This window comes from Miscanthus floridulus, chromosome 2, assembly GCF_019320115.1.
Source record: "Miscanthus floridulus cultivar M001 chromosome 2, ASM1932011v1, whole genome shotgun sequence".
Classification (NCBI taxonomy): domain Eukaryota; kingdom Viridiplantae; phylum Streptophyta; class Magnoliopsida; order Poales; family Poaceae; genus Miscanthus; species Miscanthus floridulus.
This window is the reverse complement of record NC_089581.1, coordinates 34052450-34124538: the sequence shown is the minus strand read 5'-3', so window position 1 is coordinate 34124538 and position 72089 is coordinate 34052450. Positions and strand designations below refer to the sequence as shown.

Sequence of the window (72089 nt, the reverse complement as noted above, 5' to 3'; positions counted from 1 at the left end):
CTTAATTACTCGATTATCTCTGTTTCCTCAGCTCTTCCCTACTCGGCTTCCTTGATTGCCTTTAGCTCAGACAGCAGACTCTTTCGCCTATAGCTGACGATTTAGGGGGAAGTTTGATAAGAAAGTTATTCCGCGTACTATGAGTTTACTAGACTAGCTACTATAAATTGCTATTCTAGCACATGTGCTTCTAATAACAGTCAATTAGAAAGCACTTTCTATAATGATAATTTAATATGAGAATATCATAGTAGCTCTAATAAGATCTTATCATGCTAGGGCTTCTAATACTGGTTCAAATGCAGGAAGATGTCTGGCTTAAAAAGGATACAAGTACTACAAGAAAAATGACTACCTACCGACCCCTCGACCTATTGAAGTAGCGCTCACTCGCAGCCCAACAGTTCCTTCGCTTACACCCTAATCTTAATAGCCCAGCCTCCGAGGGAAGAAATAACACCAACCGCAACAATGGTAGCTAGAAGCCGGCCATCCTCTTCACCTTTATCCAGCATAGGAGTAGCATGTATGTGGTTGCTTTTGTCTAGTTGCCTGTTCGTCAGGGTCCCCAATCCCATTGCAAAAGTGAGCTATTGTTTCTTTCCAAATCCTTCTATTTCTATGTATTGCAACAAAATAGGCAAATCCAAGAAGGTGGCAGTAAAATAAAGCATTACTGATGGTTACATCAATGAGGAGCATATAATTAATTAATTTGTTTACGAGTACTGAACATATGGTCGTGGTAAACTTACGGTTCTCATCATTTTTTGTTCGCGTTATGAATGTAAATTTACAGTGCAGTCCATGTTTTCTCGCATTTGTTTTTTTCGCGACCGTGCCTCAGCACGCATTCCTTTCTCGCATTTGTAGTTTTCGTCCTACAGAGATTCATATGCTTCCAGCTTTCCAATGCTTAGGACAGCTGGTTGGCTAAGAGCTTATTTGGTTTCTTAGACTGAATTTTAGTCTCTGTCTCATCGAATGTTTAGACGCATACATGGAGTATTAAATATAGACTAAAAAAATAACTAATTACACAGATTGCGACTAATTTACGAGACGAATTTTTAAGCCTAATTAGTTCATGATTTGACAAGGTGGTGCTACAGTAAATATGTGCTAATAATAGGTTAATTAGGCTTAATAAATTCGTCTCGTAAATTAGTCTCCATCTGTGTAATTAGTTTTATAATTAACTCATGTTTAGTTCTCATAATTAGCATCCAAACGTTCGATGTGACATGGACTAAAATTTAGTCCGTGGAACCAAACACCCCTAAGCAGCCTGTTCGCTTGGTCATAAACGATAGTAAATTTTCAGTCAGAACAGTATTTCTCTCTCACACCAAACCAGCCAACAATAATAATCCACGATCGTATATGATCGTATCAGCACCAGCCGAACAGGCTAAAGATGGGCTATTCTCAAGATAGCTTTAGACCTATCAATCAGTCAGTCAGTCCAAATTAACTTTCAGCAGCATGTTTGTGAACGTCTGGATTTCTGCTCCCAGACGTCTCTCTTCGAATTTTCCAGTCTGTCTCTGATACCAACAAACGAGCTTACGATCGTTGATATAGTTTAAGCAGCTACAGATTAATTAGCTGCTGTACTTTAAAAGTGTATGAGATATATATAGTCTAACGTCACACTTTAGCCAGAATTATTAATTCCATCTCTATCTCAGAGATCAGGATTGAACCAAGCTACAAACAGTCAAATTAGATCTTTTGATCCCTAAAAAAAATAGATCTTTTGAGACCAGCTTATTATCTGGATAAAATTAAGCAAATCATTTGGTTATTTGGCAACTTGGCATGCATACGAATGGCCTTTTTTACTGTAACAGGTGGTGGTGGCGGCACATGTGCACGATTTGCTTTTGAGCACGGTTCTCGTGTTTGGATATGTATATAGCGAAGCACTCCACGTGGCTACACGTGATGTGTATTGAGTATCATTAGTTGTGACCTCAGCTCCTTGCCGGTAAAGTTTACGTATCTATAATCCATAAATCGATCTCCTTATATATATAGTTCATACCCACTAACTCTAAAGCTGAGCTTTTATAAAGCCACGTCATCAGAAATAACATACTTTTCTCCCACCACACATTGCTCGACACTGACCGCAACACCCACGTCACATTGACCAAAAGTAACAGCGACACCTACCATTGCTGGGTGTCCGAAGGAACCATACATGCGTGGCTTGCCTTTTTATCTTCCGTGAATGATCGCATGTTCGCTGGTGGGTTTCTGGACTGATAAATTCGGCTGGTGCTAGTTTGTTGCGAGAAGAAAATACCGTTGACTGACTGATAAGCCTTAGCTGAAACCAATAAGCGAACATGGTGAATGTCATGTGGGGCTGCGCATACACAAGGCAGCGCAGGGCCTGTGATGTCCGTAGGACAGTGGCGCGCGCAGCAGCGGCAGGCGAGGCCGCAATCAACGCGACGACTGAGGCCGCAATCACCACGCGCATGGAAGGCAGGAGCGTGACCAGTGGCTAGGAGATATTCTAGGCCTGAAAATTAGGATCGTTTGTTTCCAAATTTGTTGGTCGGTTGGCCATTATATTTTCCTGTACGCTGAACAATGAGAATTAAGAAAGATATTACCTATCTAATCTCCCTCTCTTCCCCCAACCCAAGCCTACGGCAGAGGGGAAAACCTCGCCGGAGAAGACGGACCGAGACTACGAACTCCGTAGTCGAGGGCCAGCTACCCTAGGAGTGAACGCCCTTGACAACCTGGTATCAGAGCCCCGGCGATCCTCGCCCTCCCGTTCAACCTCACCACCAGCCGTCGCGCCGCCATCTCCACTTCTAGCCGCCGCGCCACCCTCCCCCGCCTCTGCATCCTCCGCATTCTCCTGCACCGCCACCATGGGTGACCAAACCGACCTCAAGACCACCGTGGAGACGCTGGCCGAGGCCATCAAAACCCTGCAAGCCACCGCGGAGGCCAACGCCAAGGCAATCCTTGCCTTGTCCGCCGATCGGTCCTCCTCGAGCAGCAAGCAGCCCACCGGCGAACACCACACCGACCGACCGCTGCGGTTCCAGAAGATGGACTTTCCACGGTACGACGGCAAGTCCGACCCGCTCATTTTTATCAATCGATGCGAGTCGTACTTCCATCAGCAGCGGATCATGGAGGAAGAGAAGGTTTGGATGGCGTCCTACAACCTGGAGGAGGGAGCCCAGATGTGGTAATCCAAGTCCAGCAGGACGAGGATACTCCATCGTGGCGCCGCTTCACCGACCTCCTCAATCTGCGCTACGGACCGCCACTGCGATCTGCGCCGCTGTTCGAGCTCACCGATTGCCGACGTACGAGCATGGTCGCCGAGTACCAGGACCGCTTCCAAGCACTCCTGGCATGTGCGGGTCCACTGGAGGAGTCGCAGCGGGTGCAGCTCTTCACCGGGGGTCTCCTACCGCCGCTCAGCATCGACGTCCGCATCCAGAACCCCCGGTCGCTGGCGGCTGCCATGAGCTTGGCGCAGCAAATGGAGCTGCGGGAGCAGTACACGCCGGCACCGACCAAGACCGCCACCCACGGCCTGCTGCCTGCTCCAGCTCCACGCCTCGCCTTACCGGCTCCCTCGGCCGACAAGGCTGTAGCGCCCACGGTCACGGTGGAGGGCCGCCCGGTGAAGCGCCTGTCCCAGGCGGAGCAGGAGGAGCGCCGCCGCCTCGGCCTCTGCTACAATTGCAATGAGAAGTACACTCGTGGGCACAACCACGTCTGCAGGCGGTTATTCTTCATCGACGGCGTGGAGATCGCCGACAGTGACGACGCCGCGGCGACCGAGGCCCCGGACATGGAAACCCCGGTCTTCTCCCTGCACGTGATTGCCGGTGTGCCGCTATGCGACACGATGCAGATCAACGTGTCACTGGGCACCACTACCCTCGTCGCGCTCCTCGACACCGGTTTGACCCACAACTTCATCGCCGAGGCTGCTGCTCGCCAGACCGGGCTGCTTGTCCAACCCCAGCCGCATCTCACAGCAGCCGTGCCCAACGGCGAGAGGGTCACGTGCCCAGGCGTCCTCCGGCAAGCACCGGTCACCATCGCCGGCGACGAGTTCCGCGTCGACCTCTTTGTCATGCCTCTTGCAGGGTATGATCTGGTCCTGGGGACGTAGTGGATGGCCACCCTCAGACCGATCACCTGGGACTTCACCGCGCGCACTATGTCGTTCACCCAACACGGACGCAAGGTTTGCTGGCCGGGCGTGGCGACGCCCAGTGTGCCAGGCCTCTGTACTGCAGCGACCAGCGACTCACTCCTCGACGAGCTACTGGCCTCCTTCGGGGACGTTTTCGCCGAGCCCACGGGACTACCACCCAAGCGTGCCCGCGACCACAGCATCGCCCTCAAGCCAGGCGCGCCACCAGTGGTAGTCCGCCCGTACCGGTACCCGGCGGCTCACAAGGATGAACTCGAGCGGCAGTGCGCCGCCATGATCGAGCAGGGAATCGTCCGCCGTAGCGACTCGGTGTTCTCCTCGCTGGTCCTCCTCGTCAAGAAGGCGGATGGCTCGTGGTGGTTCTGCGTCGACTACCGCGCGCTGAACACGCTCACCGTCAAGGATGCATTCCCCATCCCCGTCGTCGATGAACTCCTCGATGAGTTACACGGCGCGTGGTTCTTCACCAAGCTAGACCTACGGTCGGGGGTACCATCAGGTGCGGATGTGGCCGGAAGATGTACACAAGACGGCGTTCCGCACCCATGACGGCCTCTACGAGTTCTTGGTTATGCCGTCTGGGCTTTGCAATGCCCCGGCAACCTTCCAAGCACTCATGAACGACGTGCTACGCGCATACCTTCGCCGGTTCGTGCTTGTCTTTTTTGATGACATCCTCATCTACAGCACTTCTTGGGCGGACCACCTACGACACCTCCGCGCCGTCCTAACCGTGCTGCGCCAGCACCGCCTCTTCGTCAAGCGCTCAAAGTGCGCTTTCGGTGTCGACTCTGTCTCCTACCTCGGCATGTCATCTCCGAGGTAGGTGTGGCCATGGACCCGGCCAAGGTGTAGTTGATCCACAACTGGCCCCAACCCCGCTCAGCACGCACCGTGCGTGGCTTCCTGGGCCTGGTGGGGTACTACCGCAAATTCGTCCACAACTACGGCGCCATCGCAGCACCTCTCACAGCTCTCCTGAAGAAGGAGGGGTTTAGCTGGAACGACGACGCCGCGGCTGCCTTCAGCGCACTAAAGTCGACGATAACGTCGGCCCCTGTGTTGGCCATGCCGGACTTCTCCAAGCAGTTCATCATCGAGTGCGACGCGTCCACCTACGGCTTCGACGCGGTGCTCATCCAGGACGCGCATCCGATCGCGTTCTTCAGTCGGCCGGTGGCGCCTCGCCATCGCTCCCTCGCCGCTTATGAGCGGGAGCTCATTGGCCTCGTCCATGCTGTCCGGCACTGGCGGCCGTACTTGTGGGGACGCCGTTTCATCATCAAGATGGACCACTACAGTCTCAAGTACCTCCTCGACCAGCGCCTCGCCACGATCCCTCAACACCACTGGGTCGGCAAGTTGCTCGGGTTCGACTTCGCAGTCGAGTACAAGCCCGGAGCAATGAACACGGTGGCCGACGCCCTCTCGCGCCGCGACACTGAGGAGGGTGCCCTCCTGGCGGTTTCGGTGCCCCGTTTCGACTTCATCGGCCGCCTCCGCCACGCTCAAGCAACCAACCCAGCCCTGGTCGCCATCCACGACGACATCCGCGCCGGCACGTGCGCCGCGCCCTGGGCAGTGGTCGACAGCATGGTGGTCTATGATGGCCGCCTGTACATACCACCGACCTCACCCCTTGTGCAGGAAATCATGGCGCCCGTACACGAGGATGGCCACGAGGGTGTACAGCGTACACTTCACCGTCTCCGCCATGACTTTCACTTCCCCAACATGTGGCGCCTGGTCTAGGACTTCGTGCGCGCGTGTGACACTTGTCAGCGGTACAAGTCGAAACACCTCCATCCGCGCGGGCCTGCTCATGCCCTTGCCGATCCCCACTATCGTCTGGGCGGATCTCGGCCTTGACTTCGTAGAAGCCCTGCCGCGCGTCAACGGGAAGTCGGTCATCCTCTTCGTCGTCGACCGCTTCAGCAAGTACTGCCACTTCATTCCCTTGGCGCACCCGTACATCGCCGAGTCCGTGGCTCACGCGTTCTTCACCGACATTGTTCGCCTTCACAGCGTGCCCCAGTCCATGGTGTCCGACTGCGACCCAGTGTTCACCTCCACCTTTTGGCGCGAGCTCATGCGTCTCATGGGCACCAAGCTGCACATGTCGTCGGCATTCCATCCCCAGTCCGACAGACAGACGGAGGCCGCCAACCGCGTCACCGTGATGTACCTGCGCTACTTCACCGGCGACCGCCCCCGCCAGTGGCTACGTTGGCTCCCATGGGCCGAGTACGTCTACAACACGGCGTACCAGTCCTCGCTCTGGGAGACACCGTTCCGCGTGGTGTACGGTCATGATCCTCCCACCATTCTCTCTTACGAGCCAGGTGAGACAAGGGTGGCCGCGGTCGCGCAGGACATGGAGGAACGCGAAGCCTTCCTCGCCGACGTCCGCTTCCGCCTAGAACAGGCACAGGCAACGCAGAAGCTCCACTACGACAAGCAGCACTGACCGGTTTCCTACCAGGTGGGCGACTGGGCTCTACTCCGGCTCCGCCAACGTGCTGCGGCTTCGCTTCCTCATCCTACTACAGGGAAGCTCAAGCCCCGCTTCGTCGGCCCCTACCGCGTCACCGAGCTCATCAACGACGTTGCTGTCCGTCTGGAGCTGCCTCCGTGCGCCCATCTACACAATGTGTTTCACGTCGACGTGCTCAAGAAGTTCATCGGGACACCTCCAGCAGCACCACCGCCCCTTCCGTCTATCCACCACGGCGCGGTGGCTCCAGAACCAGTCCGTGTTGAGCGGGCTCGCTTGGCGCGTGGTGTTCGGCAGGTGCTCGTCCATTGGCGTGGAGAGCCAGCGGCGTCGGCGACATGGGAAGACCTCGACGCATTCCGCGACAAGTATCCGGCCTTTCAGCTCGAGGACGAGCTGGACCTCGAGGGGGGAGAGATGTCATGTGGGGCCGCGCATACACAAGGCAGCGCAGGGCCCGTGACGTCCGCAGGACAGCGGCGCGCGCAGCAGCGGCAGGCGAGGCCGCGATCAACGCGGCGACTGAGGCCGCGATCACCACGCGCATGGAAGGCAGGAGCGTGACCAGTGGCCAGGAGATATTCTAGGCCTAGAAATTAGGATCGTTTGTTTCCAAGTTTGTTGGCCGGTTGGCCATTATATTTTCCTGTACGCTGAACAATGAGAATTAAGAAAGATATTACCTATCTAATCTCCCTCTCTTCCCCCAACCCAAGCCTACGGCAGAGGGGAAAACCTCGTCGGAGAAGACGGACCGAGACTACGAACTCTCTAGTCAAGGGCCAGCTACCCTAGGAGTGAACGCCCTTGACAGTGAATCTATAATCTATAATCTCTATATAGTTCATAGCCACTGACTCTAAAGTTGAGCTCTCATACAACCACGCGTCATCAGAAAAAAATACTTTTCTCCTACCACACATTGGTCGGCAGTAACGACAACGCCCACCACACAATGATAAGGTGTAACAGTAACACCTACAATTGCCGGGTATCCGAAGGGACCATGCATGCGCGGCTTGCCTTTTTATCTTCTATGATTCATCATATATATACACACTTTGCAGGTGGTTCACACATCGTAGATGATAAGAAAGACAAGGAAAGAGATATCTATAATCTCTATATAGCCACTAACTTTAAAGCTGAGCTCTCGTACAACCACATCATCAGATACTTTTCTCCCACCACACATTGGTTGGCAGTAACGACAATGGCCACCACAATTGATCAGAAGTAATCTGGCCGGGGCAGAGATCTTGGACGAAGTGGTCGTGAGCCGCCGGAGGACCGACCGCCTCGATTGAGTCGCCGGGCACCATTCGTTGGACTAGGGCCTCTTTGCCTGTGACCCAGCCGACGTCGAGACCATGCTCGACTACTGACATTTGGTGACGGGTGCCTTCTCGGAGTAGTAGGTACCGTACGTTGTTGGCATCGTGGCTACCTGCGCTTTACTGTGGCATCAACATGGCCGTTAGTATAATTTTCTTCTCCATTTCGCAGACGTCCATCCGTACACCCATGGCCCTAGCTCAAATCCACCATGCATAACATGCATGCTCTCCAACAAAATAAACTACATCATCAATAGTGAGCTTCATCGGCCATTCTTCAACCGAGAAGTTTCTACCAATTCGTGTGGCAACGTGCAGAGGTTTCAACTAGTATAAACCGTTATACATGACACATTAAAGTAGTCGGTAGCACAATATCTCTTTATTTTTTCTCTAACCCTCCCCCCCTGAAAGTACACGGTACTCCTATCTTTTACGTCTTTAAGTTTTAAGTGATAAGTATGTAAAATTAACTTGTAAGGTGAAAATGACATTAAACCTCACGTGACAAAAACGTAAAATAAGATAATTTATTTGCATATAGCATATATTTAGCAATGCTTTCCCAAAAAAAACTTACCGAGGTATGTTATGCATGGCTTTATATTTTCTTGTGGTTTCTTGACCAATATTTCTTCTCATATTGTTCCATATCAACTTATCATCGAGCACCGATAGAAAGCATCATACCATGGGTTTGGTTTGCATACAAACAACCGCCTACTATTTTATTTATCTAAGGATTTAAGATTCATGGGAAATGATACCCGCACAAAAGTTTTATATAGCTAATGCATGTCCTAGATAGAACAAATGGCCACTAGGTCTCTGCATGGATTACGTAATCCACTCAATCCACCCATCCAAAACTCAATTCAACCCGTGAGAAGGTGTGACACACACACACACACGGGCTCTACAAGTAGAAGTGTACTTGTACAAGTGGCCACTTATACTGTCCCCCCCCCCCCCCCCCCCTGGATTAATTTGAGATTCCACGTCCAGGAAAAAAATATCCCACTAATATGTATATCTTGTTGACAACATAAATACCACAATAACCACTTGTACATAAGACAAATGTACTCATGCAACCTTGCACCCACGGGAAGGTTATGTGCCTCATGTTCCATCTAGCTGGTAAAAAAGGGGTCCGCCACATTAGCGTATCGAGGTGTAAAGAAGACACTCTTTTTTTTTTTTACCTTTTGAGTTTGGACATATCTAGGAAATCATGGCTGAGTGAGTGAGTGCTTGCTTTACTAGTGTAATTCACGAGTAGACTGAAGGAAAATTTCCACGTATGTTTTGTAATCGAGCAATACATGAATACTTCACCTATCCTGAAATATAAGGTATGAGAGCATTTAATGTCGCAAATTATAAGGGACCCTAGGTGAATAAATCCTTCAAAAGACAACATTCACGTACATACTTACTATTAATGTCTATCACTATAACTCAAATATGATAACCAAGAAGGATTATATGTTTTATTTGTTTTACCACATAATATATCATAAAAATGTTTAGATACTTTATATTTTAGGATAGAAGAAGTACACGTCATTAGATGTTTCCCTTTGCAGTAATCACAAATCCACAAATTAGAAGGAACATGCTAAAACTATTAAATTTGATTTTGTGAGAAAAGACAAAATAAAAGTGAATAACCTATTCACATGACAAAATGCTAATCGATACGCTTGGCTTGAGCTCTTGGTAGGACTTGTTGCCAACAAAATGCCCTAGGACAATATGACAACACCAAGGCCTGAAAACAATCGAAAATGATCTCCGATCGGTAAGCTCACCATATTTTTAATTTAAGTATGATATACAATAGTATTAAAAGAATTTTAAAACATCAAAATTTTAATTGTGATAAAATGAACAGTTATCATTCCTACATAAACAATTTCTTACAAATGGGATCTTTTATTTATGTTTTCAGCCCTATAACAGACCTCGTCCTACACAATACTCACTTATTTCCCTTGTATGTATAGGAGTACATGTTAAATCTTTCCCTTGTAGTAACTACAAATCGACAAATTAGATGGGATATGCTAAAACTATTAAAATTTATTTTATGAGGAGAGACAAAATAGAAGTGGATAACCTATGTACACCACAAAATAATCGACGTGCTGGCTTGAGCTCTTGGTAGGACCTTTTGCCAATAAAATGCCCTAGGATAAGATGGCAACACCAACGCTTTAAGATGGCAACACCAACGCTTTAAACGGTTGAAAACGATTTCCGATCGGTCGAAATTCACCATATTTTTAATTTAAGTATTCAATATATGTAAAATAAAACCTTGCTCCCACGGAAAGGTTGTGCCTCATGTTCCATCTAGCTGGTAAAAAAAGGGGTCCGCCACATTACCGTAGAGGTGTAAAGAAGACACTCTTTTCCAACCTTTTGAATTTGGATATGTCTAGAAAATCATGGCTGAGTGCGTGAGTGCTTGCTTTAGTGTTATTCACGAGTAGACTGAAGGAAAATCTCCACATACGTTTCATAATCGAGCAACACATGAATACTTCGCCTGTCCTATAAAATATAATGTATCTGAGCATTTAAATTTGCCACGGATTATAAGGGATCCTAAGTGAATAAATCTTCCAAAAGACAACATTCACATACATACCTACTATTAATGTCTATCGCCAACTCAAATATGGGAATCAAGAAGGATTATATGTGTCAATTATTTTACCACATAGGAGTAATGCCATAAAAATGTTTAGATACCTTATATTATATTTAAGTATAGAAGGACCACGCATCAGATGTTTCCCTTGCAGTAACCATCGAACCCACAAATTAGAAGGAACATGCTAAAACTATTAAAGTTGATTTTGTGAGGAAAGACAAAATAGAAGTGGATAACCTATGCACATGATAAAATGCTAATTGACGTGCTGGCTTGAGATCTTGGTAGAACTTTTTGCCAACAAAATGCCCTAGGACAATATGGCAACACCAAGGCTGAAACAGTCGAAAACGATTTCCGATCGGTAAGTTTAGCTTATTTTTAGTTTAAGTATGATATAAAAATAATACTAAAAGAATTTTTAAAACATCAAAATTTTAACTGTGATAACAGTGAAAAATGAACATTTATCATTCCTACTGAAACGATTTCTTATGAACAAGATCGTTTATTTTTGTTTTCAGCCCTACAACAGACCTCGGCCTACATGGTACTCCTCACTTGTTCCCTTGCATGAATAGGAGTACATGTTAGATCTTTCCCTTGCGGTAACTACAAATCGACAAATTAGATGAAATTGCTAAAACTATTAAAATGATTTTGTGAGGAGATACAAAATAGAAGTGCATAACCTATGCACACCACAAAAATAGCCGACGCATTGGCTTGAGCTCTTGGTAGGACTTTTTGCCAATAAAATGCTCTAAGGATAAGATGGCAACACCAAAGCTATGTCGAAAATGATTTCCGAATCGGTCGGAAGCTCATCATATTTACTCTTTGTAATTTAAGTATTCAATATAGTATAAAATAATACTGAAAGAAATTTAAAAACATTAAAATTTTAATACGATGGTAGTGAAAAGCAGGACATTTATCATTTTTATTGAAAACAATTCCTTATAAACGAGACCTTGTTTCTTTGTTCTCAGCCCTACAACAGACCTCGCCCCACATGGTATTCCTCACTTGATGCAATTTAGTCTTGGAGGAGTTAGAAACTCACAATGAAATCAAACTTATGAAATACTAGTACATGTGGTAGTGGCCATGTATCGACCAAGTAATTGCAGGATTATATCAACTCTACTGATGAGTAATAAAAAGTCTCTCTTTTTCTCGAAAAAAGTAGTGGCCACTACAAGTTTTAGCACCAAAGGTACATTTAACCCTCTTTAACCTTTTTTCTATAAAAAAAGAGAAATCTTTCATAAAAAAGAAAATAAAAAAGAGAAATCTTTCATGAAAAAGAAAATAAAAAAAGAGAAATCCTTTTCCACGAGTCTTTCTTGCGTTTCCCTTTTCGTGTGCAAACGGCGTGAGCACACAGTATCGCAAACAAACTTGGCAATGGCAACTAGGCCAGAGGCCAGCCCACACTGTGGAGCCGATAACAGCCGCTCCACCTCTGCCGCCGCGCCGCTCGAAGCCGCCCGCCCATCGCATCGCACTCGCATCGAGACGAGACCGCCAATCCCGACCCCTGACCCGAACGCCGCCGCCGCCTACCCTTCCTGAACGCCCCCGACCAAACGCCTCTTATCCTCCCGGCATCAAAATCGCGCGAAATCTCTCCGGATTCGCGTGCGCGGGCTGTGGACAGATCGGGGGCGGAGGAGGCCAGGGCCCGGGACGGGTCGCAATGGTGGTGATGGAGGGTAATGGCGGCGCCGGCAAGATCACCATTGGCGTCTGTGTCATGGAGAAGAAGGTTGGGATCTTGACTCTCTGGTCTGTTGAGGTTTTTCTTTTTCTTCTCCTTGGTGGTTCACGGATTCTCGCGAACACATGGATGCTAGATGCTGTCTTGTCTTCCTGGTTATTGATCGATTCGTGTTCTTGCTCTTCCAGCGCGTGCGTCTCGATTTCCAGCGCGTACGTCTCGATTGGCCGGCTCTTGCTCCTGGATTTCTCAAAGAATGCGGGATGCGGGAGCTTCGTTGTTGCCTCTGGAACATGTCCTCGTCTGATCAAATTCTTAATTCTTCTTTTCTTCAGGTGTTCTCTTCTCCAATGGAGCAGATTCTCGAGCGGCTCCGCGCGTTTGGAGAATTCGAGGTGTGCAAGATCCTTCCTTTTGTCCCGTCCACGCTGCATTTCCCTTTCATATTACATCAGTTTGCAAAAAGGTAGAAACCCGTGTGAGATTGAAGTTTGCCCGTGGGATGAGTAAATGGGTGGATGGCGTCTAATTGAACGTGATCTTTACTTTTCTTCTGAAAATTTCCATTGCGAGACATCCGTGAATCTTCGTGGATACCAATTTATTCTGAATCTTTTCGAATAGTACGTGTGGTCCCTATCAAAGTGGCCGCTTTTGTGGGTTGCACCCAGAATTTCCAGGATATGGCATATATGTCCCTAAATATGTACTTTTTTGGAGGACTAAATGGTCGCTGAATGATTCTTGTCATATTTTATTTTGGAGGACTATAATCTGTTCACTTGCTTTAGGCCTGGTTTGGATGCCCATATATTCGTCTAAATCCACGTGTGTTGAAGTGTATTGGAGTGGAATTGAACTAAATTCCATTCCATTCCACTCCAACACATGAGGATTGAGGTGTATACACGTCCATCCAAACAAAGCCTTACTGATAGTTTGAGCACCGCATCAATTAAATTAGAAGTTTTGCACTTGAGTGGTCGATATTCTCATGATATTATGTGCCCAACGTTGACTCGTTGTACCATAAGCTGTGCATGTGGACCAGTATTTTTTATACTGTGTAGAACGCGATAAGATTTCCAACCTCTCGAAAACGATTATGCATTAGATTTGGTCTACTGCATATGCGTATACTATTAAATCTGTTAGACATACTGCTAATTCCTCTGACTTCTAGGGGACCACTGGTCACCTGGTTTTCCCCATTCATTCATTCATCAACGACTGCCTTGTAGAAAAAATATGCCAACTTTGTTTGATTACGGTATCCAATCTTCAGCACATGTTTCATTTCTTCATCCATGTTTCCATTCATGGATTGTTATATTACCTATGTCTATCTTGGTGCTTGGGAAGGTGCTAACTTTTTGTACATCATTAATGCTATTGTTGACTCTTACTTATTTTGCTTAGGTGCTCCAGGTCTTCACACCATATATTTTTTTTCTGTATATAATATTATAATTTAATGTTAATTGACTCTGGTCACTATATATTTTATATCTAATTCTAATGATTCAAAATTCTCTTACCTATTTTGCTTCTCTTGCTTTGTTCCAGATCATCATAAATCAAACCTGTACCCTATGATTTATAATCTAAGCTTAACTAACTTGGGCTACTATATATTTTTGTTTCTAATAATTCCAATTATGTTCAGTGAACTTCATTTTATTAATTGAATGATGCTGAATTTCCTGTTGGGGTATAGTTGAGGGGTAAGAAGCTTTGTTACAGAAACATTTCAGACCAGCTGTCATTCTTCATTGTTTAACTTATTTTGCAGATTATAATATTTGGAGATAAGGTTATTCTGGACGATCCTATTGAGATGTATGTAATGAGAACTCAGGTTATTGATAACAATCATAATTCTTTTGTGCATAGGTTTATCTACATTCTTTGTGCAACAGTCTTGACCTAAGGCTATACATACTGTTGTCTTACTGAGTTTAGGAAATGGGAGTAGTATCTTACCTATCCACCATTTTGTTTTCAGTTGGCCAAACTGTGATTGTTTGATTGCCTTCTATTCCTCCGGTTTTCCTCTGCAAAAGGTTCAAGCATATGCTGCTCTGAGAAGGTATGATTTTTATTTTCTATTGCTTTATAAATCTCTTTCAAATGGTAACTGTTCTTGTAACTACATCTCAGTTTTTTTAATAATGTATTAATGCTGAGGGAGAGAGGGACGTAGGGGCATCAGCATTTATTTGTTTGCTTTGCAAGCTTCTAACAACCTCATCCTTTGAGTACTTTGGGGCACATATCTGTTTCCATATAACAAGCTTAATAAAGGAATAAAAGAATGAGACTCCTGTTGCTTAGTTTTGGGGCACAATTTGCAGTAGCTTTTTCCTTAGGAATGCAACTACTTCTGGGAAAGTAGTACTGTTGAGGAGGGCAACTATTAATATTTGGGGAGACAAACTATGTGCTTTTATGGGCACAACAGTTACCAGTTCAGAAATGCAACTGCTAGTTGAGTGGCTACTTTGTGTTTGGGTTAATAACCCTGCAAGTTGCCAATTGGCTGCGTCCCCCACCAAGTGATAATTTCTTTTCAACACCACATTGTTCCTACCTAACCAGCAAGGCAACTATTGCCGATTCTCTAGTTGCAGAGATAACAACTAATGACTAACATTTAAGTTGGTCAAGTAGTGGATGTGTATTGCACACTCCTTGAAGGAGATATGATCACTTAAAAGTCATTATTCGAAGCTCCTTGTCTTAGACATTTTTGCAGTAGCATAAAACTAAAACTTTACTAATTCTTCCTATTCAATGATCTTTTGTCTTCTTTAGTCTTTTTATCTGTAAACATGCATACCCAATTAGTCAAATCTACATGATCATTGCATAGTTGACCCTTTCTATGTACTGGGTAATCCAAATTATCATTCATGACGACTCTTGGGGAATATGATTCAAATAAAAAAACAGTGAGGGAGTAGGCCATCCACGTATGAGCAATACCACTGGGAGTCTTTTCTGCCCTAATTTAATAAACTAACACTTAAAATGAAGTACTACCTTACATTCTCAGATGTGGAAACTTTATTTCTTAAGTGAATAGATGAGTTCTTTTCTGTAATTCTTCATATTCCAGTTAGTTTCCCTGACCTTGTTCTGCATGAACGGTAGGCCTTTTTTGGTGAATGAATTGGAGCCACAATACCTCCTCCATGACCGCAGAAAAGTCTACGAGGTATTGCTGTGGAATTCTTGTGTCTTCTATTGCACGCAGCTAAACTCATCCTTATCCTCTGTTCATATGCACTTATGTTTAACTTTCTATTTGTACACTAATTGTGCTCAAAGCAGTAATCTTCTGCATGTTATCAAAATGGATAGGTGGTGTTTTTGTATAGACTAACCTTTTTTAGAAGTAATTCAGTAATGCAGGCAATGAGCATTTTAGATTACCATTGTTTCTCCCAACAATAGGCAGTAAATGGATATGTAGCACGATGACAAACTGTGAACATTTTTTTGATTAAATGTTTACGCTAAATTATCTCCGCGTAACTGATTATAGCTTTGCAGTTTTGATGACCATTGACTCCTTTGATAGACATCATTGAGAGTGAATTGCACAGTGAATCACTGGATTGCTTAACTGATTCAAGTAGGTCATGGAACTCCTAAACTGCATCTTTAGGCTACTTGTTTAAGTGTGTCACTCTAGATCATTAGCGTGCTAAGTCATGTATAACCAATGACATGACTTGTTGAGTTGAGCAATGCACAGGACACACAACTGGTTTCAATACAGGAACCTCAATAGACTAGAGGTAGCTAAACCTCTTGTCACAGGTTCACGTCCAGTTATGCACAGTTTTTTTCCCTCGAACTACGCAGGAGAGCTGCGTGTCATTTCATTAAGATAGATAAAGAAAGTACAAAAGACTGAGAACAGAGGTCCAGCCCGATTACAACAGAGCAAAGAAAAGGACTGTGTTTGAAGCCCTTACTGAGATGCGATGGATCTCTGATATACAGGGAGCACTGACAGTGGTTGCCTTGACTGAATACCTCGGCCTATGGGACCTCCTTTCAGTTTTTGTACTGCAGCCAGAGGTAGAGGACTCACATACTTGGCAACTATCAGCTTCAGGAAAATACTCTGCAAAATCTGCATACGAAGGGCTGTTCATTGGTGCAGTTCAGTTCAGGCTGTTAGATATATATGGTGTATAGCATATTTTCCTCTTTGTATAAGGGCTTAGATGCATATATGCCCAACTCATGTACATGTTTGGGCTGTTGCCCCCAAGAATAGAGTGAGCTTTATTCCTTCTAACATGGTACCAGAGCCTAGGGTCTAGGGTTTACCTCGCTCCCTCGCGCGCTCTTCCCGTTGCGCTTGCCTGGAGCTCCGTCGCCCGTCGGCTCTCTCCCTCGCGTGCTCTTCCCGTTGCACGCTCCGTAGCTGGGCGTGGCCCCGCCGTCGCGCACTCTCCGCGGCCGGGCGCGGTCCCGCCATCGCGCGCCTTCTGCGGCCGGCGCGGCCCCGCCGTCGAACTTCCTCCGTTCCCGCGCGCGCCCTTGCTCCGCTCTTTCCGCGCGCGCGCTTGATTCTCCTCCTGCGCGCGCTCATCTCCCGCGCAGCTCGCGCCCCTCTCGCATCCTCTGTTGTTCTGCTCTGCTCTGCTCGACGCGTGCGAGGGCGCGGCTGCCACGGTGGTGCTGCGCCGACGAAGCTGCGCTGTGCGCGCGCTGCGACGTCGAGATCCACGCCGCCAACAAGCTCGCCAGCAAGCACCAGCGCCTCCCGCTCGAGGCGCTCTCCGCCAGGCTCCCGCGCTGCGACGTCTGCCAGGAGAAAGCGGCGTTCATCTTCTGCGTGGAGGACCGGACGCTCTTCTGCCGGGACTGCGACGAGCCCATCCACGTCCCGGGCACGCTCTCCGGGAACCACCAGCGCTACCTGGCCACCGGCATCCGCGTCGGCTTCGCCTTCGCCTCCTTCTGCTCTGCTCTGCTGCTCTGCTCTGCTAAATCCACCTCTGCTGCTCTGCTCTGCTCTGCCGTCCGTTCGGCTGCTGCTGTTTTTCTGCTTTTCTGGAGAAAGAAAGATGGCATCTCCTCCTGTTCCTCCCTCTGGAGGCGCGCAAATCCCGCGTTGTCCAGTGATTTTCGATGGCACCAATTATCATGACTGGGTTCCACATATGCGGTGGCATATGCGTGGTCTCCGACTCTGGGAGTTTCTTAGTGGTGAGCTATCTTGTCCAGCATTGCCTGATCGTCCAGTGCAGCCGGTGATTCCTCCAGAAAATTCTGAAGAGGAACAAAAGAAGTTGCGCGAAGCTTATGATGATGATATGGCCTCTTACATGTCTCATTTTCGGGCTTATCGGACTTGGTTGGATGAAGATGCTCGTGCTGGGGCTGTTCTTGTTGCTAGTATGGAAAAGCATCTGGCAGGAGAGGTTATTCGGCTTGATCATGCTGCTCAGATGTGGGCTGTTCTTCGTCAGCGCTATGAGCCCTCTGGCCAGTCCACTTATATTGCCGCCCTACGTCAAGAACAACTGTTGCAGCAGGGTGACAGTTCAGTTGAGGATTTCTTTCGACAGCTATCTGCAATATGGCGTGAGCTTGACACTCTTAGTCCCCAGTTGTCCCCGGACACTTGTGACTCCTGCAGGAAGCAACAGAGCCACCTCGAGCTTCGTCGCACCTATGACTTCCTGACTCGTCTGCGTGCTGAGTTTGAGCCCCTTCGTGCTCAATTACTTGCTCGTGAGCCGTGCGTGTCTTTGATGGAGGCTCTTGCTGCTGTTCGTAATGAGGAGACTCGCCTTCGTTCTGCTGGTCTACTTCAGTCGACGTCCTCCTCAGTCCTGGCTGCTCGGTCTGGAATTCTTGGTTCTCCTCCCAAAGTGCCTGCTTCAGCAGCCTCTGGTGGCTCGGGGACTCGCAACTCAGGTGGCCTTCATTGTAAGCACTGTGGCAGAGATGGACATGATGAGGATCATTGTTACAAGAAGAAGAGGCAGGCTCAGTCTCAGTCTCGCCGAGGTGGGCGTTCCTCACATGCTCAGTCTCAGCATCCTGATGCACAGCAGGAGATACTCATGTTACTTCGTCGTCTTGCTGTTCCTCCACCTATTCCTCCACCTACTGGAGCCTCTGGTTCTGTCACTACTGGAGCTGCTGGTTCTGTCACTCCTGCCCCAGTACTCTCTGCTGCTACTTCTCAGTCTTTTATTGAGAGACCACCATCCACTTCAGGTATCTTGCCATGGATTCTTGATTCTGGTGCTTCTTTTCATATGACACCTGATAGTACCTCTCTTTCGTCTATTTGTTCTCCTTCCATTCCTCTCACTGTTCAAACTGCTGATGGCTCATCTCTTTCGGTTGTTGGTCGGGGCACTCTTTCTTCTTCTTCATTTCATGTTCCTAATGTTTCTTATGTTCCTGATTTGACCATGCAACTTATTTCTGTTGGCCAGCTCACTGATCATGGTTGTCGTGTTATTTTTGATTCTGACACTTGCTGTGTACAGGATCTCAGCACGGGTCTCCTAGTTGGTACTGGCCCTCGCCGCCGTGATTCTCCGCATCTCTGGGAACTCGATTGGCTTCGTCTTCCTTTCGCTGCCTCTGCCGGTCTTGTGAGCTCTGCTTCTCCTGCATCGGCTTCTTCCTCTTTTGCTCAGTGGCATCATCGCTTGGGACATCTATGTGGTTCCCGCTTATCCGCTCTTGTCCGTCGTGGTGTTCTAGGAAATGTCTCTGGTGATGTTTCTTTAGATCAGTGTCAGGGCTGTAAGCTTGGCAAACAGATCCAGCCTCCATATCCCTCTAGTGGGTCTGTGTCATAGCGTCCTTTTGATCTTGTTCATTCAGATGTATGGGGTCCTGCACCTTTTGTTTCAAAAGGGGGTCATCAATATTATGTCATATTTATCGATGATTTCTCTCGCTTCACATGGGTGTATTTCATGAAACATCGTAATGAGGTGTTATCCATATATAAAACTTTTGCTCGGATGATTCGCACTCATTTTGATGCTCCTATTCGTGTTTTTCGGGCTGACTCTGCCGTGGAATATCTTTCGGGTGCTCTTCGCCAATTTCTTTCTGAGCAAGGGACTCTCTCACAATTTTCTTGTCCTGGTGCGCACGCTCAGAATGGTGTTGCTGAGCGTAAACATCGTCACCTTCTTGAAACTGCTCGTGCTCTTATGATTGCTTCCTCGGTCCCACCTCATTTCTGGGCTGAAGCAATCTCCACTGCCAGCTATTTAACCAACATTCAACCCTCATCTGCTCTTAAAGGTGGCATCCCATATGAGCGCCTTTTTGGACATCCACCTGATTACTCTAGTCTTCGCCTTTTTGGATGTCTGTGCTATGTTCTTCTTGCTCCTCGTGAACGCACTAAACTCACACATCAATCCGTTGAGTGTGTTTCTTAGGCTATAGTGCTGAGTGTTAGAATTATTTGCTCCTTTACTGTAATCTCCTAGCTATCTGTGCAGGCGCCAGCTATACTGGCCCTTTCACACTGCTGGCCCCTTGGGCCATCCCCTCTCTCCTATATAAATGTAATCCCTTCTGTAATCCATCATCAAGGAATATACAAAGCCTAATGGCCTTTGTCTAATATGGTATCAGTCTAATCGTATCCCCTGCTTCCGCTACTCTCTGCCGCCGCCCAGCCCCGACCCGCGCGCGCGCCTCTCCGGCCGCCGCGCTCTGGCTGCTGCGCCCGCCCCAACGGCCGCCGCGCGCCCTCCTCCGGCCGCCGCGCGTACCCCGCCAGTTCCCGTACCCATGGCTGCTCTTTCCTCCGGCGGCGATTCCGGCTCCGGCGCCTCGGCTGCAGCCGCCGCGACCAAGCTCCGCGACGAGGCGCTCGCCGCCGCCAAGGCTCTGGAAGTTGAGGCCGCCTCCCTGCGCGACTCCAACCAGGCGCGCAGCGCCCAACTCAAGGAGGAGGCGGACCTCCTCAAGTCCGCCGCCGCCGCCCAGGAGCGGGTCCGCGCTGCTGCCGCCGCTCTCGACTTGGAGCGCGAGCAGGCTGACCTGCTGGAACAGCAGGCCGCGGCCCTCCGCGCGCGGCTCCACCCCGAGCATCACCGCGACGACGACTCGGAGGGCGACGCCGACTCCATCGCCACGGAGACTGCGGCTGTCGCCCATCTTCATAGCCAGGCGGCCGCTGTGCAGAACATCAAGAACCTCATTCCTATTGTTCTTGATCTGCAAGCCTCAAACTACTCCAAATGGCGCGGTTTCATCCTGCTCATCCTCGGCCGGTTTGCCCTGAAGGACCACGTCCTCAGCGACGCCATCCACCTCCACGATGCGGCATGGTCCCGCATGGACTGTGTTGTCGTCTCATGGATCTTCAACACCATCGCCCCTGACCTCCTCGACGTCGTCCACGAGCGTGACAGCATCACTGCTCGGGCGGCGTGGCTCGGCCTCGAGCAGCAATTCTTCAACAACCGTGAATCACGCGCCATGCTCCTCGACGCCGAGTTCCGCACCCTCTGCCAGGGTGCTCTATCTGTGGATGAATACTGTCGCAAGATGAAGCACATGGCGGACGCGCTCGTCGACCTTGGCGAACCCGTCCTGGACCGGACCCTGGTGTTGAATGTGCTGCGCGGCCTCAACGAACGCTTCCAGTTCATGTCGCAGCTCGTCACGCGGCAGAAGCCCTTCCCATCCTTCGCCGACGTCCGTGCTGACCTGAGGCTGGCCGAACTCAACATGGCGTCACCTTCAGCTCCGCCCTCGGCCCTCGTCACCGCGCCGTCCAGCAAGCCGCCTGCTCCGTCCCCTGCTCCTCAGCGCCCTCCACAGCCTGCTGGGGGACAGCAGCTCGGCCACACCCCTTCTCCTTCACGCCATCCTCAGGCTGCTGGGGGGCCAGCAGTCCGGCAATGGCAATAACCGCGGACGACGTCGCCGCGGTGGACGCGGCCACGGCGGCGCCCAAGCCGGCACTCAAGCCGGCCCACCAAATGGCCAACAATGGCCATCCTTCTTCAACCCATGGACCGGGTCCATCCAGATGTGGCCCGGGTCCAACCCAGGCGGCTCTCGCGGTCCACCGCCATAGCAAGCTCTCATGGCCGGGGTGCCCCCGGGTTACTTCGCTCATCCGCCGGTCCCCGGGGCATACTACCAGGCGCCCCAGCAGGCGCCCACCTCGCCGTCGCCCTAGACTACTGAGGGTCTCGCCAACGCTTTCAGCACCGTCACCCTCACTCCGCCATCAAGCACCTCGGATTGGGTCTTCGACTCGGGTGCTTCCTCTCACATAGCCGGCACTCCTGGTATGGTCACCATGTCACCAACCTCCTCCTTTCCTTCTTCAATTGTTGTGGGAAATGGCGCCACTCTTCCGGTTGTTGGCACCGGCTACTCAACCCTCCCTGGCCCATTTCGCCTCAATAATGTTCTCATTGCCCCTGACATTATTAGAAATCTCTTGTCAATTCGGAAATTCACCACTGATAATCTTGTTTCTGTCGAGTTTGACCCTCTTGGTGTTTCTGTGAAGGATCTTCGTACCAGGAACCTCCTCCTTTGCTGTGACAGCTCGGGACCCCTTTACACCTTGCAGCTCCCGACATCACCATCCGGTTCCTGCGCTCTCGTGGCCACTCCCTCCTCCACTACTTGGCATTATCGGCTCGGTCATCCCGGGAAGGCTACTCTTCAGACTCTTGCCAAGTCGTCCTCCATCATCTGCAGCAAGCCCGACGATGACACTCTGCCATGCTTGCCAGCTTGGGCGTCATGTCCGCTTGCCTTTTAACAATTCCTTGTCTCGTGCAACTAAAAATTTCGACTTGATACATTGTGATTTGTGGACTTCCCCAATCATCAGTGTATCCGGTTTCAAATATTATCTAGTCATTATTGATGATTGCTCGCATTTTGTTTGGACTTTCCCTCTTAAACTAAAGTCTGACACCTTTATGCTCTCTCCAATTTTTTCGCCTATGTGCTCACTCAGTTTGGTTGCACCATCAAGACCGTGCAGTGTGACAACGGGCGTGAGTTTGACAACTCCGCGTCGCGCGCTTTCTTTTCTGCCAAAGGTGTCACCCTTCGCATGTCATGCCCCTACACCTCGCAGCAAAATGGCAAACCGTCAACAACGTCACCCGCACCTTGCTCTTCCAAGCATCCATGCCCCCCTCTTACTGGGCTGATGCCCTTGCCACCGCCACTCTCCTCATCAATCGCCTCCCAACCAAGACCCTGAACATGAGCACTCCCTTCTTTGCCCTCCATGGCACTCTCCCCTCCTACCATGACCTTCGAGTTTTCGGGTGCACCTGCTGCCCCAACCTCACCGCCACCACTCACAAGCTCGCTCCACGATCTTCCTTGTGCGTCTTTCTTGGCTATTCTCCTGACCACAAGGGGTATAGGTGCCTTGACCTCGCCACAAACCGCGTCATCATCTCACGCCACGTTGTCTTCGACGAGACAACGTTCCCTTTCTCCCTCCGTCGACCTTTGCCACCCACACACGAGCTTGATTTTCTAACTAACGACGATTCGTCGTCAATTTTACTTCCACCTGCAGGTACACCGTGGGCTGCTGGCCCTCTGCCCGCCCGTGTGCTCTCCCAGCCGGTGCCCACCTTGGGCGCACCAGCCCTCCGGCAGCCTCCGCCGGGCTTCGTGCCCCGGCCGCCGGGCTCCTCTCCAGCTCGACCTGTACAGGCGCCCATGGCGCCCTCTGTACAGGCGCCCACTTCGTCGGCGCCCATGGCGCCCTCTGCAGAGGCGCCCCCGGCGCCCCCGGCGCCCTCTGCTTCGGTGCCCACGGGTCCTTCTGTACAGGCGCCCGTGGTGGCACCCCCTGTACAACTACCTCCGGCGTCCTCCTTCAACAAACCACCGGTCATTCATGTCTACACCCGGCGTCCACCCGCCCCCAGCTCGCCACCTGCGTCCCCTGTTGGACCACCTCCTCGACGATCCAACATGATTCCTTCACCGCCGCGCTTCGTCAAGGGTGACCCTCCTCTTCCAACAGGAGCTGTCCCCATCCCGCCAGTCGCCAACACTCATGGCATGGCGACCCGCGGGAAGTCCGGTTACCGACAGCTGCGCCTCGCGCTGCACACTGAGGCTCTGTCACCTCTACCACGCTCCTGTCGTGACGCCCTCGTCGATCCACACTGGCGTCGGGCCATGGAAGAGGAGTATGCTGCCCTACAGGACAACAACACTTGGGATCTCGTTCCCCGTCCTGCCAAGGCAAATGTGGTCACCGGCAAATGGATCTTCAAGCATAAGTTTCATGCCGATGGTTCCCTGGACAGCTACAAGGCTCGCTGGGTGCTTCGCGGGTTCACCCAACGTCCCGGCGTTGATTACGACGAGACATTCAGCCCCGTCGTCAAGCCTGCTACCGTCCGGACTGTCCTCACCTTGGCTCACTCCCGGGATTGGCCGATTCATCAACTTGATGTGAAAAACGCCTTCCTCCACGGGACCCTGTCAGAAACAGTCTACTGCTCACAACCCACTGGTTTTGGTGATCCTGCACTTCCTGGTCATGTATGCAAGCTCAACAGATCCCTCTATGGACTAAAACAGGCTCCACGGGCATGGTACAGCCGGTTGGCCTCCTTCCTGCTTTCTTTGGGTTTCAGTGAAGCAAAGTCCGATACATCCCTCTTCATACTTCGCCGTGGCACCGAGACAGTCTACTTGCTTCTCTATGTCGATGACATCGTCTTCACTGCCTCCTCCGAGCAGCTCCTGCATCGCCTGATTGCAGCACTCAAGAACGAGTTTGCCATGAAGGACCTTGGCCCCCTTCATCATTTCCTCGGTGTGGCAGTTCAGCGCCACAAGGATCACCTCACTCTGTCACAGCGTCAGTACATCCTGGACATTCTTGCTCGCCATGGGATGAGCGACTGGAAGCCTTGCTCCACTCCTGTCGACACCTGTGCCAAAGTTCCTGCAGATGTCGGTCTTCCTTTTGCTGATCCCACCGTCTACCGTGATGGATAAGTCTCATGTGTGGCTGGTCTTTGTGGGGCTGTGCTGCTCACATGGTCCTTGTGGCTGTTTTTGTGTTTTTAAGACAGCATCTTAGACTAGAGGACAGCATCTTAGCTAGGGCAGCATATTAGCATCTTAGACTAGCATCTTGGCATATGCTTGGCTGGCTAGCAACCTATAAATATGTAACCCCAACCCCTCAGGTTGGTATGGCATTTGTGTGAGCTTGTGTGAGAAATAGACAAGAAAATTGCCCTAACTCCTAGTGTCATCCTCTCTCGATGAGAGTAAGAATTCTCCTACTACCAAGAGTGAGAATTCAGCGACTAACAACTGGTATCGGAGCCGTATTATCCTGTAGCCTGAGCATCTTTTGCTCATCTTCTTTCCTAGCCCCACAACAGCCCCAGCTATTGGCAGCAGCAGCTCCTCCGGCCGCTCCTGTTCACTCCTCTCCCAGCTCGTCTGAAGCAGCCCTCTCCCCACGCAGCAGCCCCCCGGTAGCGCGTCATGTCCGCAGGGCAGTCTTAGCGCTCGGTCGCCTCGAGCACTCGGCGTCGGCAGGAGGCCGAACTTGCCGCGGCAGAGGAACGCGAGCGAGCGGCGGCAGAGACCGCTGCGGCGGCGGCAAGGGCGTCGAGGCTGGCAGCGGCGGAGCTGGCAGCAGCCAGAGCGGAGGCGGAGGCAGCGGCGGCGGCGAATGCAGCGCGTGCGGCGACAGCGGAGGTCGAGGCTCTGCGCGGCAGCATCGGCATCTCCATTTCCGCTGACGACACCGCCGACGCGGACCTCGAGCTGCTAGAGAGGGAGGCAGCGCGAGCGCGGGCGGCGCAGTGGGCAGCCGCGCACGCCCACGAGCGTGGCGGCAGCCCAGACAGGCGCGGACGCGCTGGCGGCGCTCCTGGAGGAGGCGCGCACGGCAGTGGCGCTCCTGGGGCAGCCGCGCACGCCCACGAGCGCGGCGGCAAGCCCAGACAGGCGCGGACGCGCCGGCGGCGCTCCTGGATGAGGCGCGCACGGCGGCGGCGCTCCTGGAGGAGGCGCGCACGGCAACGGTGGCGGACGGGTCGATGGAGAGCGCGGCCTTCACAGGCAGCGTGGCTCTCTCTCCCCGGATCGGTACCGACGGGTCGATGGAGAGCACGGCCTTCACAGGCAGCGTGGCTCTCTCTCCCCGGATCGGTATCGTGGTTACCACGGGCTCCAGGCTGTTGTCAGAGACGTCGGTCCCGGCGGTGGGTGGCCTACCCTCACCAAGACCAACTACGTCGAGTGGGCTGCGGTGATGAGGGTAAAGCTCCAGGTGCGGCACATGTGGGAGGCAGTCCGGTACGGCGACGTCGACTACGACCTAGATCGACGGGCGCTGGATGCTCTCATCGCTGCAGTCCCGCCCGAGATGCAGTTCTCGCTTACCAGCAAGCGGACTGCCAAGGAGGCTTGGGTCGCCATCGCTGCGGCACGCATCGGCAGCGACCGCGCCCGCAAGTCCACACTGCAGGCACTTCGCAAGGAGTGGGAGAACCTGACCTTCAAGCCAGGTGAGGACGTTGATGACTTTGCTCTCCGTCTCAACACTTTGTTGCAGAAGATGGTGCAGTTCGACGACGACACCTACGGCGAGGAGAGAGCTGTCGAAAAGCTCTTCCGCTGCGTCCCCGAGAAGTACAAGCAGATGGCTCGCTCGATCGAGTCTCTGCTGGATCTCTCCACGATGTCGATCGAGGAGGCGATAGGTCGCCTCAAGGTCGTCGACAGCGATGAGCCACAGTCCCTCTCGGGGCCCAGCACCACTGGCGGGAAGCTCCTTCTCACTCGGGAGCAGTGGCTTGCCAGCCAAGGTGATCGGAGGAAGGGGGAGCCTTCTTCCGCGATAGGCGGCCGCAAGCATGGCAAGCCACGCAAGGCGCGCAGAGACGCCCAGGCCGGGGCGCGAGGACGTGCCGAGGGTGATGCCCGCGGAGGCCCCCAGGGCGGCGCCGCCGGCAGGCACAAGCCGGCACGAGACGACGCCTGCCGCAACTGCGGCCAGCTTGGCCATTGGGCCAAGGACTGTCGACAGCCACGACGCGGCCAGGCCCACGTCGCACAGGCGGAGGAGCCGGCTCTGTTCATGGCACATGCCAGCATCGAGCTACCTCCAGTGGCACCGGCCGTAGCGGCTCTCCTGCACCTTGACGAGCCAAAAGCACACGCCCTCCTCGGCGACAGCTCCGGCAACGACAAGACTGACGGGTGGTGCCTCGACACCGGCGCCACCCATCACATGACCGGTCGACGGGAGTTCTTCACCGAGCTTAACTCTAGCGTCCGAGGCTCCGTCAAGTTTGGGGATGCCTCCGGCGTGGAGATCAAGGGCGTCGGCTCCATCATCTTCACCGTCGTGTCTGGTGAGCACAGGCTGCTCACCGGAGTCTACTACATCCCCGCGTTGAGGAACTCCATCATCAGCTTGGGACAACTGGATGAGAACGGTTCGCGCGTGGTGGTTGATGACGGAGTCATGAGGATTTGGGATCGTCGTCGTCGCCTTCTTGCCAAGGTATCCAGAAGCGCAAATCGACTCTACGTCCTTAACGTGCAGGTGGCACAACCCTCTGTCTCGCTGCTCGTCGGGACGACGAGGCGTGGCAGTGGCACGAGCGTTTCGGGCACCTTCACTTTGAGGCCCTGAAGCGGCTCAGTGCCACGGAGATGGTGCGAGGCCTGCCGTGCCTCGACCATGTGGAGCAGCTCTGCGACGTCTGCATGTTGACGAAGCAGAGGCGACTCCCCTTTTCACAGCGGGCTAGCTTTCGAGCTAAGGAGAGGCTCGAGCTTGTGCACGGGGACTTGTGTGGCCCGGTGACACCGGCCACACCGGGAGGACGACGCTACTTTCTGCTGCTCGTCGACGACCTCTCCCGCTACATGTGGGTGATGGTCCTCGGCAGCAAGGGAGAGGCTGCGGACGCCATCAGGCGCGCGCAGGCTGCTGCGGAGGCGGAGTGCGGCTGCAAGCTGCGCGTGCGCGTGCTGCGCACCGACAACGGCGGCGAATTCACGGCGGCTGAATTCGCGTCGTACTGCGCTGACGAGGGCATTCAGCGCCACTACTCCGCGCCGTACAGCCCGCAACAGAACGGCGTCGTCGAGCGGCGCAACCAGACGGTTGTGGGGATGGCTCGGGCCCTCCTCAAGCAGAGGGGGATGCCGACTGTCTTCTGGGGAGAGGCGGTGGTGACGGCCGTCTACATCCTCAACCGCTCGCCTACCAAGGCGCTCGACGGCAGGACGCCGTACGAGGCTTGGCATGGGCGCAAGCCGGCGGTCTCCCACTTGCGGGTCTTCGGTTGCCTCGCGTTCGCCAAGTAGCTTGGCCACATCAGCAAGCTCGACGACAGGAGCACTTCGGGAGTGTTCATCGGCTACGCGGAGGGCTCGAAGGCCTACCGCATCCTCGACCCGAAGACACAGCGTGTGCGCACGGCGCGCGACGTTGTGTTCGACGAAGGGTGAGGATGGGCGTGGGACAAGGCGGTGGACGACGGCTCGGCTCCGACGTACGACGACTTCTCTGTCGAGTACGTCCACTTCGAGGGAGCTGGGGGAGTAGGCGGCTCTTCTTCGGCGAGCGCGTCTACCCCAGTTCCCGAGCCTCCACTGACCCCGGCGCCTGCTACTCCGACAGCACCACGCTCTCCAGCCTGGACTTCGGCTGCGATGAGTTCTTCGCCGGCTCCATCACAGCCGGCAACGCCACGCACTCCAGCACCGACAGGCACCACTCCGGGCACGTCTACTCCACCACCAGCTCGTGTCGAGCACGGCCCGGTTGAGCTCGCTACTCCGCTCTCTCACGACGAGGAGCGCGTCGACGCGTACCACGACGGCGAGCCGTTGCGGTACCGTACGATGGAGAACCTTCTCGGCGACCAGCCGGTGCCGGGACCGGTGCCTCACGACCTGGAGGCGCAGTTGCACCTTGCATGTGACGACGGCGAGCCTCGGTCGTTTGCAGAGGCCGAGAGACACGTGGCATGGCGCGCCGCGATGCAGTTGGAGATGGATGCGGTTGAGAAGAACCGCACCTGGGAGCTTGCTGACCTTCCTCGTGGTCATCGCGCGATCACCCTTAAGTGGGTGTACAAGCTGAAGAGGGATGAAGCCGGTGCCATCGTCAAGCACAAGGCTCGCTTGGTGGCACGAGGTTTCGTGCAGCAGGAGGGGGTCGACTTCGACGACGCCTTTGCTCCCGTGGCACGGATGGAGTCCGTGCGACTCCTTGCGCTAGCTGCCCAGGAGGGCTGGCGTGTTCATCACATGGACGTCAAGTCGGCGTTCCTTAACGGCGACTTGAAGGAGGAGGTCTACGTGCACCAGCCGCCGGGATTTGCGATCCCCGGCAAGGAAGGCAAGGTGCTCCGCCTGCGCAAGGCCCTCTATGGCTTGCGGCAGGCACTGAGGGCGTGGAATGCCAAGCTGGATTCCACGCTAAAGGGGATGGGCTTCGAGCAAAGCCCGCACGAGGCGGCCATCTACCGACGGGGCAGTGGAGGTAATGCCCTGCTGGTGGGTGTCTACGTCGACGGCTTGGTGATCACCGGCACCAAGGATGCGGAGGTGGCGGCATTCAAGGAAGAGATGAAGGCCACCTTCCAGATGAGTGACCTGGGGCCTCTCTCCTTCTACCTGGGAATCGAGGTGCACCAGGATGACTCTGGGATCACGCTTCGACAGACCGCCTACGCCAAGCGCGTCGTTGAGCTAGCTGGGCTCACCGACTGCAACCCAGCTCTCACTCCGATGGAGGAGAGGCTAAAACTGAGCCACGACAGCACGATGGAGGAGGTGGACGCTACGCAGTATCGGCGTCTTGTGGGGAGCCTTCGCTACCTCGCCCACACACGGCTGGACTTGGCATTCTCCGTCGGCTACGTTAGTCGGTTCATGCAGCGGCCGATGACGGAGCACCAGCAGGCTGTGAAGAGGATCATCCGCTACGTTGCGGGGACTCTCGACCACGGCCTCTACTACCCGAGGTGCCCTGGGGCGGCACACTTCATCGGGTACAGCGACAGCGACCACGCCGGCGACATCGACACCAGCAAGAGCACGAGCGGGATCCTCTTCTTCCTCGGCAAGTGCCTCGTTAGCTGGCAGTCGGTCAAGCAGCAGGTGGTGGCCCTATCCAGCTGCGAGGCCGAGTACATAGCGGCCTCCACCGCTTCGACTCAGGCGCTCTGGCTCGCTCGACTGCTTGGTGATCTCCTCGACAGAGACACTAGAGCGGTGGAGCTCATGGTGGACAGCAAGTCCGCTCTGGCCCTGGCAAAGAACCCCGTGTTCCACGAACGCATCAAGCACATCCGGGTGAGGTACCACTTTATCCGAGGCTGTTTGGCGGAAGGGAGCATCAATGCGAGCTACATCAACACCAAGGACCAGCTTGTGGACCTGCTCACCAAGCCCCTTGGGAGGATCAAGTTCCTTGAGCTCTGCTCCAGGACCGGGATGGTTCAACTCTCCCACAAGACGACGCACAAGACTTAGGGGGAGAATGATGGATAAGTCTCATGTGTGGCTGGTCTTTGTGGGGCTGTGCTGCTCACATGGTCCTTGTGGCTGTTTTTGTGTTTTTAAGACAGCATCTTAGACTGAGGACAACATCTTAGAGGACAGCATCTTAGACTAGAGGACAACATCTTAGCTAGGACAGCATATTAGCATCTTAGACTAGCATCTTGGCATATGCTTGGCTGACTAGCAGTCTATAAATATGTAACCCCAACCCCTCAGGTTGGTATGGCATTTGTGTGAGCTTGTGTGAGAAATAGACAAGAAAATTGTCCCAACTCCTAGTGTCATCCTCTCTCGATGAGAGTAAGAATTCTCCTACTACCAAGAGTGAGAATTCAGCGACTAACATACCGCAGCCTTGCAGGTGCACTCCAGTACCTGACATTTACTCGACCCGACATTGCGTATGCTGTCCAGCAAATCTGCCTTCACATGCATGATCCCCGGGAAGTTCACCTTGTGGCTGCTAAGCGGATCCTTCGGTACCTTCAGGGCACCCTCAGCTTCGGTCTGATTATTCCTCGGTCTACTCCAACGCAACTTGTTGTGTATACTGATGCGGATTGGGCCGGCTGCCCTGACACTCGACGCTCCACCTCCGGCTATGCGGTCTTCCTCGGGGGCAGTCTCATCTCCTGGTCCTCCAAGCGGCAGCCCACTGTCTCTCGGTCGAGTGCCGAAGCTGAGTATCGGGCTGTTGCCAACGGCGTTGTCGAAGCATCCTGGCTGCAGCAACTTCTACAGGAGCTGCACCACCCTTTACAGACTGCCTCCCTCGTCTACTGCGACAACGTCAGTGCCGTCTACCTCTCCTCCAACCCCATTCAGCATCAGCGCACTAAGCACGTGGAAATCGACCTCCACTTCGTCCGAGAACGCGTTGCTATTGGTGCTGTTCGTGTGCTTCACATTCCCACCACCTCACAGTTCGCAGATGTCTTCACCAAAGGGCTTCCGTCTTCTGTGTTCATGGACTTTCGCTCCAATCTGAACGTTTGCTCCACCGACGTTCCGACTGCGGGGGGGTGTTAGAATTATTTGCTCCTTTACTGTAATCTCCTAGCTATCTGTGCAGGCGCCAGCTATACTGGCCCTTTCACACTGCTGGCCCCTTGGGCCATCCCCTCTCTCTCCTATATAAATGTAATCCCTTCTGTAATCCATCATCAAGGAATATACAAAGCCTAATGGCCTTTGTCTAATACTGAGCACAAGGGCTATCGCTGTTGGGACCCGACTGCTCGTCATATGCGGATCTCTCGGGACGTTACTTTTGATGAGTCTCGTTCCTTCTATCCTCGGCCCTCCTTTGATGTTTCTCCTCAGGCCGTTGTTGAGCCTCTGTCCTTCTTGACTTTTCCTGATACACCTATCTCCACTGTGCTTCTTCCTCTGTCACCATCTCCACCTCCTAAACCATCTTCACCTCCTCCACCTTCTCCTCCGCTGCCCTCTGAGTCGTCTTCACATGCTCCTCCGTCCATTTATGATTCCAAACCTCCCGTGATTCACACCTACAGTCGTCGGCTCCTGGATTCCTCGCTTCCTGTTGAGTTGCCTTCTGATGTCTCCTCTCCTGCTGAGCCATCTTCGGTTGACGATTCTTTATCTCAGCCCTCCTCTCATTATAATCTTCGCGATCGTAGCTCGCTGAAGCCTCTTGATAGGTATGGTTTTGCTGGCACTGTCTTTTCTGAGCCGGCCACATACCATGATGCCATTTGTCATCCTGAATAGCAACTAGCCATGGCTGAGGAGATTGCTGCTCTTGAGCGCACTGGCACTTGGGACCTTGTCCCTCTTCCTTCTCATGCTCGTCCCATCACGTGCAAGTGGGTTTATAAGATCAAGACTCGCTCTGATGGCTCTCTCGAGCATTATAAGGCTCGTCTTGTTGCTCGTGGTTTTCAGCAAGAGTATGATCGTGATTATGATGAGACATTTGCTCCTGTGGCTCACATGACCACTGTTCGCACTCTCCTTGCTGTGGCCTCTGTTCGTGCTTGGTCCATTTCTCAACTTGATGTCAAAAATGCCTTCCTTAATGGTGAACTCCGTGAGGAGGTCTACATGCGACCACCTCCTGGGTATCTTGTTCCTGAGGGCATGGTTTGTCGTCTTCGTCGCTCTCTTTATGGTCTGAAACAAGCTCCTCGTGCTTGGTTTCAGCGCTTTGCCTCTGTGATCATTGCTGCTGGTTTTTCTCCAAGCAATCATGACCCTGCCTTGTTTATTCACACATCCCCTCGTGGTCGCACTCTTCTTCTTCTTTATGTTGATGATATGATTATCACTGGTGATGATTCTGAGTATATTGCCTTTGTCAAGGCACGCCTCAGCGAGCAGTTTCTTATGTCTGATCTTGGTCCTCTTCGTTATTTCCTTGGGATTGAGGTCTCTTCCACCTCTGATGGCATTTACTTATCCCAAGAAAAATACATTCAGGATCTTCTTGCTCGCTCTTGCCTCACTGATCATCGCACTGTTGAGACTCCCATCGAGCTTAATCTTCAGCTCCGTGCTACTGATGGTAAACCTCTCACCGATCCCACTCGGTATCGTCATATTGTTGGGAGTCTTGTCTATCTAGCTGTGACCCGTCCTGATATCTCATATGCTGTGCACATTCTTAGTCAATTTGTTTCTTCTCCCACCCATGTCCATTATAGTCATCTCCTTCGTGTCTTGCGTTATCTTCGTGGGACCATTACTCGTCATCTGTTCTTCCCGCGTTCTAGCTCTTTTCAACTCCAAGCCTACTCTGATGCTACTTGGGCTAGTGACTCTGATCGTCACTCTCTTTCTGCCTATTGTATTTTTCTTGGTGGCTCTCTCATTGCTTGGAAGACAAAGAAGCAGACCGCGGTCTCTCGTTCGAGTGCAGAGGCCGAGTTGCGAGCTATAGCTCTTGCGACAGCAGAGGTTACTTGGCTTCGATGGTTACTTGAGGATTTCGGTGTTTCAGTTTCTATGCCCACTCCTCTTCTGTCTGACAGTACCAGTGCTATCAATATAGCTCGTGATCCTGTGAAGCATGAGCTCACCAAGCATATTGGAGTTGATGCATATTACACTCGGGCTCAGGTGCAGGATGATGTCATTGCTCTTCGCTATGTGCCCTCCGAGCTCCAGGTGGCTGATTTCTTCACCAAGTCGCAGACGCGAGTTCAACATCGTTTCTTTCTCTCCAAACTCAGTGTTTGTGATTCACCGTGAGTTTGAGGGGGGGTGTTAGATATATATGGTGTATAGCATATTTTCCTCTTTGTATAAGGGCTTAGATGCATATATGCCCAACTCATGTACATGTTTGGGCTGTTGCCCCCAGGAATAGAGTGAGCTTTATTCCTTCTAACACAGGCCATGGGAAAGAATATGGAAGAGCTGTGCACCTGGTAAGTGTAAATTTTTCATGTGGTTGGTTGCCCATAATAAGGCCATAACAAATGTTGGACAGCTGATCACCTCGCCAAGAGGGGGCTGCCACACCCTAAGGAGACAACCACTTGCTCGTTTCATGTGTTTTCACTCAGCAACTGTGGTTCAACATCGTACAGAAGTTTGGTCTGCAGTCCCTGCCCCCTCAGCCTGACGACATCTCCTTTAATGACTGGTGGGCAAGATCAGTTTCTAGAGTGGATGGTCAGATCAGAAAGGTCTCAATTCTATCATAATTTTGGGGGCTTGGTCAATCTGGAATCACTGCAATTGCTGCGTGTTTGATGGGATTACCCCCAACCTGAGTGGTATTATGCTACTCATTAGAGGAGTTATTTTTTTGGAGTCTGGCTGGGGCTAGAGGAATTTCCCATCTCTTCGCTCTAGTGTCAAGTGCAGACTATGGCTCTTTCTTGGTCGATGTCAAGTCTTTTACTGTAATAGGCTAGCAGTGTTTATTTGAGTGAGGTGCGGTGTGAGTGTGGTGTTGTTTGGGTTTCATACCCTTTTCTTCTTCTTAATATAATGATACACAGCTTTCCTGCGTGTTCGAGAAAAAAAATGAGGAAGACAAGTTTGGCAATCTACCTTGGAATTTACTGGTCTTAAGTATTATAATTGTTTATCAGTACATCGCAATGATTTCCTTAACTAATCCAATGTGTTGGTCTAAAAAATAATTGACCCAATGTATTAAGATGGCTTCTTATATATTCTCATTTTTTTCCTTTGAACAATTTGCATGCTTAAGCATCTGGAGAAGTATGGAATTCCTGTGCCCAGTTATGCTCTTGTCAATAGAGAATATCCGTACCAAGAGCTGGACTACTTCATTGAGCAAGAAGATTTTGTTGAGGTCCATGGGAAGCGGTTTTTGAAGCCTTTTGTGGAGAAACCTGTCAATGGTAATTCATCTATATATACATAATGTCATTGTAATATCTGCTATTTGCCTTATTGGATCTGAATGTTGTTTCCCTTGGTACCGTAATGTTTTTGTGTGGCCGAGGTATGAGAGTGGCGAAAGGGATATCTGTTATTGCACTACAGATAATTAATTTCTGATCACCTATGATGATCAAATAAATGTATTCTGATTCCTTTTTTTTGTGTTTTTAACAGGGGATGACCACCGAATAATGATATATTATCCTAGTTCTGCTGGCGGTGGAATGAAGGAATTATTCAGAAAGGTGAACTTCTGACTCAAAATTGTAGTCATTTAGGAGTAATTTGCTGAGAACCAGCTGTAGTTCTGCATTTGGCTTACTTTAATGGCCTATTTACCATTTTTTATTTCTAATGTACCAGTTGCTTTGCTACTTTAGCCTACACACAAAAGTCTAAAGGTTCTTCATAATAACGATACTCCCTTGGAGTTTTATTTTTGTCATTTGAACAACTGTCTCTAAATTTCCTTTATTATTACTATATAGGAACTTGTCAAAATTTAGACATCCTGCATCCTTCAGGGATTTTAAAAATGACCTATTTGAACATTGTGGAATGGTTTGCCTTAGTCTGCCAGACTAACACCCACTATCTGTGCAATTTCTGGCATATGCATAGAAACTTTAAGTGGTTGGTAAGTTAACTACGAAAAGACGACATATTCAACAGCTAAGTGTCGCAGAAATGCGTATGTTGCGTTGGATTTGCGGTCATACAAGAAGGGATCGAGTTCGGAACGATGATATACGTGAGAGATTAGGGGTAGCGCCAATTGAAGAAAAGCTTGTCCAACACCGGTTGAGATGGTTTGGACATGTGCAACGGAGACCTCCAGATGCACCGGTGCGTAGTGGAATCCTAAGTCAGGATAGTAACGTGAAGAGAGGCAGAGGAAGACCGAAGTTGACTTGGGTAGAGGCAATAAAAGGAGACTTGAAAGGATGGAATATACCCAAAGACTTAGCCTTAGATAGGAGTGCTTGGAAGACAGCTATTCACGTGCCTGAACCTATTGCTTCTGTTGGGTTTCAACTCTAGCCTACCCTAACTTGTTTGGGACTTAAAGGCTTTGTTGTTGTTGTTGTTGTTGTTGTAAGTTAAGAACTTGAAGACTGCTTGTTAGAAATCACTCATGACACTGGCTCAACAACACTTAAGTGATCATAGTTTTAGGAGGTTAGGTTCCATGCAATTGCCCTGTGCATAATTGAAGTGTCAGCTCTTCTTTTTCGTTCCTTTTTATGTCAAACTGTTAGGTGTCTTTCTGTAATATTTTCCTGTAATTGGAAGAGTGTATAAACATTTATGCATTGCTGAATAAATGTAGGTGGGTAACCGATCTAGTGAATTTCATCCTGATGTTAGGAGAGTGAGGCGTGAAGGTTCCTACATATATGAGGAATTCATGCCTACTGGTGGCACTGATGTTAAAGTAAGATATCTTTCACAAGTTTATTGTCTACTGATATGTGGTTTAAATGTTGTAAACCAGCTTAATTCTACATTTGTGATTTTGGTCATTCTCTAAAGCAGCAAGTAATCTTTCACTAGTTTCTTTCTACTGATATCTTTCCTTTGAGAATGTGAAGTGAAAGCAGCATATTTCCCCTTTTTTTTATATGGATGTAAATTTGTGGAATAGAATCTCACTTAATATGGAGATCATCTATTGTTCATAAAAAAACAGACTTTGACTTCTTCCTTGTAAATCTAAATAAATAAACCATTATCCATTCTACATATTGCTGATTGTCTAGCTATAATAAACCTTTCAGGTTTACACTGTTGGCCCAGGATATGCACATGCTGAGGCACGTAAATCGCCTGTTGTTGATGGTGTTGTTATGAGGAACCCTGATGGCAAAGAAGTAATAACCCGTGCTCTTCCATCTTTCTTTATTTAAATTCAATATGCATTGGTTTACTTTCAGTTATATACAATCGTTAGGTCATAAAAGTTTAATATCATGATTATTTGTTGCACCCTCACATATATGTTTATGTATTTGTCATAGTTTGAATTTGAGATCGAGTAGTGTTTTTAAGGCGTCGCCTAGTCGTCACGTAGGCGATGAGGCGCTCGCAGGGATAAAGGCGTCCCTGATGCCTAGCCAAAATAGTGAGAGATCCAAGGAGACTGGAGGTGAACCAGAGAAAAAAGATAGTGAACCACCCAGAAAGTCCATGCAAATTGCCTCCTCTCCCATTCCCACCAAATCTGGCACCTGCCTGGGTCATCTGTGGCAGCAGCGGCTGATCCAGAAGGGGCTATGACAAAGATCGATCTGAGGGAGCAGCAGCGAGAGGGAGGGAAGGAGTGGAGGGCAGGCTGTGCGCGCGCAAAAACGAGAGCAGCGCGAGGGTCTGAGGGAGGGAGATGTGGTGGTGCTGTACCTGCGTGAGAGAGACGCAGAGAGCTGGTCCTAGGCGGAGTGTGTGAACATGGGAGCATACGGCCGTGTTTCCGTGAGCCCGTGACCTGAGAAGGGATGTATAAGGGAGGCCACTCGTGGGCTGGGCCAACCTCTTCTCTTTTCATTTGGCCTTTTCTGGTTTTCCTTTTTCCCTTTTTCTTTCCTCCTTCCTGCTGCTATTTCCTATTTCTTAGAATGTTAAGGCGGTGGTATGTTGCCACGCCGGCACACCGCGCCTCACCTTACCACTTTAAAAACCATGAGATCTACATGCCAGGATGTTTAAGAGAAAGAAGCAGAAATTAGAAGGGGACAACTACAACTGTGTGCTCTGCAATAGAAACATGGAAGAAACAGCCTTTCACCTCTTCTTCGGCTGTCCATTCAGCCAAAGCTGTTGGCAGCAACTTGACATACATTGGAATCTTGGTGCAGATTTCTTTCAAATGATAACCCAAGCTAAGCAGCAGTTCTCGAGCACTTTCTTCATGGAAATCTTCATCATTGGAGCCTGGCAGATATGGAAACCAAGAAACAATTTTATCTTTGACCGAGGACGTCCCTCCCTTGTTTCTTGGAAGCAAAATTTTGTGGAGGAAGCTAGACTGCAGGCGCATAGACTCTGATTCAAAAAGAGCAACCTTTCTGTCCTCTTTAGGACTCCAAGGCTGACTCCCTCCCGCTGTTCTCTTCTTTCCCTCTCTTTCTGTACAGTTGTACAGCCTGTAGACTGTAGTCCTTTCCCTTTTCCCTTTTCCCTATGTCCCTTTCTCTCTGTACAGTTTATTTTATTTGAATTTATATACCAACAGTGGGGGCTTCCCCTGCTGTATTTATGGCTCAAAAAAAAACATGCCAGGATGTACATCTATTAGGTCACCGGGGCAAAAAAAAAACATCTATTAGGTCATGATGCTACTGTTCTCATGCATAGTGTTGTGGTTGGACATTATATTCTGTAGTGCTATCATGTTTGCATTATGCTTCCTGGGGTTATTTTTTTTACATTGACGATTATTTCGTTCCTTGGGTCATGCTGAAATGTATTCTTGTTTCTAATTTATCTTGTTTTCTTAATTTTGTTACTTGAAGGTACGATACCCTGTGCTTTTGACCCCTACCGAGAAACAAATGGCAAGAGATGTCTGCAATGCTTTTAGACAGATGGTAACACTTCATTTTTTGTTATAAGTTTATTTCTAGAGGCATTAACACTATTTTCCTTGCTAGCATTTAATTTATATAATCAGCTAAATTATTTCATGGACGTTTTTCTGCCAACCTTCTTTGATCTTTGTTGACTATTAGCCAACAGGAAATCATGATTCAACAATGCAGGAATCAATTAGCTTGCATGCGTTTTTTCCTCGCTCTTGTCTGCCTGTTGCATGCTGCTTTCCCCACTGTTTGCTCATTCTGTTTTGGCCTTTCCTTTTCTGTAACTTCTCTCTCTCTCTCTCTCTCTCTCTCTCTCTATCTATCTATCTATCATCTTCTTAATAGAGTGCAGCGGGGGCCTACCCTATTGTCTCACCTAAAAAAACAGTGCAAGCATCAAATTTTGAAATTAATGGGTTTGTTTGGTTGAGAACCAAAGTCCATCTACACCAAATGTTCATGATGCTCATGCGATTTGGTTACCATTTGGATTGGTGCCAAATTGTGGCATATCCCATGATTTGGCAAGATTTTTGTCAACTTTTTGGCGAAGTATGGGAGGCAATACTGCTTACCAAAATTTGTTAATGCAATCCTCGCATGCCTTTCTATATGGTAATGTGGGCCCATCATTACCAAACCAAATGTGGTTCGCCCATGCTTTGTCTATTGTTTGGTTTGGCACTGTCCTGCTGTTTTCTAGAAAAAAGTGACAGTTAAATGGTCGCTTTGTTGAGATATCTAGGTTTACATTTTTTTTTCAATTTGGTCAGATTCTCTAGTAGCACGTGGAGGCTTTAATCTGCAGTTGAGCTGGATGGACCTCATGTTGTTTCTTGTGTGTAGATGGAGAACAGCGAATAATATATAGTTTCGATATCTATATGCTAGGAATGCTTGTGTCTTTGAGGGTGCTAGTCCTTGTGTTCGAAGGGTTTTAGCTGTAGTTTCTGTAGAGTGTTTGTTGTGGTGTTGGGCTGGAGCTAAGGCTCTGCAACAGCTTCTTAGTAGGTTGCTGCCTATAGCTGTTTAGGCATTTTTTTGGGCAGTGGTCGTCTGTTTTGCATAGTGTGTGGCGCCAAGAGTCCTGTAATTGGTTGCTTGGGGGAGCAGGCTCTACCTCTCCTCCGTTGTTTTTATTCTCTTCTTAATGAAATGACAAGCAGCTCTCCTGCGTCATTCGAGAAAAAAAATCTATATGCATTGGATGCATCCCAACTATTGAAATATATTTTGATTCTTTCTAATGACTATCACATTATCATATTATTTCTTAGTTTTTCCTAAAATGTCTGATCTATTGTCTTGCTTCTCATAGGTTTGTGGTTTTGATCTCTTAAGATGTGATGGGAGATCATATGTCTGTGACGTTAACGGATGGAGCTTTGTGAAGAACTCATATAAGTAATTTTCTGAAAGCTCAGTTTTTAATTGGGAGATGGTTTGGACATGTGCAACGGAGACCTCCAGATGCACCGGTGCGTAGCGGAATCCTAAGTCAGGATAGTAACGTGAAGAGAGGCAGAGGAAGACCGAAGTTGACTTGGGTAGAGGCAATAAAAGGAGACTTGAAAGGATAGAATATACCCAAAGACTTGGCCTTAGATAGGAGTGCTTGGAAGACAGCTATTCACGTGCCTGAACCTTGATTGCTTCTGATGGGTTTCAACTCTAGCCTACCCCAACTTGTTTGGGACTTAAAGGCTTTGTTGTTGTTGTTGTTGTTGTTGTTGTTGTTGTTGTTGTTGTCAGTTTTTAATTGGGAAACGTGTCAGTTCGATTTAATAAGTGCTGAAATGGTTGAACAAACTTGTCATCCAGGTATTATGATGATGCTGCTTGCATCTTGAGAAAAATATTTCTTGATGCAAAAGCTCCTCATCTTTCGTCAACCATTCCTCCCACCCTTCCTTGGAAATCTGAACCTGTTCAGCCCACTGAAGGTCTTACACGACAGGGAAGCGGAATTATTGGTACATTTGGGCAGTCAGAAGAACTGCGCTGTGTAATTGTTGTGATACGCCAGTAAGTATACTATTATTCCTTTGATTCTATAAGATACTTGTTACTTCTATATGTTGACATCTTATATCTGTTTAGTGGCGATCGGACACCAAAGCAGAAGGTGAAATTGAAAGTGACAGAAGAAAAGCTCCTGAATTTGATGTTGAAGTACAATGGTGGAAAACCAAGAGTTGAGGTACCCTCTTTTCTGAATCTTGAGTCCTACTTAACCTATGGTGCTTAAATTGAATAACAGTTTTGGGCTCTTGCAGACAAAACTAAAAAGTGCTGTACAGTTACAAGACTTGCTGGATGCTACAAGACAACTTGTACCACCAACTAGGTACTGTATATGTAGGATAAATATTTTGTAGCCTAGTATTTAGATTGCATGATAACTTTATGAAATTTGCTTCCCCAACTTTATTCTTATCTTCTGTACCTGCATGTTCTATTACCGGATTGCTGCATTGTTCAAATTGTTAGATTGATTTGATCTTCTGTTTCTTCAACTGTTCTTTTGAGTTAAATTTGGTAAAGTGATTAATGTCATATATATTTAGGTCTGGTCGGGAGAGTGATAGTGATGCTGATGATATTGAGCATATTGAGAAACTTCGCCAAGTCAAAGCAGTACTAGAGGAGGTAATTTCTAATTATCCAGATCTACTATCCATAACATTTGTTACGTACATGTTGAATACCTTTTCACTAGATGGTTTGTATTCATGTGTCTAGTGCAGAGTGCAAGCTAGATGCAACCATGCAAACTATTTCAGTTTGACATCTAATAATCATCCACGAACAGTGGTCTAAACTTGCTGAAGGGTAGTCATTTTTTTGGTGTGCATCGACAATTTTTTCATGAAGTTGAAACGGAAGCAAAAGAGGGACACATAAGATAATACTTCCACCAGTTAGTTTCCCTTTTTCTTGCTGTTGTGATTGAGTTTATATTTGAAATTTAATGGTCAACAATCCATAGCAGTGTTATTAATTCCGTTCCGGTACAGGCTGGAACGGGCGGTATACCTTGTCCTGTCACCTAAACTTGCACAAAAGAGGTTTCATCCTGTACCGGCCAGGCCTGTTCTGGCCATCCAGTCGCAATCTGGTCCATCTCGCTCCGGTACCCACCCAAGAAAGGTTCCACCAAAGTTGGGAGATCAAAGAACGTATCAACTTGAGCTGGAAGCAAAACATCAGTGAGCTTTGTTTCTTGGATTGCAAGTGCAACAAATCTAGGCAGAAGTTAGAACACATAACATCTGAGAACAAAAAAGAGATCCCAGATACAGAAAACGAATAGCATCGTGGCGTTGGGCAGTTGGGGGTGAGGTCAGCGAGGTATCGTGATTCCTGCATGGATGAGCGGGGGTGAGATTCCACGTTTCAGGTGTGGAAGGCAACGACCAGTGCCAGCAGATCATGCCTGGCGGTCTGTTCTTAGTGTGGGGCGTCTTCTGTGTTGGAGGCAGATGGATAAGGCAGGGGCTCCCCTTCTGCGTGCTTTCCTAGGGTGTTGGTGTTGAAAACTTAGATGGGCCTTGCGGCCTGTTACTCTGTTGGGCCTTCCAGGAATACAGACTGGCAGGCATCAATGCTATTTACTAATTATATTTTAAGCTTTTAATTTACAAATTGAAAGCAGGATTTAATCATTTTGTCCTTTCTTTCTGCTTCTCCGTACAACTTTGGGGACTGGTTAGAGCTATGTTGGATATGACATGGATACAAAAGTTAAGAAGAGTTATCTTGGAGCTATAACAATCTTGCCAATTTTTCACCTATCATTTTGCTGTCGTAAATGGAAGAAAGCAGCCATAAATTATCTTGCATTTGGAATTTTGGATACCTGGATCTCGCACCAGAACGGAAAATACAACTGCTTGTGTTTATACCCTGTCTTGAATACTGGTTTATGTGCTTTGAAATGCTTATACCTGTCTTCTTACATTTAATGACTTATGCTACTCTTCTCATATTAGGGTGGACATTTCTCTGGCATTTATAGGAAAGTGCAGCTAAAGCCATTGAAATGGATAAAAGTTCCAAAGCGTAATGGTGATGGTGAAGAGGAACGACCGGTTGAAGCCCTGATGATTCTGAAATATGGTGGTGTGCTCACTCATGCTGGGAGAAAACAGGTTTTGTCTCATAATTTTTTTATTTAAAATTTTCATATTTTCAAATTAAAAAATGCTTCATTTCTATGATCAAATAAAATAAATTTTGATGTTCAATGTTGAAGTAGACAGTTATAAATAATAGAAGAACAAGATGCCACGGGACCTATTTGCCCTTATCATATGTTCCTTTACAATGGTTTCTTTTCAGTACCTTACACATGGTTAGCATATGCTATTCAGCATCACCTTGTAGAACACTAGACCGTTCATATGGAAATGGATGTCAACAACTTCGGTAGATTTTATGTCACAGGCTCAGAGACTACAGTCTCTGAGTTGGAGGATGTCAACTGTTGAAGGGGGTTGTCCGTGCCAGATCCGAGGGTTGTTGGTCAGGGGCTGTGGTGAGGCCAGAGACACTTGCCCATGGTGGCGTAGGGGAGGGAGGCTAGCCAGCAGTGATAATAGTGCTTAAATGATAGTTTTTTTTTCCGTCTTTCCATGCTGTACCAATCAGTAATTCCTTGTGGTGGCATGGGGGAGGGAGGTTAGCCAGCCTAACCAATTAACCATGATAGATTTTTCCTTCTTTCCATGCCATACCAGTTACCAATCAGTAATTTCTCGTTTTGTAGATACCAGATGTGCAGGCAAACGTTGTAGTATACTGTACCATAGTGATCCAGATAACAACTGGCGCTTACATCATGCCACTTGCATTTTGTTTATTGCGTTTGTTGCTGTCAAAACCTGTGAAATCCATTGAATTAAGGGGATAATTTAGAATATATTAACAGTGCATATATCCAGGATTTTCCGAATTAGACTGTTCATCAATTGTCATTTTCTGTTATTTTCGAAATATCTTATGTGCAGTGGACAACTTTCTGAATTTGGCTGCGACGAAACAAAATTTATGCAGTTACATTTGTAATAAACATATATCTACTGTAATGATTCTTTTTATATGTTTTCTTTCAGGCAGAGGAGTTGGGAAGGTTTTTCAGAAATAACATATATCCAGGTTGTTCACATTCTTGCTGCCTATCATCTTGTGAAAGAAGTAAAACAGCAGAATTTTAATGACATTATTTATTTTACTACAATCTTGTGCTTATCTTATCTCTATGTTGGATGGCTTGCCTTAATGCTTTCTCAAGAGAAACTTGTGCTCCAGAGAAACTTTGACTTTGGAGCTACTTGGGTCCCACCCCCCTTAAACTTGAAAAGTGCCCTGTTGGGTTCCTCATCTTAAACGTGGTGTCACTTGGGTCCTTGTACTTGTGTTAATTGTGTATTTTGTCAATGTGGCAAGAGGTTTAGATATACTTGCATGGCATATATAAGTGATGGATGTGGCATATTTTAGTCATTGGAGATTACACACGTCTCATTATGGCCCAAAGCTGACAGAAGAAACATGATAATTCCATTTTCACTTTAGATCTTTACAGCCTTTTGAAAACCTCTATCACCTAATGTTTAAGTCCAGGGATTTGATATTTAGGGAACTTTAGTGTATGTAAACTGCTTTTAGAATCTCTCATTTTTCCCCAATTTCGCATCTATTAGAAGTCTGTTCCCCTTCCAGTGTTGCTTGAACTCAAGGATGATAAGTGCGATGCTTGTGATTTTCACTTCAATTCAAATTATCTTTAATAATTCACTAAATTGTGTTCTCCATAAGAAACTTGATTCGTTTCTTGCACATTTGACAATCTGTAGTTTTTATATTGAAGTATATGCCCTGTACTTGAAGATGTTTTCTCCTGACTATCTGGTATGTCAATCAAATATAGGTGAAGGAACTGGTTTGCTTCGTCTGCATAGCACTTACAGACATGATTTAAAAATATACAGCTCAGACGAAGGTCGTGTACAGGTATGTTTAGTCACATGTACGCTTTTCCCCAATTTATAGCCCCTATGGATATGTTTTCCTTGGAACCTTGCTGGCTTGGCTATCGCACTACACTTCTATCTAGTTTTAATCTTTGTTCTTTTCCTACATGAATGGCCAAAGTACCACTATGAAATGTATTACTATTGTACATTATGCTACATACATATACAAACTTTGTCACTCTTTCATAAAATTATACTTAACCTACTTTGGCAAATTTGGAACACTAGGTTTCATCAGAAATTGCATGTGGTCTTAGGAATGACTACTTTTTGTCACAGAAAGCACAGCAATGATTCTTTTTAGGAAAGTCATCCCATATAGGCTGTACCGGGTAAAATACACAATATTCTTTTGTGTGCTTATATCACTGGAGTTGTACAACTAATGGAAAAATACAACCCTTCAAGTTGTCCCGCATGGTAATTAATGAAAGCAATGATCTTGAAATTACCATGATATCCCTGTGGTAATGTCTTGTAATGCACGAGAAAGTTTTGTTAAGGTTTGCTCAATGCGGAAGGAAGAGGGAACATAAATGAGGGCAAAAGAGACTATCAGTAAAATAACATCCCTTATATTTGAAAAAGACTGGAGACCCCCCCTCCCCCCCAACCCAACCCACCCACTGCTGAATCTATGATTCTGCGGCTCATGCATATGTCTAACTGCAATAATTTCTTGGCAATCAACTGATATTCCTAATTCACATGTTCATGGTGTACTTTTCAGATGTCTGCAGCAGCATTTGCAAAAGGCCTTCTTGATTTGGAAGGGCAGTTGACTCCCATACTGGTTGGTTGCTTATGATATAGAAGAGCAAGTATTTGGAAGGGCAGTCTACCATTTTTTTTTAAAAAACACTCTCACTTTATATGTCTTCAGGTATCTCTAGTAAGTAAAGACTCATCTATGCTAGATGGACTGGAAGATGCAAGCACCGAGATGGATGAAGCTAAGGTTTGCTTTTATAATTTCATAAGCATGCTATACCTTTCCATGTTTTGTTAAAAAGTTTATAGGATGTAAACAAAAATCTAGATTTTTGAATAAAGAAAAATCGCATAAATGTTCGTTGATATAGTTTTGAATTTTCCCTTGAGATGACAATGTGTACTAGGTATGTAGCTTGTATAAACCACTATGACACCATGATCACAAGATTAGATCGAATCATACCCATACGTGCTACCTATTCCTGAATCTAGCTGCTACCTATTCCTGAACTCTATCACCCCTCAAACTTTTCAGAACTATTTCAGACTCTGGAATTCTTATAAGTCAGTTTCTTATTAAAATTTGTTAGGAAACATACTAAGTTTTACTTAGTGTTAAGGTTGTCCCACGATCCCTTTGCTTGTCCCATGTATCCATAATTTAAAAATCACTAGGCACTTGTTGGGTGGTGGGATTGTTACAGTTCATATTTCTGTCTAACCCCTAGGTGGAGAGCTGGAGATTCGGTCCAGGTGAGAACACACTGTTTGGTAGGGTGCCTCCTAGTGTCTATGTGGTCATTTAAATAATCTAGGTGGAAAATAGGAGCTAGACTGGAGGGTGGTACCTATGCGGCCGTTTTTTTGAAACAGTGGATGTATGATGTATCATATTTAATGTTTTTCATCATCAATTATTCAATTCTTACCAGAGGTTAAATGAACTAATCTTTCAGGCTAGATTGCATGAGATTATTATTTCAAGTGCGAAAGCAAAGAACACAGAAGGGTCAGTGGAATTTCCGTGGATGGTTGATGGTGCAGGATTACCTGCAAATGCTTCCCAACTCCTGCCTAAGATGGTAAAGTACTTTTATATAAGAGAGATCCACATACTTGCACATTTCCTACAGAATTAGCAAAAGCTGGTACCTGTGCCGATCATCTAATTGTTGATTTGGTTGTATTCTGATGAAATTTCACATTTCCTCTCTTGTTTGAATGGCTACATTTGTCATGATAGTGGCATGCTGAAAGTTCTGTCAACAGTGTATCCATGTGAATAATCTTATTGGGTATTTAGCTGATATCTCAAATCAAAACAAGTGCAGGGACAATTTTAATATTTGATACTTATTTTGTAGCTGCATAATGTTCTACTCATGGATAATGACTATATGGTTCTTTTTTCCCTTGTTACACTGTAACCAGGTCAAGTTGACGAAAGAAGTGACTTCACAAGTCAAGCTACTTGCTGAAGGTGAAGATGAAAGACTTGCATTGACGAGCACATTTTCAAAATATGACCAAGCAAAAGCTCTTGGGAAGACAACTATTGATGTGGCTCGTATTGCTGCCGGGTTGCCTTGTGGTAGTGAAAGCTTCCTCTTGATGTTTGCCAGATGGAGAAAACTTGAGAGGGATTTATACAATGAAAGAAAGGAGTAAAGTGTTTAACCTCTGGATGTTTAGAAATCAATATAGTGTTTTTTATTCTACTTCTTTTGTTCAAGTCAGTGAAGGGCGGGCCTAGTGCAAGCGGTAGAGTCTTACCGCCTGTGACCGGAAGGTCCCGGGTTCGAGTCGCGGTCTCCTCGCATTGCACAGGCGGGGGTAAGGCTTGCCACTGACACCCTTCCCCAGACCCTGCACGGAGCAGGAGTTCTCTGCACTGGGTACACCCTTTTTTTCTTTTGTTCAAGTCACTCATGGTGCTTTGTTTCATAATGCAGCCGTTTTGACATTACACAGATCCCAGATGTATATGATTCCTGCAAGTGAGTGATCTTCAAACAGTGCATGGTTTAGAAATGTGGAAAATACTAATTGTTTTCCATTGTGTCCATTCTTGTTGGATCTCTTTTGAGTGGGTGTCTAAATGTGTAATACACCATTAAACTATTAAAAAATTAAATTAAAAAACATAGAAAATACGTGTACAAATCTGAATAATGTAAAATATGATGTGTTACCATTCATCTTTTTTGATATAACGTCTTTCTTAAAAAAATTATGAACATTTCCATAATTATTGTAATACAATTCCATTGGCATATAACTCCTAAACTAATGGAGTAAATTGCAGGTATGACCTTTTGCATAATGCTCATCTCGATCTTAAGGGTTTGGAAGAGCTATTCAAAGTTGCTCAAGTAAGCAACCTACATTTGTGTTCTTCTATAAGCTGCTTCTTGATTATACATTAGAGCTAATAGCATCTCTGATCAGAAAAAAAGCTAATAGCATCTGTAATTGTGAAGTAACACCCAAGTAGCTGTCTTCCTTTAATCATCGCAACGTTATGTTGTCTAATCATGCACTTTAAAAGAGGCGCCAGTTGATGAACATGTAATGGTATGGAACTTCAGTACAAAGCCATATTGTCTTGGTACAAATGACTGAGTAGATATAACATTGAAGTTTTGGTGATATATTCATTTTTCCGACAGACTCATATGTGCCACAAAAGTGAGTTATATTCCTAAATTTCGTTGTGTTCAATGTTAAATAAAACAATTAACATAAGAGTGCTGTTAGATGAGAAACAAATTCAAGCTAATGTGTTATACATTCCATGTTCTCTTGGACGTTTCTTTGTAGTGTTTCTTTAATTATTTGTTACCTGACCCACTGATATTCTTGTAGATACTTGCTGATGGTGTTATTCCAAATGAGTATGGGATCAACCCAAAGCAAAAACTGAAAATCGGCTCAAAGGTTTGTTCATAGTTTATATGTCATAAGCAATTTTATGACTCCTGTTCAGTCAATTATTACATGGTCACTTGGAATTCTTGATACTTCAGTCTTTTGAGTTTCGAATATATTTATCTATGAAACTACATGTTAGCGATATAATTGGTTTTCTTGATAGCTCTTTTCCAGCTTTGAGTAAAAATGGCTCACCAAAGTGCAATGAAATTGCCATTAAGGTGCATCCTGATTGGGGAAAGGAGGGGGTATCATGCTCTTTAGATATGGAGAAGCACAAGTTGTGAAGTACTGAAGTGTTTAATTATCATTCTTATTTGATCTTCATTTTTTTTGTCATTTCTCATATCCCCCTATCATAACTTTTTGTTCCATCACATAGTTGACTAAGCATGGTGATTTGATTGGTGTGGTGTTTTCCAAAAAAACTCACCCATGACAAGTGTTTTTATTTGTCTAGATTGTACAAGAACTATCATTAACTCTGGTACAAGCAATGCCATATGATCTCTGTTAATCAATTAACCTTGTGGGGGGCAATTTGAAAAGTTTTCTCATTGTTTCTGTTTCTCTTAATGTGTCTCTCTTAACCGTGCTCATATCCTTTTAATATATAATATATTGACTAGATAGCACGCCGTTTATTGGGAAAAATCCTAATCGATCTACGCAACACTCGTGAAGAAGCTATCAGTGTTGCCGAACCAAAATTTATTGAAGACGAAGCTCAATTCCTACCAACAAAAGAAGCAGAGCACCAGCAAAAGATTCAAGTTAGAAATGAGGACGGAAGAAGATCTAGCTCTACGAGCGAGAAGTCATTGGACCAAGAAGATGAAGATGATAGAGAAACTAAATACCGACTAGATCCCAAGTGTGTTCTTGTTCTGATTTCTATGAAATTCAATTTTTATTTGCTAATTTACATGTAAAATTTATGTTGCTAAAATACTTTGGTGCAGGTATGCCAATGTAAGGACACCTGAGCGTCATGTCCGCACAAGGCTTTACTTCACATCGGTATGCTGGAGCACTTCTTTGTTGTTATCACCCTTTTGGAATTATATTTTGAGGGGGAATTCAGTAGGGGTCCCTTTTGGAATTATTAGTGACATCATACATTTTCTGCACCAGGAATCTCATATACACTCCTTGATGAATGTTCTTCGTTACTGCAATTTGGATGAAAGTCTACAAGGAGAGGAAAGCCTTGTCTGCCAGAGTGCTTTGGACCGTCTACATAGAACTAGGGAGCTTGATTACATGAGTAATATTGTGCTTAGAATGTTTGAAAACACAGAGGTATGGATTTTTTCATCATCTTTATCTGGTCTCTGAACAATACTTCACCTTTCTGGTATAGTGGTCGTATATATTTCCATTTCATGCGATACGAGTAATTTTGAAAGGTTTTGAGCTTCAAGTCCATTTTGTAGTAGACGAATCGACTCCCTTTGTTGAGAAAGCTATCTTCTATACTCAAGTGTCCTATTTTCACTAGTGAATCAAACTCCTTGTACCAAATACATTTGAGGGGCTGTCACTATGGAGGCTTTCAGCTTGTCACTAGTCCTAGGTATCTGATCGTACCAGTATCTTGTCACTGGTAGTGTTTTGTAAGAAACCCAAGAGTAATTCATATAATTAAGAATTTGTTTCACGATCACGAGCAGGTTATCTATTTTTCATGGTTACAGTTGAAAAGTAGTTGATGCCAAACAGTCAGTTTACAAGTATCAGTTGCCCAATCGTATCAATCAATCTACTTACCAAATTTTCATGTTTGCAGGTTTCTTTGGAAGATGAGAAGAGGTTCAGGATTGAAATGATGTTCAGTCGTGGTGCCGATCTCAGTCCCCTAGAGGTGATGCCCCCTCGTATTCACATTGTTGGACATAAAATCAGCTGAGCTTGCTCCCAAGTTGAATCGCTTGAGTTTACTAACTGAATGTGTGTTGGGTCCAGGACAAAACCAGTGAAAGTTCCTTGCTTCAGGAGCACACCTTGCCCATAATGGGACCCGAGAGACTACAGGAAGTTGGGTCCTGCCTGACGATGGACAAGTTTGAGAAAATGGTGCGACCATTTGCCATGCCCCCAGAGGACTTCCCCCCTGCTGCTCCTCCACAAGCCTTGGGCTACTTCTCCAAAGGGGCAGGAGGAGTGCTTGAAAGGTTGGTTAGCCTCTGGCCTTTCCACAAGAGCGCTAATGCGGCTAATGGAAAATAGCTGGAAGCTACAAATTCCTGGAATCAGTTCATGTAATTATTTCTTATTCTGTAACACTTCTTGCACACCGGCCCAATTTTGACAATCTGAATCAAGGGGAAAATTTTGCTAGCCCTCTTAAGTCCCAACTATGTTTTTATTGAACTGTATGTCGTTGAGCATGTTTCATATGGAAATTTCAGGGAAATAGTGAAATTGATCCAGTAGATTTAATTGTTCCAAGACTCCTGCTTAACATACCCAATAGCTGCATGTAAAGCCTAGACCCACCGGTGTGGGTTAGTTTTCATGCCGCTGAGTGTTTCAGAGTTCATATGCTGGGAAAGATAAAACATTTCAAATCTGGACAACGTGACTATTGAACTAATGTTTTATATGCATATAATTTCTGAAAAAATAAGAATTAGAGGATGGTATGAAATGAACCCATAGAAAATCACTTGGTTCTTGGTAGTGATTGATCTTGCATTGGTTCTGGAGGAAGCTTCACGGTTCTGGAGGGAGTTGAGATGGCTCTGTTTCATGATCGCGAGACATAATTGTGCTATCATGTTGATTGCATGAATATAAGATAAAAGTTTACCAAACGGTGTCGTGTGCTACTGGAACTAGAAAGTAGGTACTCGATATGCTAGAAAGTCAATACTCGATATGCTGTGCACATGACATGTCTGGCAGGGTTTTGTTTTCTTTTTCTTTCTTTCTTCTTTTTTTTTTGATAAGGATACTTGGCATGACTCGGCCACAGGCCGATCTCTTGTATTCTAAAACTTCTTTCTTCATAATATAATGATACATAATTCTCTTGTGTATTCGAGAAAAATGATACGTAATTCTCTGGTGTATTCGAGAAAAAAATATACTTGGCAGGGTTGTTTACTTGTGATATTTCGATATCTACTGGTAGACTCGGTTTCTCCCCGTCTCAGCGTGTGTGTGAGAAAGGCTAAGCTTCATTACAGTAAATTCAGGTACATTTGGTACCTACATTGCTGATGACAGGCTTTACCATGCCTGTTTCTTCTTCGTACAGTTCCCCCCGTGCGAGATTATTAAGGTCCAAATGATGCGGGGAGACTTTTTTTCCCCCTTGGGTGAAGGGCGAGCTTGCTCTCTCGAGAGCAACGCGCGCGGGCGGATTTCGTCACAAGCCAAGCGACAGTAGAAAGGCTACTGAGTAACTGAAACATACACGCGAAATGTTTACGTGATGCAAAGTTGCAAGGGTCAAAAGTTTGCGTTAAAGAGATTCGGGAGACAGTGATAAATCTCAGATTTTTCTCACTGATGATTAATGCAAAGTAGATTGTCAAATAAGCCAAGCGCACGAAAGAGAGTAGGCGCGCGTTTAGTTCGCGAAAAGTGCGAAATTTGGCTACTGTAGCAATTTCGTTTTTATTTGGCAATTAGTGTTCAATCATGGACTAATTAGGCTCAAAACGTTCGTCTCGTAATTTCCAACCAAACTGTGCAATTAGTTTTTATTTTCGTTTACATTTAATGCTCCATGCACGTACCGTAAGATTCGATGTGACGGGTACTGTAGCACTTTTTGGGAAAACTTTTCGCGAACTAAACAAGGGCTAGGTTATTTAGATCATATACAGATTGAAAATTGTTCAAGAACTACACGTTGCGCGAATAAGTGTCGCTCTCCATATTGATGCTTCGTTCAATCGACTAGGAAAAGGCTAAGAAAGAATCATTTACTATTTCCTGGTAATAAAATCACTTGTCTTTCTTTTTGTAAAAAAAAGTAGGAGTGCTAGATTGTTATGGTTTTTATATTGTGGGTGAGAAGAGGCAACAAGAGAACTACCTAACGCTGCTGAAGAGGAGTTGCTTTCCTGCCTTTCTGGCTGCTGCCACAGAGAACAGAAGCCTCTAGCACTTCATCATGTCGTGGTACTATTTGGCCTGCAAGATTGATGCGCGGGTCTCTGTCCTACTGATCTTACTTTTTCTTCATGATAAACATGCATCTGCTGATTACAAAGAAATTGCAGTTTTCAACCTTGTATTCTTTCATTGACAAATTGTGATGCAAACGGGCAAATCTAACTACACAAATTAATTTTAGATAAAACACCTGGCAATGCACTACTCCGCGGAGTAACCGAGTAAGCAAAGGCAAAGCAACAACAGCGTCACAATAATACAGATGGACCAGGATGCAGGAGCTAACCACTCTGTAATCCAGACACACTATTGCATTAAGCTGTTTCCAGAAAGATTAGAATGGAAAAAATGGAGTGTCAGGTTTTCCTTGACCAGTTACTACCTCATCATTCCAGTGTAAGTACCATATTGCCATTGAACAAAAGAAGAGTCAGGAGGGTAGTTGATAAATCATGTAAAACTCAGCCCTCGGGTATTCTGACTTAAGAATAATATCTTGTCACGTAAATCGAGAAAATCCTCGAATCCCTGCCCCGTTGATAAATCATGTACAATCGCATAGCGTATGATGCATAAGATACGGCTCTTGGAGTTGGAGCACAAGGTCATGTCTATCCATCTCCCCTCACTCCCTAGAATCGACAGGAGATGGCGCGTTGATATCGATATAATCGTCCTGTTCGTTTGGCTTATAAGCCGTACTTTTTCAGTCAACGAATAATATTTTTCTCTCACAACAAATCAGTCAATAGTACTTTCAGCCATGGCTTATCAGCCAAGCGAATAGGACAAATATAAGACACATTGGGTCATATCTTAAGATGTACTTTTGCTTCATCAAAGCTCAATTTTAATGTGGCACGGTCTCAATGCTGTTAGAATATTTAATAGTAGTAGTTAGTGATCAAGAAGCGTTATACACAACATCAATGCGGCAAATTACTACTTGTAGTTTGGTTTGTGCCTTGCTAATTACGGTTTAATTACCGTATGACCATTGCTATATATATATATATGTACTCTCTCTGTCATAAAATGATAAGTGTACTTTGATAAAAAAAAGTTATATAGATAGGTTTTTTTTTCACAACGGTAAAGACGGATTTCATTACCAACATAATGAAATCACAATGTCCATAGGTGCAAAATATAAAATAGGATTTGACCCCTAATTTCTTTTACAATATGTGACTATTTGCTAAAACAATTAATATAATTTCAGAGACACTTTAAATATATACAAGTCTATTGATGCAAGTCTCATGTCCTAAACTTGCATGTAATTTGAATAAGTATTGATCAAAATTTGTAAAATTTGGCCTTCTTTATACTACCTCTGTCCCTAAAAGAATGCAACTATTGTATGCGTGCCAGTTAAAGTGCTTTGACCAAGTTTTCAGTAAATAGTATTCACATTTATGACTCCAAATCAATTTATTATGAAAATACATTTTATAATTAATCTAATAATATTTATTTGATATTATAAATATTTATATTTTTTTATCTATAATTAGTCAAATTTGGTATATTAAAATATGATACTGTTCTAGAATTGCATTCTTTCATGGATTGGAGGGAGTACCAAATATAATTATCATGCCGGGACCTAGGGAGTTTATAGTAATATGCAAATTGCAAGGGAGCAAGTGAGAATATTGTCATCAGTAGCTGGTACTGCAGGCATTAAATTGGTAGTCGTCATCTTCATCTTTATTTTTTTTTAAATTTAACTCGTAGATAAAGTTCCCCTTTTCATTGTCTTCTTAAATAGCTTTCCAAAGCTTAGCTAGTTAGCTCCCTTTTAATCACCATATTAATATCATCTTGCCAGTTAGTAGTTCTGAAAATGCTTGGAAGAAAAGCTATCGATAGATTTTCCTCTTTTTTTTTTCTTTTGATAAGTTCACTTTATATCGGGTACCTGTCACTTCGTTCAGTCTCACACATATCCCAGATTCCACTTGATCAGTGAAGACAGTGGGCAAATGCCACGAGTAAGTTGGTCTTGTTCCTAAAGACGACAGGAACCGATTCCAGAGTTTTTCTAGTAGTTTTAGCCTTTTAAGGCACATTAATCACTCGTTTCGCCTCCACAAAAGCCATTCTTTTGATGCTTCATCTAGAATTCTCGCTGAGTGATGGATGAGAATAGGATAGCGTTTATACCATGCAAGGTAACCCAACCAACTGCGACAATTATAACTTTCCTTGGATTGGGAATACTTTGCCTTATCAAGTAGGGAGAACAGTGTCGTTAAATTTAGAAATAAATCTAAAAAAATGTAAACAGCTATGTTAAGTGGAAAACTTGTGTTTAAGTGAGCATGCTCCACCATAAAAATCCAACTAAACGAGGTAGGTTCAGTACGGCAAAAGTTTCTCTCTAGTGTACTTTTAGAGAGATTTTATAATGGTGGGAAACGATATAGACTATCCTCTCCTATATGATCGAGGAGTTTCCTTGCCGTTACCTAGGAGTTTCGCTCTCGGTCAGAAGACTAAAGAGATCAGAGGAGCAGCCGCTCATTGACAAGGTTGCCGTTCTCTAAGGTCATAATATCTAGAGGGGGTGAATAGCCTATACAAATTTATACAACAACACTAAGCAAAGCGGTTAGACAAATATAAGGCGAAGCAATTCTTGTGCTAGCCTACTAAAAATACAAGCCATATACCACAATTCTAGTTACTATAGTCTCTAAGCACATAATGTTAGGTCACAACCACTAAGTTAGTGAGCTCTCAAAGACTAACTAAAGAACCTCACTAACCACTAGACCCGATACAAGCTAGCTCTTAAAACTAATTACACTAAAGAGCTTAGCAACACTAGGAAAAGTAAATGCAAAGGTGAGGTAGTGAGGTTATACCGACGTGGCAAGCAATGATCAATTAATCAATCACAAGAGAACCAATGAAATCCTCGGAACAAGATGACACAATGATTTATTCCCGAGGTTCACTTGCTTGCCGACAAGCTACGTCCTTGTTGTAGCGATTCACCTACTTGGAGGTTCACGTGCTAATAGGTATCACACGTCTAACCCGCAATTGAGTGCCGCACAACTAACACAAGATAGGGATCCATAAGCTACGAGCAATCCACTAGAGTACCTTTTGGCTCTCCACTAGGAAAAGGTCAAGAGCCCCTCATAATCAACACGATCGGAGTCACAGACAACCACCTTCCTCCGCTCGACGATCCTCGCTGCACCAAACCGTCTAGATGGCGACAACCACCAAGAGAAACAAGCAAAATCCGTAGCGAAACACAATCACCAAGTGCCTCTAGATGCAATCACTCAAGCAATGCACTTGGATTCACTCTCAATCTCATAAAGATAATGAATCAATGATGGAGAAGAGTGGAAGGGCTTTGTCTAAGATCATAAGGTTGCTATGTCAATGCAAATGGCCAAGAGAGTGAGCTAGAGTCGGCCATGGGGGCTTAAATAGAAGCCCCCTTAAAATAGAGCCATTGGGATCAAGGTACAACTGATAGCACGCTGACCAAATGCGCTGGTCGGGGCGACCGGATGCACCCAAGCCAGCGTCCGGTCCACCTGATGCTGCCACGTGTGAAAGGTCCTTGTTTGGTTTTGATAATTGAGTGACAACCTAGGTGGACTAATATGTGTTTAAGTGCAATACACAGGTGATTTGTCCACAGGTACATATGTGTGAGTAACTCATGCCATGACGGTGAGAATTGCTTGGATTTATTGCAAGGCTCACATATGTGATGAAGGAGCTCATTACATATGAGACATGACATTGAGTCATGTGACTAAGGTGGAGAAGATCAAGACAAGGCTTGGCTTGATGGACCGGTTGCAAGTGTGAAGAGCAAGTCTAGTGAGGACTTGGTGCCGATGGACCAAGGCAACAGAGAAGAGCAAGTGAGGTCAAGGTCGAACCAATACGGTCACGTGATGATATGAAGTGGATCATATCATTTAGTGATTGGTTGATGCATGTGTTGCATCGACATCAAAGAAGATGAAATAGAATGCGCAAGGCAAAGGTATAACCTAGGGCATTTTATTTCACCGATCATAGGCGTGTAGAGAAGTTGATGACCAAATTTAGGATAGATGGCTGTACTATTAAGAGGAGCAAACTTGTTTGTATATCGGTCATCTAGTGCCACTTGAGCGATCTAACTTTGCATATGTGTTAGGATCGAGTGGCGTTGAGAAAAGAGTGCTAATCCTTTAGAAAAATATTTGTGAAAAGCTAACACACGTGCACAAGGTGGTGATCACTTGGTGGTGTTAGCACATTTACAAAGGAGAAGTGGTTAGAGTTGTTGTGGATCAACTCAGCGAAGAAATGGAGGCGAGAAAGTGTCACTATAAGTGACCGGATGCTGGCCTCGGGAGGACCTGCGCGTCCGGTCAAGTGGCAGCTGAGAGCGCACGGTCTTGGTCTTGTGACCCAATGCTAGCGTGAAGAGTGACCTGACACATAGGGGCCACGTCCGGTCATCTCTGATGTTTGCTAACGCAGTGGCACGGGCTTAGCGTTGACACATGGCAGGCGGTGAAGGACCGAACGCTGGTACTGCGTCCAATGGTGACCGACCAGACACTTCCGGTCGCAAAACAAAGGCTCGGGGAGCTATATGGAAACTACCGGACTCTGGCAGCGGCACGTCCGGTCTTGAGGTAGTGGTGTGTCCGGTCGTTCTTTTAACCATTGGCGCATGAAGTTACCATTGAGATCGAGCGGCTCTGGTTGAACGCAGAATGACACATGGACAGCGTAGCACGATTAGACGCTGGGCCGGTGCACCTGTCATTGCGACCAGCGCGTCCGATCAGCCCGCAAAATGCCTTGGGCCAGTAGCTGAGCACCCTTGAGCCTTGGTGGCTTGTGTAGGTGTGCTTGGGAGCCCTCTGACTCACTCTTGCTTGATAGTGTTCATCCGATTGAGTGAGTGAGCGATTCTAGTGCGATTACATCGTAAGGTTGCATAGAATGACACTAGGTGATCATGTTGCAAGCTGATGGTGCTTGTTACTCTTAGAGGTTGCCACCTCCTAGATGGCTTGGTGGCTTGTGACTCCATTGAAGCACGTGAGAAGATTGTGCGGTGCTCTAGAGGAGGATTTGTGAGTGGGATTGTGCTCACCCCATGGAGATCGTGAAGAGCAACTCTAGTTGAGCGTGTCATTGAGCTACTCTCACTTTTGGGATAGGTTCTTGCGGTGCCCAACGTGCGGGCTTGGCGGGTGATGCCAATTAGCCACCAAACCACCAAGTGAGCGGTCGACACAATGGGGACGTAGCTTGGTGTCAACCAAGGGAACCTCGGGAGAAAATCACCGTGTCAACGTTATCTTCATCATCTACTCGGTGGTTTGCTTTTTGCGAAACACAAGCTTGAATTACTTTCATTTACATTGTGCTTGTGTAGTTGCTCTTGTGACTAGTTTAGCTTTAGTAGCTTGCTAGTTGCCTTCTTGCTTATGTAGCATAGAAGTAGCTCCCTTGCATGGCTAATTTGGTTTTAGTAACCTTGTTAGTCACATTGCTTAGTTTGTGTAGCTAAGTAATTTGCGCTCTCTAATTTAGCTTGTGTAGCCTTGTTATTAAGCATTGCAAGTGAGCTTGCATCACTAGTTCTATAGGAGCTCCCTCGGTTGCTTGAGTACTAGTGCATAGGTTTGTGTGACCTTGCTCTAGAATTGTTTAGGTGAGCTCTAACTAGCCTGACACCTTTGTTGCATAATTAGGATCTTTATAAGGTGCTTGTGAACTTAGATAGAGGGGTGTAGCCTTGGCTAGACTGTTAGTTTTAATTCCGCATTTATTTTGGTTAGCCGACGCATTTAAATTTTAGAAAGGACTATTCACCCCCTCTAGTCCGCCATCTTGACCCTACAACGCGTCCCCCTCTTTTAACCTCCGCCGCTGATCACCAATGGCTAGTCAACCACGTGCTCAAGTCGAGCAAGTGACCGGACGCACCCACGGTCGATCTAACGCTGTGCCACCATGTCCGCTCGCCCACGTTGCCAAGCCACCGACCTGACGCACTGTTGAGATGACCGGACGCACCCTCGCCTAGAGTCCGGTCACTTCTAGTAAGCATCCAGGGAGGCAAAATCATGACTGGATGTGTCAGGTCATGTATGATCGGACGTGGTCTAGAGTCTGATCCTCTCTAGCCAACTCCATCGCCTTGCGTCACCATACGTCAGCAGCGATCGGACTCTCCCTCTACGCGTTCGACCGTTCTTCACCTCCAGCGTCCTATCACAAGAGCGACGCCAGCCTTCACTGCGCCAACTGACCGGACGCACCGGTGCAGAGTCCGGTCCAAGGTTCGGTCAAGGGAAAACAGTTCCTTGACTACACCAACTTCTCCACCCTTGCTCAAATGTGCTAACCACCAAGTCTATCACCTTGTGCACGTGTGTTAGCATATTTTCATAAATATTTTCAAGGGTGTTAGATCTCCACTAGATCTAAATGCATATGCAATGAGTTAGAACATCTAGTAGCACTTTGATAACCGCATTTCACGATGAGTTTCACCCCTCTTAATAGGACGACTATCTATCCTAAATATGATCACACTCGCTAAGTGTCTTGATCACCAAACTAAAAAGCTACTATCAAGTTTCACCTTTGCCTTGACCTTTTTGTTTTTCTCTTTCTTATTTTCCAAGCCCGAGCACTTGATCATCACCATGCCATTACCATCAACATGATCTTCATTTGCTCCATCACTTGGAATGTGCTTCCCTATTCTCATGATCACTAGAGCAAGTAGGTTAGCACATAGGGTTTCATCAATTCACCAAAACCAAACTAGAGCTTTCAATCTCCCCCTTTTTGGTAATTGATGACAACCCTTTCACAAAGATATGAATAGAAATTCAATTGAATCCATGTTGCTTGCCCAAGCATATTTACCATGTGTAAAAGGATTTGGACAAGTTTTATGAACCCCTATTGATAGCATTTGCTCCCCCTACATATGCATGGATTAGAAATGTGGGAGAGTAATGTCTACCAAATGATGCTAAGGTGTAAGAGATAGACCTTTGAAGCGTGATACCAATCGGAGTGCACCAAATATACCATCCTTAGCACCATTGCTAGTTAGATACCACTTGAAATTACTTACAAAATAGAAACACTAGATACCTCGTGAGATCAACATTATAAGCAAGGCTCTAGCACCACTTATGAAAGCAAAGCAAGTAAGCAAGGCATATCTAACTATCACCTATGCATGCTAGTTTTTTTATTTCATCATTCAAACCTACAACTAGTATACACCAAACAAACATGGAATTTTAATTTAAAACTTGTGTCATGCAAGCAAATATATGAAATGCACATTCAAATACATCAATCAAGTTTATGAGCTTGCTCCCCCTACTTTTATGCTTAAATTTTAATTGATCCCCTTACTTTTATATTTCTCCCCCTTTATCATCTTTTCACTATCTTTGCGCATTACTTCTCCCTCTTTGTCGTCAATAACCACAAAGGTTCAATTTTAGATATGTTAAGATTATCAATATCAATCAATGGGGTAAGGATTATTTTCCCAAATTTGGTCTAATCTAAAACACTTGCCAAAGATATTTAACTTGGTTTGATCCAAGGACAAGCTTCTTCACACCTCATTTCAAGGGTTATCTTGATCATGTTGAGTTAAACACTTATAGATCATTTTCTAGATCAAACACTAGGTTTACAAGCCCACAAACATGTCATATGCTACCACTAGATCATGTCAAGCATAGAAGCAATAGTGGTACCATACAAGCATCAAATTCATTTGATTTTCATGAATGAGCCTATAAGACATGAGGAATGACTAGATGCACTAAACATGTCCTTAGAAAAGGATGTATGCATGCCAATCAACTTTTACCTTGGATTGCTCGAAGAAGAGGCATGCCATATACGTGTGTGGGGGTGCATCAACACATATTTGAGAAATCCAATATGTTCAACTCATTTCTTAGCTTGCAAAACCTCTTCTCATCAATGGCTTGGTGAATATGTCGGCAAGTTGATCTTCGATGCCTATACTCTCAATGCAAATGTCCCCTTTTTGTTGATGATCTCTTATAAAATGGTGGCAGACATCAATGTGCTTTGTTCTTGCATGTTGAACCAGATTGTTGGTGGGCTAGATTTCACTCTCATTGTCACATAGCAATGGCACTTTCTTGAACTTGATTCTAAAGTCATTCAAGGTGGCCTTCATCCAAAGAATTTGTCCACAACAACTACCGGTAGATATATATTTGGCTTCGATGGTTGATAATGCAACACTATTTTGCTTCTTTGATGGCCATGAAATAAGTGATCTTCCCAATAATTGACATATGCCCGAAGTGCTCTTCCTTTTAACCTTGCATTCCGCATAATCGGAGTCCGAATATTCAACTAATTCAAACTTTGCTCCTTTGGGATACCACAAACCAATATTTTGTGTATGCTTCAAGTACCTTAATATTCTCTTTGTAGCCTTCAAATGACTTTGTCTTGGTGAGGCTTAAAATCTTGCATACATGCATACACTAAACATGACATCCGGACTTAATACGGTCACATAGAGTAGTGAAAGTGCATCTAGCCCTTTAGTGGGTTTTGGATGATTGAATGACAACGTGATTAAAGGTCTAACCCATTTGCTAAGTGTGGACAGGTAATAGGTTATCTCATAGGTACTTAATTAAAGCCAAAATGATGTGTTATTGTATAAACAATCTAGTTCAAGCACAAGACAACAATACAAATGGAATTCATGCAAAGGCTTATTTATTGTGGGATTTCCATGTATTATGTGAAAACAAGCCCCGTAAAAATTAGTTGATGAGACGTGAGGGATTGCATATGGAATAGTCTCATATTTGAAGCTTGCTAAATTGAAATGAAAAAGATAACAATACAAATGAATGGATGATTCAACACAAGATGTGACTTGACGTCTTGAGATGATGAAGATAGCAAGGAAAGGCTTCGAGGTACTAAACAAGGGTGAAGGGCAAGCGATGGCTTGGCGGCCAAAGAACCTAGCTAGGGTGAAGAAGAAAGTACTTGCATTTAGTTGAGGTACTAATCAAGCTATGATGGTCATATTGTTACGGAGGATCAAATCTATATTAGACAAAGTGTTGAAAGTAACTTGATGCATTTGGAGTTATTCATATTTAATGAATGGAATCAAGTCACGTGCTCAAGATGGCTATGCTCAAGTGAAAAAGATCAAAGTTGACATGTTGGCACCCTCACTTGATGAAGATTGGAATACACGGCTTCGGTTGAAAGAGATCAACTCAAAAGGTTTAAATTTGTTATACTTTTAAATTTGAGTTAATAAGAATGTCGTACTATTAAGAGGGATGCATCATGTTGATAGATAATGTTTCATAAGTGCTCAAGCCAACCCATGTGAGTTTTGAGTGTTTGAGAGACAAAAGAGCTAATCTGTTTCTTTGTTGATCTGGCAATACCGGACGTGTCCGGTATTTGCCCAGCAATTGTAAAGTTGTTGTTCTTGGGTTGGTTCATCGAGAGTTCCAACGTGAGTCGGGAGTTCCGACAATGGTTGGAAGTTCTGACATCTCACGCTTAACTGACTTGGAGAGTTCACTGTGGTGGTCATACTAGACGTGTCCGATATGGACGGCCAGAGGCCAATGACTAGTTTTCAAATTCCATGAGGGTCGAGAGTTCCGATGGTTGGAAGTTCTAGCATGCGTCGGGAGTTCTGACACCTAACACACTTTAACTTAGTTACCGTAGTTTTCAAATGTGCTGAGGGTCAGGAGTTTCGACGTGAGTCGGGAGTTCCAATGATAGGAAGTTCTAGCATTCATTGGGAGTTCCAACGCCTCACAACGTTACTGTAACTCAGTTACCATTGGCGCAATGTAAGTCATACCGGATGTGTCCGGTCCGGTATGGCAACGGCTATAAAACGGCTAGTTTTTCCAAGGGGGCTATAAATACCCCCAAGCCTCTACCTTTGGAGGCTGCTGATTCTGCTGATACACATACATGTTTTTTAGCCTTGCCAACTCTCACAAACCCTCTCTTAGTGAGTGTGTGATCCAACTTAGTGAGTGTGTGATCCAATGCCAATTCAATTAGTGGGTTGAGAGAAATTCAAAAGGAGAGCAATCCAACCACTTGAGCACTTGTGCATATTGTCAATCACGTAATTTGCATTTGTTACTCTTGGACTCTTCGGTCCTAGACGGCTAGGCATCGCCGGAGAGCACCCGAGAGATTGTGGTGTGCCTAGGAAAGTTTGTAACGATCGATTCCGCCGCCTCGGAATCAACTAGTCGAAGGAGGAAAAGGAGTTGGAAAAGACTCTGGCTAGAGTGACCTTTGTGGTACCCTCTAGGGCCGACCTTCGCTGGGTCACCCGCAGCCCCTCAACGGAGAGTAGGACTCAAACGAGTCCAAACTTCGGTAAAATAAATATCGTGTCTCAATTCACATTTTATTTGATATTTGTGTTGCTCCAGATCTTGTGTAGGTTCTCTGTATATATTGTCATCTCTAGTAGGTGCTTGTAGTTTGGTTTGAAGATAGAAATCAAAAGGAGCAAGTTTAGGGCTGCTCTGCAGAAATCATGTATACCGAACACGTCCGGTATTTTCTGTCTGTGCTGAATATATTAGTTCTCCGTTCTAACTTTGTGTTGCTGGGTTGTAGCTTCTAGATATATTCTTTATACCTTGTATACTCTGTGTCTAACTTATGAGGGGTGGTATTACTCTTAATTTGGAGTTTCCATTTTGGAAACTCCCTTTACTAATAGTTTCTGCATTTAAAGGTGTTAATTTTCAGAAATGCCTATTCACCCCTCCTCTAGGCAGCATCCAAGGTCCTTTCAATTGATATCAGAGCAGGTTCTCACTTAAAGCTTCACCACCATGAGAAAAGGATGTCAACACCTATCGAGTTGGAGCCGGTGCTTCTCCAAAATGATGGTTCAAACTTTCTATCTTGGTCAATTCATGTACTTAATGCTTTTAGGAATATTAGTCCTCTTGTTGAGCACATTGTGGATGCAAGCATACCTCTTCCTATAGTTGATTGGAGCAACTACAAAAATTTGTCAAAAGAGGAAAAGATATGTGTGCAACTCAATGCTCAAGCTACTAATGTCATTTTGAGTACATTAAGTGTAGAGGTTCAAGATGAGGCAATCTTCAATGGACAACCACCTCCAGAGAGTACTCATCTCATTTGGACTAGGCTTGTTGAGTTATATGGAAAATCTAAATGTGATGATGCACTTGAGATCGAGTTAATGGAAAATTTGTCCATTATGTCTTCATGCAGCTAAGAAGCCTCACAAGACCTCAAGAGCACCGAGCCAGAGCAAGAAGTGCAAGAAGTGCATGACCTGCTGTCAACCTACACATACCGGACGTGTTCGGTATGCCTACCAAACGTGTCTGGTATGGCCATGGCAGCAGGACAACAGGCTATCTGTGATGATGAGGAACAAGCCTGGTGGCGACCAAGTGATGAGTCAACCTTAGTATCTCATGATACTCATCACTTGTGTCTCATGGCCAAGAAAAGCAAGAAGAAGAGTAACAAGAAAGATCAAGAAAAGGAGAAAGCACAAGTGGATAATCAAGATAAGAGTGATGTTGAAGTTTAAGACAACTACAACCTTGATCATCTCAACCACAAGGACAAGTTCAACATCATGAAGATAGTTGAAAAGAATGATGAGCTTGAAGAAGAGATTGAGAAGCAAGAGCAATCACTTCAAAAGCAAGAATTGTTTCTCATCTCCAAGATGGAAGAACTAAAGGCTCTAAGTGAAAGGTATGAAAAATTGTCATTTGAGCATGCTTTAGTTACTAACTCCTCTTCTAGTGTTTCACAACTAGAGAAGGAAAACTTTGAGCTCAAGGTAAGGCTAGATGAACTATCAAGCAAGTATAATGTGCTACAATCAAACTATGTTCATCTAAAGTGCTCTCATGAGGAAGTAATAGAATCAAGCATCATGCTTGAGGTGGCTCATGAGGTTGTGATCACATCGATAAAATTTTCTCAACCTCTCACACATTCACTCACTAGTACATCATCTCAATTAAATATTTCTTGTACTAATGAGTGTGCTCCTCAAGCCAGCCAATCTTCGATTGAGCTAAATCTCATAGAAAACATAGAGCTCAAAGAAGAGGTGCAAAGATTAAAGAAAAATGTGATTCGGTTGAAGGGTAAGGAGAAATCATAACCTTCTCAAGATAACCGTGATAACATGGTGAAGAAGCTTGAGAAGGGTTCAAACCTTGCTTCCTCCAAAGCCCAACAAAAGAATCACATTTCAAGCAAGGTCAACACAACCAAGAGCAAGAAACATAGAAAAAGGTTATGCTATGGTTATGGATTATATGGACATGAGTGGGCAATGTGTCCACATAAGAGTTGGGCCGACAAGTGTGAAGCGGCCAAACAAAAGGTGTCAAACAAGTTGGTCAACCAAAAGAAAAGTGAGGAAGCCCAAGTTGCAATAAGAAGATGCTATGGATGCAATGAGATGGGCCACAAGGTTGATAGATGTCCATACAAGCAAAACAAGCATAGAGCAAACAAAGGCCGCATATGCTATGCTTGTAGAAGAAAGGGGCATCTAAGCTATGAATGCCCAAATGGTAACACTCCTAAGCTGAACACCTTTGTTTATAATGATATGCTTAGGAAGACCACAAATGGAGTTAGCACTAGCAAGGTGATGTGTTCACCACAAACTAGTGCTAAAGCCATTTGGGTGCCTAAGCACTTGTTGACTAACTCAAAAGGACCCAACAAGAGTTGGGTACCAAAGTGTACTTAGGTTAATGATGTAGGTATTTGGTGATGAGATGAAGGCTTTGGGGTAGTTGAGCAAGTAAATTGAAAATATTCACTCAATCTATCAACTAATTCTTATCATAATCTCTTATATGGTTGACCCAAAGATAATTTAATGAATATATCATTTACTTCATCTTCACCATTGGTAACAACTACCTAAACCTTATAGGATAGCCACTTTGTTTGTTTTGTGCTCAATGACTCACAAATAGGCACGTCTGTGAAATATTGAAAGTGGCTAATTAGATTCAATTGAAAAGTATTTTATTTTGCCATATGATGCTTTTAATGGCTCTCTAGTAGAGCAATTTATTTGTTGAGATGCAGGGCATAAAATAAATACTATAGCTAAAATGAAGAATCACAAGCAGCGGGTTGTTTGTTTTTGTCCGGCACCTATCGGACGTGTCTGGTATTACTATCGGACGTGTCCGGTATGGCCAGGGACAGAAAGAAAGTGTTTCTGTTCTACGTATTTCGGACGTGTCTGGTATACCTACTGGATGTGTCCAGTATTGTAGGAACCAGAACACTAATTGGATTGCAACTGAGTCTTTGATCAATATATTTTCATATATCCTTAATTTACTCAGAAACTTGTGATTTACCAAATCTTAATGGATTGTAAGCATCTCTTGAACTCAAATTTAAATATGGCAAATTATTTGGTTGTGGATCAAAATAGAAAATTAACTCCTAAATTCTTAATAGAATAAAGTGCTAGTTGAAAGTCATTCAAATTACTTAAAGCACTTATTTAGGGGGGCTCAGTTTCTATTTTGCACCTTGTGGACTAACAAATTTATCTAGCATTCTTTGTAGTCCTTTGGATGAAAAATTGATTTCATATCTAGCATGATTATTTGGCAATTAAGGTCAATATAAAGATTATCATGCTATGTATCTTCTTAGTGGTATTCTTGTGGGCTCAAGGCAAAGGTATGTTTTTACTTACATGCATTGTAAGTGCATCTAAGGCCCTTTATATGTTAGAATGTGCATTTGTGTGACATAGGAGAGATGTTTTTCAAAAACCCATAGCTAGCATGTGTAGGTGGTGTGAATTTGAAAAACTATTTGAATCTTGGTTTTTGTGACCTAGCCTTGTCATGTGATAAGTATAGCTCTCCTTAATTGTTTGATTGGCTAATTACACATGACATGGCTTTCTTAAGTCCATAATCTACTATGTCTCACAATCTCTCTCTCAAGTAATCAAAATCTATATATGCCAAATATTTGGAAAAGAGAAGTGATACTCATGGCATTTGGATAAGAAAAGTATTTACACCTTATTTGGATCAAGGACATACATGTTTTTGGATCAAGAAATGATAGAGAAGGGGATTGGAATTAAGTGAATGAAATTTGGAATAAAAACAGCCAGCCTACAAATACCAGACGTGTCCGGTATGAGTGGGGTTATAAAATGGCCGGTACCCCTTCGGCCCTGGTCCTCTATCTCTCTTTTCTCTCCTCCAAGCCGACACAGCCATCGCTGTTCCACCGAATTGGCGATCGGGTGATTCCATCGAGAAAAAGAAGAGAGGGAGATTGGATCGGAGGAGATTTGCATCAAGATCGAAGGCTCTAGGACTTAGATTTCCAATTGCATCTTCATTCACTCTCTCAAGGTACCCTAATCCTAGACCTCATCCAATCTAAGCGGTTAGGGCATGATTTTGAAATCCCTTCGGTAGAGATGCTACATTACCTGTCTAGAAGTAATGCCCAAAGTTTGGATTGGATTGGTTGAAGATTGAACGAAGGACCCCGGTTAGGGCTGTTGTCCGCTCATGCCGGACGTGTCCGGTATGTGTCCGGTATGGGACAATAGAGCAGGTTTTGCTCTCTTATTTCAATCTTCTCAATGGTCGATTCTTAGAACTAAGTTTAATTGTCTATTGGGTTTTTTGAACCTTGTGACCTAGTTTGGTTGAGATGATTGCAAAGCATATGATAATTATTCTTATTTCTATGTTTCAACTAAAACAAGCTATCGTTTGGACATGTATCTAAAATTCCTTGCAAATCTTTGGATACAGGACAACAACCATGAGTGGAAGATAGGAGCCTAGGTCCAAGCATAGGCATGATCCAGCACTAGAGAAATATAAGAAGGCAAGGCAGGACATGCATCCTAGATACAGTCAGCAGGAGCAGGGCAGCAATGGGGGACTCTCTAGAGCTACTAGGGGTGCTCCACAATACAAAGAGGGAGACAACAGTTCTTCCTCTGACACAGATATAGAGGAGTATAGAGTGGAGCACAGTACCAGAAAGAGGAAGAGCACTAATAGAGGTTCAGATAGTGGTAGCTTAGATGATGAGCAGGAGATTGAGGAGGAGCCAATACCTCAAGCTTAGCACTAGCCAGGCCAGGGTATGCACTATGGCTTACTTGAGACACATCCACCTAGTGTACCCTCTTATGTCTCTAGAGTTGACTATCGAGGGAAAGGCATGACTAGAAGAGCCAGAGATGAGAGGAGAATTGATCCAAGGGCTTGTCTAGGATTCAGTTTGATCATCAATTTCAGATAGCTTTTCATATGGAGTTCTACACCAGTGTGATCCTCACCAGGAATCCAGTGATTGCTAAGTCTCAGTGGATTGACTAGTAGTACGTCAAAGAGTTGCAGACGACCTCCATTGATCACTCTATTGCCATTTGCCAGCATACAGGGTTTATGAGATTATGGAGTTCTAGCATGACTAAAATACAGAGGTGGTAGCTCAATTCTACGCCACCCTGTATGTTGAGGAGGATGAGAGGCATATGCACTGTATGCTAGAGGGCCAGTGGTACAATGTGGATTATGATGCTTTCGTCGCCCTGCTTGGTTTTTCAAAGGAGGATCTTTAGAGAGATAGGATCCATACAGAGCAGGTACTCCCTCTAGAGCAGCTAGCCTACATGTACCCACTAGAGGGTGAGAGAGGAGTAGTGGGGAAGGTTCTAGGTCTTCACCCTACTTATAGATACCTAGATAGGATGTTCAGGAAGACCATTGACTACAAGGGTGGAGGCAAGGGCAACATAGTAGACTATTCTAGGAACCTACTCTATAGGATGGCACCTGATGCATGACCTTTTAGCATCTTTGACTTCATTTTGTGCGAGATCAGGAGTGTCAGAGAGAGGCCTCTCAAGGGCTGTGGCTTTGCTCCCTACATTATGCACATGATTGAGCAGGTCATAGGGCATACCTTTGAGTATGACAAGGTACATAAGGCCCTAAAGATAGTTGCAGATCTACCTAAGATTGGAGTACCTCTAGTAGGACCAGGAGGAGGAGCAGCAGCACTAGAGGTAGATGCACCTGTAGGTGGTGCAGCAATAGGAGGAGCTTCCCCTATACCACATGCTCCTTCACGTTCTTCTTCACGTCACCACAGTCCTCCTTCTACTCGTAAGATGTTTAGTGCTATATTTGGGATGTGCAGAGACATCTAGACCTATCAGCAGAAGGAGAGGGAGGCTAGGAGGAAGGACACTCAAACTCTAAAACAGATTGCTGCTAGATGTGAGCTTAATCCTCCTAGGTCTCCACTGTCATATGAGGGAGACAATGAGCCTAAGATTAAGGAGCAGCAGCAGGCCAGGTATGACAGAGAGTATGCTGAGTTTCTTCAGCGACAACAGCAGGCACTAGAGCATCCTAACACTTTACCACTATAGGCTCGGGTGCCTACTCACTCTCAGCCATGTCCTAGTGCTACAGACGAGTATGCTTCAAACTAGTGTAGTGACCTCATAGGTGGTTTCGGCTACTATGGGTCTGGTGGCTATGACCCATCTGGTGCGGGTGGTTCTTGTCCAACCGGTGCTCCACGCTCAGATGATGAGGATGTTGGTGGAGATGAAGATGGTGATGAGTGATCATAGCTTTCAGAGACAGCTTGCAACCCCTTTGTCCTTAGATGTCATTGTTGGACCTTTGTGGTGATAGATGACAAAGGGGGAGAGAGACTGATTAAAGCTTCAGGATATTTGTTTTATTTGCTTATCTTTGTACCTGAAGATATGTACTACAGGCTATAGTTTTTGAGCTTCATTTTAGTTTTTTGAGCTTCATAGATTGTATCTTGTGAGAGATGAGACTTATACTTATGCTTTATCTATGTATCTCTTGAGACATGATCTTTATTTATATATTAGTGGCTTATGGACTTGAGAAAATGTGTAATGAGTGCTATGTGTAACATACATGTGTTATATTTATTTTCATAAGGACTATGCATGCTAGAATGAAAATATTTGATGTGATGCCTTTATATTTATTCTTGTGTGATATATCTTGTCATATGCATCACGGTTTTACTTTGTCACACACACATGCACCCCACGGATGCAATGATTTAGGGGGAGTCTCCTGTATGTTTTAGTATGTGCAATTGACATTTGAGGTCATTTTGTGAATTCTAATCATAAGCACATATTAAGGGGGAGCCTCTCATAAATCATTCAACCCAAAATCTTGAATGTTTATATTCTTTTTTAAGCTTTAATCAAGTTGTCATCAATCACCAAAAAGGGGAGATTGAAAGTGCATCTAACCCTTTAGTGGGTTTTGGATGATTGAATGACAACGTGATTAAAGGTCTAACCCATTTTCTAAGTGTGGACAGGTAATAGGTTATCTCATAGGTACTTAATAAAAGCCAAAATGATATGTTGTTGTATAAACAATCTAGTTCAAGCACAAGACAACAATGCAAATGGAATTCATGCAGAGGCTTATTTATTATGGGATTTCCATGTACTATGTGAAAGCAAGCCCCGTAAAAATTAGTTGATGAGACATGAGGGATTGCATATGGAATAGTCTCATATTTGAAGCTTGCTAAATTGAAATGAAAAAGAAAACAATACAAATGAATGGATGATTCAACACAAGATGTGACTTGACGGCTTGAGATGGTGAAGATAGCAAGGAAAGGCTTCGAGGTACTAAGCAAGGGTGAAGGGCAAGCGATAGCTTGGTGGCCGAAGAACCTAGCTAGGGTGAAGAAGAAAGTACTTGTATTTAGTTGAGGTACTAATCAAGCTATGATGGTCATATTGATGTGGAGGATCAAATCTATATTGGACAAAGTGTTGAAAGTGACTTGATGCATTTGGAGTTATTCATATTTAATGAATGGAATCAAGTCACGTGCTCAAGATGGCTATGCTCAAGTGAAAAAGATCAAAGTTGACATGTTGGCACCCTCACTTGATGAAGATTGGAATACACAGCTTTGGTTGAAAGAGATCAACTCAAAAGGTTTAAATTTGTTATACTTTTAAATTTGAGTTAATAGGAATGTCGTACTATTAAGAGGCATGCATCATGTTGATAGATAATGTTTCATAAGTGCTCAAGCCAACCCATGTGAGTTTTGAGTGTTTAAGAGACAAAAGAGCTAATCTGTTTCTTTGTTGATCTGGCAATACCGGACGTGTTCGGTATTTGCCCAGCAATTGTAAAGTTGTTGTTCTTGGGTTGGTTCGTCGGGAGTTCCAACGTGAGTCAGGAGTTCCGGCAATGGTCGGGAGTTCTGACATCTCATGCTTAACTGACTTGGAGAGTTCACTGTGGTGGTCATACTAGACGTGTCCGGTATGGACGGCCAGAGGCCAATGACTAGTTTTCAAATGCCTTGAGGGTCGGGAGTTCCGACGGTTGGAAGTTCTGGCATGCGTCGGGAGTTCTGACACCTCACACACTTTAACTCAGTTACTGTAGTTTTCAAATGTGCTGAGGGTCGAGAGTTCCGACATGAGTCGGGAGTTTCGATGATAGGAAGTTCCCGCATTCATTGGGAGTTCGATGCCTCACAATGTTACTGTAACTCAGTTACCGTTGGCGCAATGTAAGTCATACCGGACGTGTCCGGTCCGGTATGGCAATGGCTATAAAATGGCTAGTTTTTCCAAGGGGCTATAAATACCCCCAAGCCTCCACCTTTGGAGGCTGCTGATTCTGCTGATACATATACATGTTTTTTAGCCTTACCAACTCTTACAAACCCTCTCTTAGTGGGCGTGTGATCCAACTTAGTGAGCGTGTGATCCAATGCCAATTCAATTAGTGGGTTGAGAGAAATTCAAAAAGAGAGCAATCCAACCACTTGAGCACTTATGCATATTGTCAATCATGTAATTTGCATTTGTTACTCTTGGACTCTTCGGTCCTAGACGGCTAGGCGTCGCCGGAGAGCACCCGAGAGATTGTGGTGTGCCTAGGAAAGTTTGTAACGGTCGATTCCGCTGCCTCGGAATCAACTAGTGGAAGGAGGAAAAGAAGTTGGAAAAGACTCTAGCTAGAGTGACCTTCGTGGTATCCTCTAGGGCTGACCTTCGCTGGGTCACCCACAGCCCCTCAACGGAGAGTAGGACTCGAACGAGTCCAAACTTTGGTAAAATAAATATCATGTCTCAATTCATATTTCATTTAATATTTGTGTTGCTCTAGATCTTGTGTAGGTTCTCTGTGTATATTGTCATCTCTAGTAGGTGCCTGTAGTTTGGTTTAAAGATAGAAATCGAAAGAAGCAAGTTTGGGGTTGCTCTGTAGAAATCATGTATACCGGACATGTCCAGTATTTCCTGTCTGTGCTGAATATATTAGTTCTCTGTTCTAACTTTGTGTTGCAGGGTTGTAGCTTCTAGATATATTCTTTATACCTTGTATACTCTGTCTAACTTGTGAGGGGTGGTATTACTCTTAATTTGAAGTTTCCATTTTGGAAACTCCCTTTACTAATAGTTTCCGCATTTAAAGGTGTTAATTTTTAGAAACGCCTATTCACCCCCCTCTAGGCGGCATCCAATGTCCTTTCAAGTAGGCTTCCAATCATAGACCAATATAACTTTTGATCCACCATGTTGCCACTTGCATCACTATCCAAATTGACATTTGTTCCTATTGGTGTACTAATGGCCTTTGCTTCATTCATGCCAAACTTCTTGAGCATGTCTTTGATATACTTGCCTTGAACAAATGTTCCATTCTTCAATTGCTTGATTTGAATTCCAAGGAAGTAACTCAACTCTCTAATCATGGACATCTCAAACTCATTAGCCATCATCTTCCTAAACTCTTCACAAAATTCTTGATTGGTTGATCCAAATATGATGTCATTAACATAGATTTGCAACACAAACAAGTCCTTACCAATCTTCTTGGTGAAAAGAGTGGTGTCAACCTTGCCCATCATGAACCCTTTAGAGAGGAGAAAGTCTCTCAACCTCTCATACCATGCTATAGGTGCTTGCTTCAGGCCATACAATGCCTTCTTCAATTTGTACACATGGTTGGGCTTCTTGTCATCTTTAAAATCAGAAGGTTGCTCAACATATACTTCTTCATTGATGTAGCCATTGAGAAATGCACTATTGACATCCATTTAATAGAGCTTGATGTTGTGGGCACAAGCATAGGCTAGCAAGATCCTAATT

General features: G+C 45.7%; 2 protein-coding genes across 3 annotated transcripts; both read left to right on the top strand.

The window, feature by feature from the left end:
* The first annotated feature begins 12096 nt into the window (after nucleotides 1-12096).
* Nucleotides 12097-49998, top strand: LOC136521551 (inositol hexakisphosphate and diphosphoinositol-pentakisphosphate kinase VIP2-like). 2 transcript variants are annotated; one of them, XM_066515301.1, is made up of 31 exons: nucleotides 12097-12471; nucleotides 12612-12635; nucleotides 12759-12818; nucleotides 14216-14262; nucleotides 14429-14512; nucleotides 15577-15640; nucleotides 34187-34340; nucleotides 34558-34628; nucleotides 35714-35818; nucleotides 36162-36254; nucleotides 37893-37967; nucleotides 39277-39362; nucleotides 39780-39983; nucleotides 40059-40158; nucleotides 40235-40305; nucleotides 40526-40607; nucleotides 41951-42109; nucleotides 43073-43115; nucleotides 43891-43973; nucleotides 44727-44789; nucleotides 44880-44954; nucleotides 45667-45792; nucleotides 46142-46374; nucleotides 46663-46707; nucleotides 47016-47082; nucleotides 47576-47647; nucleotides 48271-48515; nucleotides 48604-48661; nucleotides 48776-48943; nucleotides 49431-49505; nucleotides 49607-49998. In XM_066515301.1, exons 1-31 carry the CDS (start codon nucleotides 12403-12405, stop codon nucleotides 49868-49870), a joined length of 3165 nt encoding a protein of 1054 aa, XP_066371398.1. In that variant the 5' UTR covers nucleotides 12097-12402; the 3' UTR covers nucleotides 49871-49998. The 2 variants fall into 2 exon arrangements, with proteins under 2 accessions (XP_066371398.1, XP_066371405.1); XM_066515308.1 differs by lacking the exon at nucleotides 12612-12635.
* Nucleotides 16411-17599, top strand: LOC136513277 (uncharacterized). Its single transcript, XM_066507272.1, has 2 exons — nucleotides 16411-16626; nucleotides 16865-17599. Exons 1-2 carry the CDS (start codon nucleotides 16411-16413, stop codon nucleotides 17591-17593), a joined length of 945 nt encoding a protein of 314 aa, XP_066363369.1. The 3' UTR covers nucleotides 17594-17599.
* Nucleotides 49999-72089: the final 22091 nt, after the last annotated feature.

Bases quoted from the DNA above. Each gene is read 5' to 3' on its own strand.
- LOC136521551 (XM_066515301.1), top strand. From the start codon at position 12,403: ATGGTGGTGATGGAGGGTAATGGCGGCGCCGGCAAGATCACCATTGGC. The intron at 12,819-14,215 runs GTGTGCAAGATC...CTTATTTTGCAG, and splicing joins GCGCGTTTGGAGAATTCGAG to ATTATAATATTTGGAGATAA. The intron at 34,341-34,557 runs GTAATTCATCTA...TGTTTTTAACAG, and splicing joins TGTGGAGAAACCTGTCAATG to GGGATGACCACCGAATAATG.
- LOC136513277 (XM_066507272.1), top strand. From the start codon at position 16,411: ATGCGATGGATCTCTGATATACAGGGAGCACTGACAGTGGTTGCCTTG. The intron at 16,627-16,864 runs GTATAGCATATT...CACGCTCCGTAG, and splicing joins GGCTGTTAGATATATATGGT to CTGGGCGTGGCCCCGCCGTC.